Genomic DNA, 57,440 nt, shown 5'->3' with positions numbered 1-57,440 from the left:
AGCAGAAATCAAAGGAAGAATACATAAACGAGATTATAATGGAAAGAAGGTGACAGAGGTGGAAAAAGAATCTCTTTTAAAGGAGTGGGAAAAGACGAAGATAACGTTTGCAGCAGATGAAATTCCGGAAGAAAATTAAAAGCGAACAGATCCATTGGTGATTACAATAACGGTTGAGCGAAACAAAACTGGTAAAGGGACGGAAAATTCAGAAGAATGGGCGATTAATAGAACGTTGTTGGATACCAGAAATGCTGTTGATATCCTATTTTATCGTGCGTTCAGATCCATGGGATACAGAGATGCAGACATGACATGTCCAGCTTACAATATACATGGATTCAATAAAATAGTCACAAAACCAAAAGGAGAGATTACAATGCGAATACTGCTGGGAGAAGTAGAAGTGAAGACAACATTATGTTTGGTTCATATCGAATCATCATACAACATGTTATTGGGGAGACCATGGGTTCACGCGATAAAAGTCGTAGTGTCCACACTACATCAATGCATTAAATTCCCAATTCCAAGTGGAATAGGTGAAATTAGAGGAGATGTTACAAGTGCGAAGATCTTCCATTAGGTAGATGTAAAAAATTATGAAGGACGTGCAGAGAAGCGAAAGGATCGCTGGAGAAAAGCAAAGGAGTTAAGGAAAGAAGAAGAATTTCGGATATACATGATTAGAGAGAAGGAAGCGAAAAGAATACCAAGCGAGATACTAGAGAAGGAAGGTGAACCAATTCAAGAGATTAAGGAGTCAACACCAATGGGAGAACCAAGAGCGAATTTCACTGCAGCATAAACAAAGAAAGAAGTAAATGTTGGTACAGAAGAAGAACCAAAAATACTGAAAATAGGAACTAAGATGGATAAAGAAGAAGAAGAAAAAACAATAAACATCTTGCGCGAATATATTGATATCTGCGCATGGAGCATGGAAGAAATGCCAGGAATAGATCCTTCTGTTGCATTCCATAAATTGGATATTAAAAAGAATGGAAAACCATTTAAACAAAGAATAAGGAAGATCGCAACAACATATCATCCTCAAATAGAAACAGAGTTACAAAAAATGTTAGAGGCACGAATTATAAGACCAGCAAAATATCCAGATTGGATAGCAAACATGGTGGCGGTGCCAAAGAAAAACAAGGGGATAAGAATTTGCATAGACTTCAGTGATTTAAATAAAGCATGTCCGAAAGACAGTTATCCTTTACCAGATATTCCACAAATGGTAGAATCGGCGCCTGGAAATGGTAGAATCTCATTGCTAGATGGGAATAAAGGTTATAATCAAATTCCTTTGGCTGAAGAAGATCAAGAACATACCGCTTTTTTCGCACCCCGAGGATTATATTGATATACGAAAATTCCGTTTGGATTGAAGAATGCGGGTGCGACGTACCAACGAATGGTAGAAAATGTGTTTGAGAAATGGATACATAAAACAGTTGAGGTCTATGTCGATGACATGTTAGTAAAGAGCAAAAAAGCAGAAGATCATGTTAATGATTTAAGAGAAATCTTTGAGCAGATACAAAAGTTCAATATCAAGGTGAACCCATAAAAATGTGTCTTCGGAGTATCATCAGGAAAAACTTTGGGTTATATAATCTCTAAAAAGGGAATAGAAGTTGATCCAGAAAAGGTACAAGCAATTAGAGATATGCCACTCCCAGCTACGGTGAAGGATGTTCAAAAGTTAAATGGATTAATATCTTCGATGGGAAGATTTATTTCACGTTCTTCAGACAAGTGTAAACATTTCTTCAACATATTAAAGAAAGGAGAAAAATTTGAGTGGACAGGGGAATGTGACAAGGCATTGCAAAGCATAAAAATTACTTAATGAATTTATCCATTATGCAAAAGGCAAAGCCAGGAGAAGAATTGTTGTTATATTTGGCATCAACACCATATGCATTAAGCGCGGTATTGTTACGTTCGGATCAAGGGGTGGAAAAACCAATATATTATATAAGCAAAACGTACAATTCTGCAGAGAAAAATTACTCAAGGATTGAAAAACTAATTCTCGCACTCGTGTATGCGTTATTTAAACTTCGCATTATTTTCAAGCTCATAAGATTAAGGTATTAACAAAGGTACCAATTGAACCTGCGATGAAAAATTCAAAAAGATCAGGGAGAATTGAAAGATGGAATGCACAATTGGGAAATTTTGAAAGAGGTTTTGAAGTATTATCTTCACCAAAGTCACAAATCATCGCAGAGTTCCTGGCCGAATTCCCATTGGAGGAAGATGAGTATGTAGAAGATATGATGGACGTGGATGAGGAACATGGGAATCTTAAAGATTTATTGACAGATCGAAATTCAAACAGATGGGAGATACTAATAGATGGATCTTCTAATAGAGAAGGAAATGGTATTGGTATTGTCTTTATTTCACCAGAAGGAGCGCGAATGTCTTACTCACTCAGATTGGAGTTCGCATCTACAAACAATGAAACTGAGTATGAGACAGTGGTACATGCATTGAAGTTAGAAATTGAAATGGAGATACAGGAAGCGCGAGTAACTAGTGATTCACAATTAGTAATTCGACAGATAGAAGGTAAATATTGTACAAATGAACCATCTTTACAGAAATACAAGAAATTGGTCATGGAATTAGCAGAGCGAATTCCAAACATAAGTTGGAGATATATAGGCAGAAAAGATAATAGGATTGCAGATGCATTGGCTTTCATACCCTCCATGTTAATAGATCCAATTACACGAGATATAAAGATACAAATGCTTTATATACCATCTATAAATAAAGAAGACGAAACAAAAGTAGATGTGATGATAGTAGAAGACAAGGAAGGATAAAAAATGAACGAAGATAAAGATTGGAGAACTGAGCTTCATTTATATCTAGACAAGGGAGAGCTACCAAGAAAAAGACTAGAAGCACACAAGTTAAAAAGTCGTGCGCCGAATTATGAATTAAGAAATGGTATTATGTATAGAAGATCATTTCTCGGACCTTCACTTAGGTGTCTCAGGCGAAAAAAAGGAATGGAAATCTTAAAGGCATTACATTATGGGGATGCTGGAAACCACAGTGGAGGAAGACCACTCGCATACAGAGTGAAGATACAAGGATATTATTGGCCTTACATGCACGAAGATGCAAAACAAGTATCAAGACGATGCAAAGAGTGTCAACGTCATGGGAAGAAAATACACGCACCGGGAGCAACGCTAAACACGTCAGCAAATGCATGGCCATTCGGAAAATGGGGAATTGACATTATTGGTTTGTTCATACCAGGAACAGGGCAAAGAAGATATCTAATTGTCGCAACAGATTATTTCACAAAGTGGGCAGAAGTGAAAGCAGTTCAGCATATTCGTGATAAAGACATATTCACGTTTATTTTTGAAAATATCATATGTAGATTTGGCATCCCTGCACAGTTAGTATCTGATAATGGAAAAAAATTTGAGGGTGAGAATATAGAGATGCTACTCAATGCGTTCAAAATTCAAAGTGGAAAGTCTACCCCCTCTATCCGCAGAGTAATGGACAAGTAGAAGCGGCCAACAAAACAATAACAGACACATTAAAAAAGAAGTTGGAAGGACATAATAAAGGTTGGTGCGAACAAGTACATAATGTAGTGTGGGAATATAGAACAACAAGAAGGGAAGCGACAAGAATGTCCCTTTTTTTAACATATGGGGTAGAAGCCGTGTTACCAACAGAAGTCATTATCCCTACTACAACGAAAGAAGCTTGGGAGAAGAATCTAAGTGCAGATTTAATTTTAACAAAACTTGATGATCTGGAAGAAGCTCGAGAGGTCGCTTTGCAACATATGGAAAATTATCAAAGAAGATTAGCTCTAGAATACAATAAACGGGTTAAGATAAGAGAATTTTAACCAGGAGAATTAGTGTTGTGAGAAATACCGGTTTATCAGAGAGGAGGAGATGGGAAGTTAGAAAAGAAGTGGTACGAACCATATATAATAAAAAATAATAGTTGGAAATGGAGCTTATGAGTTGGGGGATCCTGACGGAAGAGATGTAGGACGAAAACTAGATCGTCCTTGGAATAAATTATATTTGAAGAAATATTATCCATGAACATACGCGATATAAATCACACTAGTAAAAAATGTGGAATCAAGAATGTGAGTTCCTATTTTTTGAACATGGATGTAATATTAAATTTAATAAACAAGTTTGAAGATTCCTTTCGTTCTCAAGAATTTCTCTCATCAGAAAAAGGAAAGTGCAAGTCCTTCTAATAAGAACTTAATCGAAGACAACAAAATATATAACCACAGAAGATAGGCATCCAACTGTGGCGTGCACCCTAGTTCGCATAAATGCAAGAGGCAAAAAGTAAGACCTATCGCACGTCACATTTGGGGAAAACCTGGTAAGCATGACTCAAGGGAAAGCTACATCGACCCTGGAACTTGAGTCATTGAGATTTGGGGTGAGAAAAAACGAAAAAGCCTATCCAGGAGAGGTGCCTTAAATTTTCAGTTCATTGCCTTAGATTGGAAAACTAAGGTAAGAAAGTCTCTCCTAAGGAGTGCAGAAACTCGATCAGGGCGCCGAGGTACACGGTTGAGTCAAGAGTGTCCAGGGCGTCTGGAGCATACCTTTCCACTCTTGACAAGTTCTGACTATGATGCAATCGGTCCGAAGATACCCCACTTAGGGTGCGGTCTCGTAACCATAAACCTTATCGGTGGAGGGATAAGAGGCTGTGAAATCAACTGGTTGTTATATTACCGGATGGGAGGACCCAACCTTAACCCAGTAGAGGTAAGCATCCTTGAAGGGGAAACCAGGGGGAATATAAGGACGACACCCTCCATTTGGGAGCTGAATTGTGTCAAAAGACGTAAATGTCATGAGGCTTTTTACTCAAGGGAGTATCAATGCTTGTGATATTTACGCACGAGAAAAACCTGAAGAGGCAATAATACAATAATATGATAAGGAGAGATCAATGGGTCCTTACATTTAGGTGTAAGGACCGCTTGCGATCTTGTCGCACAAAAATAAGAGATAAATTAAGGCAATATAAGACCTTTACTTAGGAAGGCAACATAAGACCTCATGATAAAAGTTATATATAAAATAATGTTGTTTTGCAGGGAATTCACGAAAAATAACAGGATTCATAAAATTCATATACTTGTTTCTTAGAAGAATATAATAAGAGGCAAGTAGGGGAGTTAAAATAAAAAGATATTATATTTCTTTATTAAGAAACAAGTTCAGAATGTATCAAAACATAAGAGGGGAATTCAGATAATTAAGGAGTGAGAAGACTAAGCATTGTTGGAAGGTACATCTTGTTCAATCAAAGACTTTTCAGCATCAATCTTATGGCTTGGATTTGGGTCCTTAGCTTCGGAATTAGTCTTATCAACAGAATCAACATTGCCAGATTTGTTCTTCTCAAGTTGATCCTCTAAAAAGGAAGCATCAATATCATCTTCATGATCTTTTTCATCATCGCTTACAAATTCATAGTCATTATCCGGTTCTGGATACTTCTCATCTTCGCTTATATTAAGGGGAGGGAGAGTTACTGGAGAAACAAAATTGCTCAGAAGGATTTGTTTAAATAAAGTTTGAGCATTAACACGAGCCTTGCGAATAACTTCTTTCTCAACATTTCTGGCATTGATTTCTGCGAAATTTTGAAGATATGCGAATCTTCTTCGCGCTCGGTCTCGAGAAGCAGTAAAATAAACTTCAAGATTTGTATAATCAATCTCCAGGTTTGTACGATCCTTGCGAACTTTAGCTAAGTCATATCTCAACTGGAATATAGTGGATTGATTCGACTTTTCGGACTCTGCAAAGATTAATATAGAATCATAATTTGAAAGAAAAAATTCGAAAAAATAAGTAAAAGGATTAGAAATTTAAGGCAGTCAACTCTAGATGACTACCTTGCAGAATTTAGAAAATGTAAGAGTGTTATTCTTCATACTTTCCATAGCTTTATCGAAATCGTCACCAGCTAAACCATTGAGACGAGATCAAATCTTCTTTTTATCAGCAGAGAGAGAATTATTCCTTTTCTTAAGGTCATCATGAGAATGCTTCAGTTGATCATATTGTTCTTGAAGTTGGTTCATCTTCACAATCAAGTTTATTTTACTCTGGATGATTTTTTCGTTCTGGGTGTTTAATTCCTTAAAAGATGCTTCATGTTGAACTTCTAGTGAACGAAGAGCTTGTTCTTGGTCATCATTTATTTTCTGGAGAATTAAGTACTGATGCGAAAACATTGCTTCTTTCTTTAAAAAAGAGTGTTTCTCCATAGAAAGAGTATGGTTCTCTTCTGATAAAGTTTCATGTCTTAAATCAGCACTATATAACAATTTCGACATGTGGGAAATCTGAGCATTTAATACTTCAATCTCTTGATTAAGATGACTATTTTCATGAGTTAGATTGTTAATATGGTCAAGCGAATATGAATGTTGGTTATTTAATTGATTTAGTTGAATTTGCAACGTCTCATTGTTTGCACGAATATCTTCAGCAAGAAATTGGAAGGTGAATCTCTCCGCAACTCGCTTCTGGTTTAAATCTTAATAAATGCATGGAGAAGTTTAGAAAGTGGGGATAAGCGAAGAAATATACTACAAGAAGCAATAAGTGAAAAGAAAAATACCTCTAAGTTTTTGGTTCTGATTGCGAAGACCTTCAGAATCAAGGATTTCAACTTGGAGTTCTCCTTTCAGTTTACTAACTTCCTTTTCTAAAAGAGTGTTCTGGTGTGAAAGTTCTAGTTGAGAGCAGCTAGATTTAAAACGCCCTTCAGCCAAAATCATTCGGCGATGAGATTACTAAGGAAGAAATAAAGTAAGGATAAATAATGAAGATATTATAATCAAAAGAACACATACAAGAGGTACTTACCAAGACATCTAGAGCGGTATGAAAACTTGGATCAATTTGAGAATTGATCTCATCTCTTGTAGATTTATTAGAAGGAAATTCACATAGAAGTTTACTTAAAGCAGAACATATGCGAATTTTGTGAGGATCACTGGTGGATGATTGAGCAGAATTGATAATGTCAAGTAAAGTTTGAGAAGCAAACTTTACACTGTCCAAGGCTTTCTTATCAAGAGAAAGGGATTCCAATAAGAAAGAGGAAGATGAAGAAGGGTAAACAGAAATAGAAGGAGAAGAAATAGTAAAATTCGCAGAGTTGGAAATATTCATAGTATTTTGAATGGTATCGGTGCTTTTGGGCAAAGGAGAGTTCACAAAGGTTGAAATATTTTGAACAACATCCGGAGCAAACGTAGAAGCAGGAGTGGGGGTACCCTGTAGACCTTGATTAGTAACGGTTTTCTCTTCAGGAGGAAAAATTTCTTCGAGAGTAACGAAGACATTCGCATAAGAAGGAAAAATATTAGTTTGAACTGGAGATGGAGGAATGACCTACGATGCCAAATTCAGCAATAAAAATATTTGATTTAAGAGCTGTGGGCTTGCTAACTCTCTTAAGTTTCGGTCCTTTCCCTCCACCTATCTCACAATCGGAATCCTGCGAAAACAACGCAAATAAGAAATAGAGGCAACAATATTGTTTGATAAAAATAGAATATTTCTTCCTCCTTTGTTGTGCGAAGTCTTCCTCTTGAGAGATTCTTTGTCCTTGATATCTGAAGAAGATTTAGGGTTGGAAACAGTTACTTTGAGGCCATTCGAAGAGGAACTTTTCCTGCAAACAGTAGGGGAGTTAAGTTAATCATAAGATCAACAATCGTAGTCAACAGAAAAAAAAAGAAGATGATTTTGATAGAATGCACAAACCTTAAATTTGGATCCATGAGAATAATGGTGATAAAACAGCAGCAGCAGTAACAAATGAATCAGGGAAGTAGAAGTTTCGAGGAAAAAGAGATATAAACAAAGTAAGAAGAGACGAAGAAGTTATTTCTCAAGGATAAATCAATAAATTGAAAAGAAAGATGACCGGTTAGAGACGCGTTGTATCGGTAAAAAGCAAAAGAATCGACATGTGCAGAAGGAAAAGCTGAAATTACGGAAGAATGTCGGCAAAATAAAATATGAAGAAATAAAACTGTGCGATAAGTTGGATTGAAAGTTTCTCACGTCGCTCACTCTATAAAGAGAACGACGTGAGAAGAGGCAAAATGTAGGAGTGAAATATCGCACATTCATTATGTATGCGAGATAAAGGTCATCGCATATACTAAAATTAGGATGACGTATGTAATGATGTCAGCATAGTCACGAGTAAAATGTGAGACCTGTGCGAAAGTGTAAGGTGTGCGAGATTGAGCGAATGTATATGAGCGATTGTACACAGTGATTCCGAAAATAGGGGATCTATTAGCTATCATCCACAATGTATTACCCTATATAAAGAGAAGGAAACTGTGTATTGTGGGATCTCTAGGGGTGAATGAAATACAAGAAATTAGGAGAGGGAAAATTTATTTGGAGAGCAAGTAAAGTCTTTGTAATACTTTGTATTCAATCTTAAGATCTTGACGAATAAACAAATGATTTTCACCATGATTTCTTAGAGAGTTACTAAATCTTGAATGGACGTGGTCGTAGGATTTCCTGCAACTACAATTACAATTGAAATACACTCTTTTCTTTATTCCTACTAATTTAAGTGTGTTTACACATAACTAGACAAACCTGTTGTCCTTTCTAGTCTAGAAACATCTAGAGTGCAATATGGCTATCGTGGTCTCTTGCTACAGAGGCAGCTGAAGAAATTCCAAGCAGAGTTGCTGCGTCAACATTAATCTTCACAAAGCCTTCGACTGGTGGACTCCAAGTCTGAGAATTGTCAGACGTATCATTGTTGTTCGAGACTTGTGGGCTTTGGAAGGCGAAGTATCATCAAGTTGGTAATACAACTTGAACCAGTAGGCATCATCGATGATCAAAAAGTCATTTATTTTAGACCCCATATATTTATTTTGCCGATGGTCTTAGAAAAACAAAGTCAATGTTTAACAAATTACAAAGAAAAATAGAACACCAAATTACAGTTAGAATAGACTTTTCTCTTCATCCGTGAACCCTCTGTATTCATACTCATTCAACTGGATCTCGAGTGGTGGCGTGAGCTCAATAATTGACAATCAATAATTGAATGAGTATTAGCTTAACATTTACGCAGACTTTGTTTTATCGGATTATAGCCCCGCCAGACTTGAGTCCTCATTAGACCCCTCTTCTCTTTTCCTTTGTGGTGATTACAATAGTTTCTGGAGCATTACGATAATGGGTGGTAAAGGAAACACCACATTTACATCCTCATTATTCTAGTTGTTTTACGCCTTGAAGCTTCAATAGGGAAACTTATTACACCGGCAAAGAACATGACAGATCCCAAAACTTTAGTTTCCTCAACAGATGGAATTTTCAGTTTAGGCTTCTTCAGCCCTGGTGATTCTCGGAATCGTTGCTTGGGAATTTGGTACACCAATATTCCAGAGAAAACCATAGTATGGGTTGCAAATAGAGATGATCCAGTGACTGATTCTTCCGGAGTTTTAAGAATTGCCGATGACGGAAATCTTGTTCTGGACCACGAATGTTTCTAATTTGGTCTCTAAAAATTCAGTTGCTGAGCTACTGGGAATCTTGTTCTACGAGAAACTACAAACAACATGAACCTGTGGCAGAGTTTCGATCATCCAACCGATACGCTTTTGCCAATGATGAAATTTGGTGAGAAACAGGAGATTATTTCGTGGAAAGATGATTCTGATCCATCTGCAGGAAACTTCCACTACAAGAAAAGTCGCTTTTAGTGGCAAAATATTGTGTCACGAAAGTCAATTTTTCGTTGCAAAAAGAATTCAACGATGCAAAAAATTTCATCACCTATACTGACTCGTTGAAAGTGTTCTGTGACGTCCTTAGAAATCGTCACCGAAATTTTTTAATTAGCGACATAAAATTTTTTGCCACCAAAACTATCTTTTTGTGAGCAAATAAAATTAACACTGTTCACTAATTTTGTGACGAAGAATTTTGTCACTCTAGGTATGTTTGGTGAGGAAAATGTTTTGTCACTTAAAATAACTTTAGCCGTGAAATTTGTTCGTCTCGAATATACTTATTGTGAAGAAACAAATTCGTCACATAAAATAGTTTTAGCCGCGAATTTTTTTCGTCTCAAAAATATACTTATAGTGAAGAAACAAATTTGTCACATAAATAGTTTTAGCTACAAAATTGTTCATCTCAGAAAATATAATGGTTTAGCAGCGAACTAACTTTCATCTCAAAATAAAAATTCAATATCAAAATTTAGTCGTCTTCAAAAGTATATATAATGACCAATTATGATTGTCTCTTCGTCTCCAAACAACTTTACTTACAAATATAGTTGTCTCCAAAACTATTTTTCCGACGAAGTCATTCGTCTCAGAAATTTATTAGAGACGCAACACCAACCTCACCACAACTATTTCCTGGAAAAATTATTTGTCCCTAACTATTTTCTTTACATGCCAAATTAGTCACCAAATTTTCTTTGGTGACTAGCATATATTATCATCCATCATTCCAAAGAGATTTATTACACAATAAATAAATAATATTAGTTGAATAAAAAATAATTAATCATTAAAATAAATTATTAAAACAATATCCAAACTGAAAAACATCTGATAAATAAACTCTACCACTAAATAAATAAAAACTTTCACCAGTAAAAATAAAATACCAAACTATAGCCCGAGTCTACGCATCAGATGTTGTTTTCAGATCATGTTTAGTGTGAGCTTTTCATTGTCTTCCTTCAACCTTTTGATAGCCTCATTTTGCGCGCATAGTTGGTCATCTTGAGCTTGAATTCAGTCAGCTTGCGCTTCTATCATTCATGAAGTGCTTCACTGTTATAATCAGCAGCGGTTATAGCACGTCTTCGTCGCTTTCACATTCTTTTCAAAACTTCAGCACATACTTTTGATCCAAGTGGGTGGTGTAGATCCCTCTTTATTGCCTTGCTGCAATAGCTCACTAATCTTGTCCTATATATATATACAGTAAAGAATAATTAACACATTATGATGTGTACCAGAATGTCAAACATGTAGGTAATTCAATTCCAATGATGTCATAGATTAACCAAGAAAATACAACAAATATTGATTGGATGAGTTTCTGAATCATATTAGTTTAGAGACACACAACAAATGAACATTAATACCGTCTACTTACCCATCTGATGGGAGCTTCATCAGAAATCAAAGCCATTGTGCCTAGTCCTTCAGTGATATATGTACGGGTGTCGTTTGAATCTCAACTTTGTCTGACCAACACATCAGTTTAACATTAGATTAACTCTACAAAGAAAGGCATGTCTAATGAAATGAGAAAGGCATAGGACCCAACTCACATGAAGCATAAATTTTAAAAATAAACAATTTCCACACATGAGTAACATGATAATTAATTAGCTAAAAACATAACCAAGCTTGAGTACAAAAAATATTAGAATGGGAACAGTGAAAGGTAGTCTTTGTGTCCTTCAGTCAGCCGATATGCTTCTTCTCAGTGCATATATGATTTGAACCCACCACTCCATAAAGTTATCATAATATAGTTGTCTACATAATCATGGATTAAAGATGATATTTAAGATTGCACGAACTGACTCTTTACTTAGGGTATTGTGTGACATAATATTTTACGAAGCCAGCTGAAGTAATGATCTTAGAAAAAAAAATTATATCAAAATCACAGGGGGAAATTAGGCTAAGGCAAAGGTTTGTGCCAGCTAAAATAGCATTCCTTCCATTTGCAAAAGTGTGTGCTAAAATTCAAGATAGCAAGTTAATACTCTATGCTACAGTACACTAGAGTTAAAACGGCATTCTAGAGAACATTTTATGCTTACCATGAAGGAAAACAACAAGTAAAAATACAATAAGGTGGACTAAGAATTTAATCACAAAAGTTTGAAACAAAACACCATAAAGGATTTAGAGCATGATTTTCACGAAGTTTGAAACAAAACACCAAGGATAAAAATGGAAGAAAATCCCATACCTGTGTAATAATATAACTTGTAATCTTAGAAAACAATTAGGGTGGTTTTCACAAAGAAGAACCCATTATGAATAGACTTTCTTATTTTGTTTACCACCAACATACTTAGCCGACTTTGAAGATGGTGGTGAAGCTTTCACCCTTTTGGTGCCTGAATTAAAAAATACACAAAATCAGTATACCAATCTGAAATAGACATCTCGAAGAATTATTAATAGCCTGCAACATGGTTTTCCCTGCAAACTACACCATTAAAACGAGTCGATAAAAGTTTTTTTATAAACATGTGGTGGCGAGAATCAATTGATATACATAAACACTTGAAAATTTCATATTTATAATGGGCCATAAGGTGTATAATGCTTTCATTTAACACCAACGAACTGAAAACATTTCTTGCACTATCGTTGCAGAGCAGTAGTACAGGAAATCATAATTAAATGCTCTAAATACAACCAATTATTGTTACACTATTATAACTAGAATATGGTTTCTACCATGCAAATCAAATACTCCTGTCAAAACTAAGGTATTCGCACTGAGAACTAAAAGAGCCAAACCCCAAATTCAAGACTATATTTAAAGACTCAACCCGATAAAAGCCTTTAGGTTCTTATAAATTAGAATATGGTTTCTACCACGCAGATAAAATACTTATGAGTTATGTCAACAATAAGGTATTTGCACTGAAAACTAAAAGAACCAAAAACCCCAAGTTAAAGACTACAACTACATTTAAAGACTCAACCTGATGAAACCATTGAGGTTCTTATGAACTGAATCTGTCTGGGTACACCCACATATAATGACGAGCTCGCAGCAAGTTCAGTACAATCTCTACGTATGCTGCCAGGTGGTAGCACAACACGCAAACAAAATATAAAAGATCAGGGTTACGGAAAAGAATTAGAATAAAACACAAGGGTTTAGGTGGTTTGATTTCATAATAAAACTAATAAAACAAACAAATTGAAAAGATGAACAAATGCACAACACCAACCATCAAACTGAAGTGATGAAGAAAAACCCCGAGGGAGAAATCAAAACCCTTCTTAAAAATCGGCATCCTAATTAGAAATCAAAACCCTAATTGGACATTAAAACCCTAACGAAGAAATCGACAGAAAATGAGACGAAAGATAGAAATCAAAACCCTAATTAGAGATCTGGCAAAATTTGTGAAAAAAATTACCATTGACTTGTTAACTTGAACACATTAAGCATCTAATAAAGGTGGTGCATGATGAGTGCCAAATATTGTATATATTTATCCCTTTTTGTTGGCATTTTAACTCATCTTTTATGCATTAATTCTACATTTTATCCCATATTCTGTATTTTCATTGTTTTCAAGAATAAATATTTTTCTTACTTAATTTTGAATTTTTAGGTAATAAATAAAGTTCGGATGAGTCGCGGAGCGAAAAGAGCAGAAAAGTAGTGAAAAGCCGGGAGAAATCACGCAAGGAAGCCGCGAAGAATGGTGCGCACAACCTCATTTTCTACACACAAAAGCGCCTCCGTTCTCAGCCGTCAGATCAGTTCCCAGAAGCATCCGATGGTCGCTCCTTCATAGAGCATCAAAATCTGAAGTCTCTGCCAAGCACCACAGCGCTGAAATTCCAAGCCTTCAGATTAGATGGTAGTTGAATCCAACGGTCGCTCCCTTTCTGTTCATCAACGTTTGATATCTCCGCCTTACACTACAGTACCTAACCCCATCAAGTACCGTTCATTTTGTTGTATCATATAATCCAACGGTCGATCATCGCTTGCCTCCGCATCACCGTCCGATCTACCTACCAGCTTCGCATCCAATGACTCAGCGTCGCAGAACATCAAATTTGATGAAGCCGCCTCACACCCTAGTGACCGAGCACCATCCACCTAACCAAACAAACCCTTCTCCCAACCAGTCGACCTTCTCCTCCACCCACCCCTCTGCAGAACCATCTCCCTGCAACCATGTCCTGCCACCCACCTCTCCTTCTCTCTGTCACCACCTGCTCCGCCACCCACCTCTGTCACCACGTCAAACAATGATAACCCATCATTGTTCCCATCCCCCTAGTCCATCTAATTCACTTATTTCACACATTTTCAACCGAAACCCTAAAGTGTGAAATAGGTAAATTGGGTTGAGCTAGAGTGAAATTGAAGGCATGGAGAGGTAGAGAAGGACAAGTAGAGTAATGGGTTGCGTTCAATTTGATGTTGCTACATCAAATTAGGTAAGAATTCACCAACCCTAGCTCTGTCAGTTTGGGAATTTTTTTTGTAGAACCCTAATGTGTTGTGGGTATATATAAGACTGTGGGTATGTTGTAATAGTTATGCTTGGAATAGCCAGCATCCAGGACTTTCATGTCCTGTTAATTGTTTGTTTGTGTTTATTGTTAATGTTTGTTAATTGTTTGTATGTTTGGACTAGCCTACATCCAGGACTCTCATGTCCTGTTAACTGTTAATTTCTGTTAATTTTCAGTTTACAAGCTCAATTTCAGTTCACTTGTTATGCTTAATGTTTTTAGTTCAATTTGCTGCTTAGTTTCATGTTCATGTTTCAGTTTCATTTCATTTATGTTCCTGTTATGCTTATTTCATGTTATGTTTATGTTCAAAATTGTTTGTTAATGCACTGTTAATGCTTGATGTTCACTGTTAATTCTACTCACTGTTAAGTGTTCACTGTTATGCTCACTGCCATGTAATGTTTGTGTAATGTCATGTTTAATTCACTGTCATTTGAAGGAATGCTAGGCTAGGTATCTTAGAAGCTTTGTGTTGATTGTGTAATGGAAGAAATCAGTGCTTATAGCAAGCTGATTTTCTTGCCATTCCCTGTGTATGCTTAGGTTGCACTTTGATTGAGCATTGGGAGAAACTAGTGCTCATAGCAAGCTAGTTTTCTTCCCATTCTATTTGTTTGCCTGTTTTCTGCCTAGCCTTGCTTCATTTCAGTTCCTTCACCACAACCCTGCCCTTGGCCTTAGGCCTTGGTTATCTTGTTTTGTTCTTTGCTTTTGCTGTTGCCCTGTTGTATCTTTCATTTTGTTTTCTGTTGCTCTTGTTCATCTTTGCTTGCACTGTTTTCTGTGGCTTAGGCCTTTGCTGCTATTTGCTTTCTCTGCTGCTGTTGCTTCACTTGCAGTGCTGCTGTTTTCCTTCCTCTTTACTGCCTTGTGCTTCTGCTGCACTGCTGCTGTTGCTGTTGTCTGCTGCTGTTCCAAAGCTCATAAGTTACAAAGCCAAAGTCCAATTCAGTGAAGCCCAAAGGCCTAGTTCAATAGCCAAGCCCAATACATTTCATCCCAAAGGCCCAGAACCTTGACTGAATCCAAAGCCCAGTTCACAACAAAAGACACTGAGCCCAATTCACAAGTGAACTGTTGAGCCCAAGTTCAGTTCCCTGTAAGGCCAAAGCCCATTTACACTTCAAAGATAACTGAGCCCAAGCTCAGTTCATTTTATTGTTAACAAACCCACTAAGCCCAATTCATTCAAAGGGCATTCAAACCCATTAGTACTCAAAGCGCAATTTAAGCCAAAAGGCTTCATAGCCCAATAGCAACTAGAACCCAAAATAGCTAAACACTCCAAAACACACCCGATCTCTGTGGATCGACCCGTACTTGCACGAGCTACAACTGACGACCGTGCACTTGCGGTATTACTGTAGGCCCCCGTTTTCTTGCGCTTAATTTTATACACCCCTTCGGGCCTACCAAGTTTTTGGCGCCGTTGCCGGGGATTGGTGCTGTGTTTTATCTGTGTTTTTCTTTAGCTATTTTGTATTTCATTTCATAGCATTTGCATCTGCATCTGCTCCACTTCATTTGCTGTTGGACCTGCTGTTCTGAACCTGTTTTTCCTCTGCTGGGACGCCACCAAGGAAAAGAACCAAAACCCAACTGGGTTTTTGCAACAATATCAGAGCAGCTGGGCTGTGCTTAAAAGGTAACCCATTTAAGAGAACCCGAATTGTGGGCTTCCAATTTTTAATTGTGGGCATGTAATATTAAAGCCAATTTTTGGGCTTCTCTTATTTTCTGTTGGGTTTGTAATAATTTATTTGTGGGCTTGTTTGTTTAATTTGTGGGCTTGTTTAAATTCTTTCATTGGACTTGTATTTTGGACTCTGGGTTTAAACCCAGCTGAGCTTATAACTGATTGTGGACTTGCTTCCACTCAAGAGTGGACCTCGAAACCAAAGTTTTAAAACAAACGACGGGCCTTAACCAACTGGGCCAAATTAAACTTTCAAAATTAAAACTTAGTGTTTCTTGGGCCGCAGCCTTCATTCCATTAGAGGACAAACAGTGGGCTTGCTCCCATTTCAAAAACCAAATTTTATTTTCTTTTAAAAAAAAAAAAAAAAAAGTTTTATTTTTCTCCCATTTAAGTCCAATTTTAGTGTTTTGAAACTTTCCATGTATCTACACTTTTTCTTTTGGGTTGATCCTCAACTCTTTAGACTTTTGGTGTATGGTGATTTTTTTGTATATAATCCAGTAGATAAAATTTCTTAAAAACCCTTTTGTTCCTTTTGTATATATTTTGCTAATCCAATATGATCTCGGCTGAAATATGTTGGATTTTTGCCTTGAATAACGGAGTTTTAATTCTGCTTTCGCCGAAATCGGGTATTCTCTCTCCTTTTACTCTACTCAGCATGTCCCTTTCCATATGTTGCATTTTAATTCTTTCCATATTTTGAAACATTGAGGACAATGTTTAGTTTAGGTTTGGGGGTATAGAGTAGATACCATGATAATTTGCCATAATTGAAAACGAACTCCTTCTTCTTTTTGAAAAAAAATTGAAAAATTCCAAAAAAAATTGAAAAATCAAAATTCAAAAAAAAATTAAAAAATTGAAAAAAATCATAAAAATGGAGCTCATTTACCTTGAAATGTTGACTCTTGTGCAAATATGTATTTTTATTAGGAGTCTTAGTCTAGATATTTAGGCACCCTGATTCTAGCACAATTCACATAGTGATAAGAAATTTGCACGAGCACGATCTACCAATACATGTATGGCCTCGATCTTCAAGGTGTTGGATAGGAAGTTACGATTGCCAATCACTTTAGAATACTGAACGAAACTGGACTAGCTTGTTCTTTGGTTGGTTGGGATAGAAGATGGAGGTTACATTAAGAAAGACAACCATCGAATTTAACTGGGTGCATCAAAAAGGGCTACCTCTTGCAAAGTGTCATGTAATCTTTTGTTTCTTTTTGTTATGTATCAAAAGTGTATCAGTGCTTAAAAAAAAAAAAAAAAAAAAAAAAAAAAAAAAAAAATCAAGTATTTATCAATTCCATCATCTCTTGTTCAAAAAATAAAAAGAGAATAGTCAATGTAAATAAGAGTCATGTAAAGAGTTATTTTTGTTGTTTCATTGTAATAAGCAAGGAAGGGTGTATGCCATTGATGTACAACGCGAGAAACTGTGAAATACCTCCAACTCATTCACAATTCTCGTAAAGTCCGGACATCTAGCTAGATTTCGACCTCAGTTCTTAGCCTGAGAAACTATCTCTTGGTGATTAGTAGTCATTACTTCAGATCTTTCTTTACACATGTGTAGATACACTTTACACTCTTATCACATGTCTTTATTTGTTATCAGTGCTAGGATTGTGCCTTCGATAGCTAGATTGACATCTCCATTTTGCTGTGAGCCTAAACTGTTTTGCACATGTCACATTTGATGGAATCTGAGCTTATATTTTGTCCTTAGGTTTTGTAGGCACACCTCTGGTAAACCTTCACGAGACTTCAACTCGTCCACTAGGGACACTTAGTGGTTTAAAAGGCTTAGTGCATACGCTAAATGCATTCGAGAGACCAGCGACAGTGGTATAGTTAGGATTTCCTTAGTTTTGTTTTACTTGAGGACAAGTAAAATTCAGGTTTGGGGGTATTTGATGAGTGCCAAATATTGTATATATTTATCCCTTTTTGTTGGCATTTTAACTCATCTTTTATGCATTAATTCTACATTTTATCCCATATTCTGTATTTTCATTGTTTTCAAGAATAAATATTTTTCTTACTTAATTTTGAATTTTTAGGTAATAAATAAAGTTCGGATGAGTCGCGGAGCGAAAAGAGCAGAAAAGTAGTGAAAAGCCGGGAGAAATCACGCAAGGAAGCCGCGAAGAATGGTGCGCACAACCTCATTTTCTACACACAAAAGCGCCTCCGTTCTCAGCCGTCAGATCAGTTCCCAGAAGCATCCGATGGTCGCTCCTTCATAGAGCATCAAAATCTGAAGTCTCTGCCAAGCACCACAGCGCTGAAATTCCAAGCCTTCAGATTAGATGGTAGTTGAATCCAACGGTCGCTCCCTTTCTGTTCATCAACGTTTGATATCTCCGCCTTACACTACAGTACCTAACCCCATCAAGTACCGTTCATTTTGTTGTATCATATAATCCAACGGTCGATCATCGCTTGCCTCCGCATCACCGTCCGATCTACCTACCAGCTTCGCATCCAATGACTCAGCGTCGCAGAACATCAAATTTGATGAAGCCGCCTCACACCCTAGTGACCGAGCACCATCCACCTAACCAAACAACCCCTTCTCCCAACCAGTCGACCTTCTCCTCCACCCACCCCTCTGCAGAACCATCTCCCTGCAACCATGTCCTGCCACCACCTTCTCCACCTCTGTCACCACCTGCTCCGCCACCCACCTCTGTCACCACGTCAAACAATGATAACCCATCATTGTTCCCATCCCCCTAGTCCATCTAATTCACTTATTTCACACATTTTCAACCGAAACCCTAAAGTGTGAAATAGGTAAATTGGGTTGAGCTAGAGTGAAATTGAAGGCATGGAGAGGTAGAGAAGGACAAGTAGAGTAATGGGTTGCGTTCAATTTGATGTTGCTACATCAAATTAGGTAAGAATTCACCAACCCTAGCTCTGTCAGTTTGGGAATTTTTTTTGTAGAACCCTAATGTGTTGTGGGTATATATAAGACTGTGGGTATGTTGTAATAGTTATGCTTGGAATAGCCAGCATCCAGGACTTTCATGTCCTGTTAATTGTTATGTTTGTGTTTATTGTTAATGTTTGTGTTAATTGTTATGTATGTTTGGACTAGCCTACATCCAGGACTCTCATGTCCTGTTAACTGTTAATTTCTGTTAATTTTCAGTTTACAAGCTCAATTTCAGTTCACTTGTTATGCTTAATGTTTTTAGTTCAATTTGCTGCTTAGTTTCATGTTCATGTTTCAGTTTCATTTCATTTATGTTCCTGTTATGCTTATTTCATGTTATGTTTATGTTCAAAATTGTTTGTTAATGCACTGTTAATGCTTGATGTTCACTGTTAATTCTACTCACTGTTAAGTGTTCACTGTTATGCTCACTGCCATGTAATGTTTGTGTAATGTCATGTTTAATTCACTTTCATTTGAAGGAATGCTAGGCTAGGTATCTTAGAAGCTTTGTGCTGATTGTGTAATGGAAGAAATCAGTGCTTATAGCAAGCTGATTTTCTTGCCATTCCCTGTGTATGCTTAGGTTGCACTTTGATTGAGCATTGGGAGAAACTAGTGCTCATAGCAAGCTAGTTTTCTTCCCATTCTATTTGTTTGCCTGTTTTCTGCCTAGCCTTGCTTCATTTCAGTTCCTTCACCACAACCCTGCCCTTGGCCTTAGGCCTTGGTTATCTTGTTTTGTTCTTTGCTTTTGCTGTTGCCCTGTTGTATCTTTCATTTTGTTTTCTGTTGCTCTTGTTCATCTTTGCTTGCACTGTTTTCTGTGGCTTAGGCCTTTGCTGCTATTTGCTTTCTCCTGCTGCTGTTGCTTCACTTGCAGTGCTGCTGTTTTCCTTCCTCTTTACTGCCTTGTGCTTCTGCTGCACTGCTGCTGTTGCTGTTGTCTGCTGCTGTTCCAAAGCTCATAAGTTACAAAGCCAAAGTCCAATTCAGTGAAGCCCAAAGGCCTAGTTCAATAGCCAAGCCCAATACATTTCATCCCAAAGGCCCAGAACCTTGACTGAATCCAAAGCCCAGTTCACAACAAAAGACACTGAGCCCAATTCACAAGTGAACTGTTGAGCCCAAGTTCAGTTCCCTGTAAGGCCAAAGCCCATTTACACTTCAAAGATAACTGAGCCCAAGCTCAGTTCATTTTATTGTTAACAAACCCACTAAGCCCAATTCATTCAAAGGGCATTCAAACCCATTAGTACTCAAAGCGCAATTTAAGCCAAAAGGCTTCATAGCCCAATAGCAACTAGAACCCAAAATAGCTAAACACTCCAAAACACACCCGATCTCTGTGGATCGACCCGTACTTGCACGAGCTACAACTGACGACCGTGCACTTGCGGTATTACTGTAGGCCCCCGTTTTCTTGCGCTTAATTTTATACACCCCTTCGGGCCTACCAGTGCATCATTTGTAGATGTAGGATTTGCTATTGGTATTGCTCTACTAAAACTCTTCCCCCTTCTTCCGCTTTGAGTAGTTGAAGGAGTTGGGATTGCATCTAATCGTGGTGTTGCGATTAAAATGATGTGTTTTACGAATTTCGTTCTCTCCTTCCTCTCTGGGCATCTCCAGGGGATGAGTTGAGTTTGCGATTGGGCTTGAAGTTGGTTAATTTGTATAGACGGGCCTTCAATTTGCTGGCTGGAGAAAAAGAAAGAGATGCGAGACGAGAGATGGGAAAAGTGAAGTGAGAGAAAAAAAAAAGGGTTTTGATAAATGTTATGGACGGCGGATCTCCGTCTAATGGTATAAGTATACGGATTATGAAATTGATTGACCGGAGGATATTTATGTTGGAGTACTCATACGGATCAAGCACGGAAGCACCAATTTGGGTGTCGTGTCCGCGTCAGACGCACAGAAGACGCATGACGCACTCAGGACGCTGACACGACGCATGTAAGACGTGCCCGCGTGCGCATCCCACATGTTTCTTTCGTGGACGCTAGTTGGACACATCAATGGCACAGCTAGGACGTAAATGGGCCTGGTTAAATGAGATCATACCAATTCATGAATCAGATTTTCTCATGAAATCGACTTATATAAATCACTAAGCGTATCCAATGAAATTTGCGTATCTCAAAGTCGGATGAACACAATGAACAAAGTAGATAGATAAAATTTAAAAACTTGTCCAATCAGAATGAACACAATGAACCTTTATCGGCGTTCTCCACAATGAATCGCACATATGTATATGAATGAGAATGAATTTAAAGAATGATAATAAACATACAATTATTATTAACCCGATTTATGAAATTATAAGACTGAAAATTAATTCAAAAAATGAATATTAATCGAAATAATGATAAAGAATCCGACAAATGAAAACAAGTCCAAATAATGAGAAGGAATCTGATAACTGCTATCGATCTTTCTGGATTGGGATAACTCTGGACGGTAAAAAAAAACAGATAATAAGAAACAAAATTTGAGAATTATATGTGCGAAAACTAATGAACTCGCCATTGATGGAAACGACTTAGCTTGAGATTTAAACAAAGCCTTCACATGCATGCTACCATGTATAAGGGGACCTTCAGCAGCTCTATAGAGTATTAGTTGTTTGCACTTATTTACTTAAAAATAGTTGTTTAGTTTGATAATAATTTTGATTAGAATAATAACTCTTTATCTTTCGGTGATTTCACGCCGGAAGAATTTTTCATATATGTGGTTAATTATTTTTTCTTGTTGATTGGTTGGATTTCAGCATTCTTCGATCTTTATCTCAAGTTCATTTTTACGTTTAGCTTTCCATTCATAGGTCTGTTTTTTTATCTTATTTATTTGTCGTCATGGGAATTTACTTTTAAAATTATTCAGGTTATTTTATGTCTTTTTTGTCCTCTATAAAGCAAGGCTCTAGCACCAACTCTATAGAGCATTGTTGTAACAAAATCCATAGTGAAAGATCACTATAAAATGTGTTATTTTGGATTAATTTTACTTTTATTAAAAATGGATTTATTTGTAGATATACCATGAGTGCATATCATCCTTCCCAACTAGACTTTATCTATTTTAATTTCTGGATTCTTTATGTTAGAAGGAATTTTTTTCTATCTATGTTGGCTTAATTTCTTTTCCCCATATGATGTAAACAAATGATTTCTTATATTTTTCCCTTTATGAAAAATTACTTCGACAAATGAATTGTTTTTCTCTAATTTATAAGTTATAGTTAAATATTATGTTCCACGTGATACAATATATTGTTACCAAAAAAAGTAATTTTTAACAACTATTTTTTCTTTTATCACCATAGAGAATTCTTTGTGACGACATTTTAGTAATCAATAGAATCATGACTTGCGATGAAATTATAGTATCACTAAAATGACAAAAGCAACAAAATTCACTTCGTTGCAGGTGTTCTTTCTTGTAACGATTAGACATTGTTACTATATAAATATTAGCAATGAAAAAAGTTGATGGTCGCTAAAAATAAATATAGCGTCCAACTTTTAGTTTCTTTACTGTAAAATTAGTTAGTGACGAATTAACTTGGTCATTATATGCTTTTTTTGTAACGAAAGTTATAAATTATCACTAAAAAGATTTTTTGGCTTTTTGGGTACCACTTGGTTGTCCTTCTTCTTCTACTCTTGTCACTGGATCAACTGGTTCAACACTTGGTCCTGCACTTTGTTGAGCGGCTTGTTCAACACTTGGTCGCACCCCTTGTTCACTGCCTTGTTGTTCAACAGTTGGTTGCACTCCTTGTTGACTGCTTTGTTCTTGTTCTCTTTGTTGAGCACCTGAATTATCTTTGGCACTCCTTTCCCTCCTAGCACTAGCTGTCACTTTCTTCCTCCCTTCTCGACTTTGTCTAAACAACAAAGAAAGGAACAATATTTACAAACTATACAATCGGAAGACCAAGTATGGAAATATAACCCGAATGTACACATTCGGACGTAAGAAGACACATATTGTTCCCGAAGACAAAACAATCGGAAGCTAACTAGACATATTTGCAACCGAATATACATCAATTGGAGTTCAGAAGCTATAAATTTTTCATCCTACACAATCGGAAGACAAAGTGCACATCTATAACCCGAATGTACAAATTCGGAAGCAAGAAGACACATATTTTTTTCGAATTAAAAACAATCGGAATATAAATAAACATGTTTACAACCGAATGTTCATCAACTGGAGTTCAGAAACTCTAAAATTTTATCCTACACAATCGGAGGTATAAAACATTATATTGTCTTCCGAATGAATACTGGCCCCAAAATGGGATTTTTCCTATATCAGAAATTTTGAGATTTTTTCAATATATACATTCGGTAGTGAGTGTTCTTCCGAATACTTTGTGTCTACTTAAAGATATGGCCTAGAAATTGTCGAATACAGTCGATGTTGGCCACCAATATTCGGCATATAAGCATCAAATATTTCTCCCGAATACTGTCGATGTTCTTGAAAAATGAAGAACACGACTACATTCGGAAGTAAATGAGCATGTATATCGTCCGAATCTGGATAAATAACCGAAAACCCTAGAAATTTTTTTTCTCGATTCGACGAATTAAAGCGAAATAAACCCCAAAAATGATAGATTCTTACATAATTGGGGCCATTTGAAGTTGACGAAGTGTTTGAGTCTCGGAATCGCCACCACCGACTACATTGCCGGGTACTTGTTCTTCGCGTTCTTCGCGTTCTTCTTCATTTGCAGCAAGAATTTCTTTATTTCTTGCTAAAATTCCAATGTTTGGATCGATACCCCGAGCAACATTTTTGGTTCTAGGTCTGTGGGTTTCATTTCTCTTATCCATTATTTTATAATCGAATCGACGATGTTTTGATTTTACGATTCGCGGCGATGTTTCGGTTGAACGAGGAAATTTTTTTTTCTTCCACAATCGGAAGATAATATGAAACCGGAAGAAGAAGAGTTGAAATGAGTAGAATTGTTTTTGATTTGGTTTTTATACAGTTTTACCAGAAGGGCATTTATGTAACTTCAATATCATATAGGGTACCCCTTAACTAGAGTCTTTGGCTGGGTATAAATTGATGGCCCCTAAATCCTTTGGGGTGGCCCCTAAAAACGCCAGGATAATTAAATGGTGACAAAAATATATAATCACAAAAAACTTATTAGTGATTAGACATTATTTTGTCTCTAAACGAGGTCACTAAAAACTTATGAGTGATGAAACCCGAGTCCCATCACAGAAAACCTAACAATATTGACAAAAATTATTTTGGTCACCACAATTAAGCTTTAGCAATGAAATATTCTTTGCCGCAAAAATTGTTGTCACCAAAACCACGTTTTCTTGTAGTGAATTCGCTTTAGAGTTAAGCCTATCTGTTCCTCCACAGCTAGTTATCAAGAACGGTTCTGAAAGGAAATGGAGAAGTGGTCCATGGATGCAACTCAAGGAGGAGACACGAGGGGAGTTTGCAAAAGATTATCCATTTAGGACTAGCTTGAATCTATTCAGAGATCCTACAAAAGGTACTGTTTATTTAACCATATCCAATGAAAATAATGCTTCCGCATTGAGGTTAATCTTAGATGCAAATGGACAATTGCGAGAAAAACAATGGGATGAGACGAAGAAAGAATGGCGCAACAATTGGTCATCACCGGTTACAGAGTACTGTGAGGATTATAACAAATGCGGACCTTTTGGAGCTTGTAACCCAGACAGTTCACCAATCTGTAGATGTTGGACAGGGTTCAAACCCAAGTTCATAAATGAATGGAATCATGGGAATTGGTCAGGTGGATGTGCACCGAGTAAAGAATTGCAGTGTGAAAAAACCAGCAATGAAACTACAAGGAAGGGAACAGATGTGTTTGAGGAATCGCATGTTGAAAAATTGCCTGATTATTCTATTTCGCTGGAAGGCGTAAACACTGATATGCAGTGCAAAGAGTACTGTTTGAACAACTGTTTACCTGTTTGATGGGATGCACTCGTACTATAGCAACAGGTGTTTGTGGTGGATGGGAGGTTTGATGGATGTAATTTCCTTGAAGTCTGATCTGCTCATCTATTTCAATCTTCAAATCCGTGTTGCCAATGATTCAGAAATGGGTAATTCCTGCTTTTATTCATTCTTTGAGCTAGATTTGAGTACTGACTAGTGTAATATTATCAGTGTGGCATATAATCGATAAACCGGTTGTAATCGAACTATTTCGAGTGGGTTGTATGACTTTTCTTTTTAACTGCAGATGCTACGGAATGGTGTAAAACAAATTGTTCGAAGACCTCAGGCGCAGACCTTCATGCTCAATTGATTTTCGCGGGTGTTATAGGTTTATGTATAATCTTAGCTGGCGTATGTTGGTGTTTCAGCTCTTGGTGGACATGATAGTTACTTTCTGGAGATGGATGGCAAATCATATAGTTACTTCCATAGGTGAAGTCCATGACTAGTTTACTTCCATTCTGTAGGCACTTCATTTGTATATATAGTTCGTTTGATTGATTTGGGATTGAAAAAATTCCTTGTCATTTTAAAACCAGGAAAACTGAAGAGCGGCATGAGAGGCTTGAAAAAGAATTCACAAAGCAAAGAGAAGACTATACAACTTGCCACTTCAGTCAAAAACAATTCAGAGATTAGAGTATTTGATTTCAAGACTTTAGCTACTGCTACAAAGCAGTTTAGTGAAGCCAATGAGCTTGGGAAGGGTGGCTTTGGTTCAGTGTACAAGGTAGCTAATGCCGTGCCACTTGTTTTAATTTACAAGCAAGTTTAATCTTATATAGCACATGCATTCATCGGCTATCCTCAGGGAACTTTGGAGGATGGGCAAGATATAGCTGTGAAGAGGCTATCTATGGGCTCTAGACAAGGGGAGCAAGAATTTCGAAACGAGGTTTCGGTGATCGCCCAACTACAACATAGAAACCTGGTTAGGCTATTCGGCTAATGTATTCACGAAGAAGAGAGGATATTGATTTTTGAATACCTACCCAACAAAAGCTTGGAGTCATTTCTCTTCGGTTTGTTCTTCCAATAACATCCTCCCCTGAAATTATTTTCACTCGTTAACTCAATGCTCTAAAATTATTTTGGGTCAGATCCTAACACGCCAAGCTTAAATTGGGAAATATAATAGAAGGGATAAGTAGAGGGGTTGTTTATCTTCACAGAGATTCTATCCCAAGAGTTATCCACAGAGATCTTAAAGCTCCCAACATTCTTCTAGATAAGGATTTAAATCCTAAAATTGCAGACTTTGGCTTGGCAAGGATAATTGGAGATGATGAACATGTAGTAAATACTAGCAAACTTATTGGTACAAGGTAAGCGGTACTCTTGCTTTGAATGTCCTCTCAATCTTTTTATTGCATGTTCTATATTTTGTTTCATGCTCTAAGACCATGTTTCTCAAATACTTAGGGCGTACATGTCCCCTGAGTACTTAATGGATGGATGTTATTCGGACAATACCGATGTTTTCAGTTTCGGAGTATTGTTGCTAGAGATTGTCAGTGGAAAGCAACACAATACCGGAGGTAATCAGGACAAAACCTCATAAACCATGTAAGTTTTCAATATAACCTTCCACTTTTTACAACTGTTGAAACTTGAAAATTTCCTTCTCCTGATTACAATTGGCTTTTTTTGGAGATGATATTTCAGGCATGGCAACTCTGGAATGCGAAAAAACCAAGAGACCTAATTGACGAGAAAATCTTGTTGCACGATCCATCTACTCTGGAAAAAGTATTGAGATGCGTTAATGTAGGGCTACTGTGTGTTGAAAAATCTGCAGAAGATAAGCCAAAAATGGATGACGCACTTTTAATGCTTACTGGCGATATTGCCACTGTTGTTCGTGCTCCAAAGAATCCTGCATATAGAATGAGATCCCAAAGAATGAGATCATCCCGTTTTCGATGAATCTATGACAACCTCTTGCAGCTATATATAGTTAAGGGACTCTTCGTTTTCCCTTTAAAATCAGTTCTTAAAGTAATTGTGTGCCGTGATTCTTTAGCTACAATGCAGCAGAATTCATTCCCCTGCACAACAAACTCATTGGAGTTGTGTTAAGAGTTTCAACCATCAAAAAAAGGTTTCCCAAGTGATTTGAGAAGGGAAAGAAGGTACAGGAGAGGGAAAAAGTCTAGTCCTTGGGGTTTTAATCTGCCTGGAGTTTTGGATTCATAGAGAAATATATGGTATTAGAATCATTTCTGAAGGTAATCGTTTTGGATTCCTCTCAATTCTTAGAATCTTAGCCGATCTCTTCAAATTTGCGTGTGTCCTTTTTGATGTTTCGTACATGAATTTATTTTCCCATTTCTATATTGTTAATCTAAGTAGACCAAGTTCTTCATTTTCACCTTCTTTTTTAGGAATACCACTTGTTTCAGATTTTAGACCTTCTTGATTTTCTTCTTGAACGTCAAAGACCTCAGTCATGGTGAGGAAGCAAATACTTAGGTACTCTACTTTTAAGATTTAGGGCACTCCCATAATCCGAGCAACCCAGCTTTTTTATAAAAAGGAAACAAACAAAAAAAAAAACAGTAACAGTCCAAGTCTGTAAAGTAAGTTCCTCACGTAACTCATCTGAAAGATTTGAAGCCAAAGGAGTTCTTTTTCGGAGCTGCATTAAATAAAGTGGTTGGCAAATTTCCATCTTTATAATCCAATCATATCTTCTCTTTTCATTTCTGGATACAATCATTTCTATGCACACAACAACAGGAAGAAATCAAAGCAAACAACAGAAAAATGAGGCTATTTCCTTCAATTTTCACCCTCTTTTTTTTAGATGGTTTGCGCCTTGCGAGTGCAGCAGTAGTTGGCACAACTATTACAGCAACACAATTCATAACAAACCCTGAAACAATAATTTCCTCAAAAGATGGAATTTTCAGATTAGGCTTCTTTAGCCTTGCTGATTCTTGCAATCGCTATGTTGGAATTTGGTACAATAATATTCCAGGGCCAACCATAGTATGGGTTGCTAATAGAGATCACCCGGCAAATGATTCTTCTGGAGTTTTCAAGATTGCCAGTGACGGAAATCTTGTGGTTCTTGATGGGCAAGGGAAACTATGCTGGACAACAAATGTCACTACTGGTCTTGCCTCTCATCAGTTAGTTGCTGAGCTGCTGGATACTGGGAATCTCGTTCTACGAGAATCATCGCCGAACTATAACCACAATGAAGGAAGGTATTTATGGCAAAGTTTTGATCACCCTACCAATACGCTTCTGCCGGGGATGCAAATTGGCGGGAATCTTAGAACAGGTGAGAAAAAAACGATTACCTCATGGAGAAATGAGGAGGAGTTTATAGGCCTGGATCATCCTGATTCAGACTTCAAGTTAGAGAAAGATTATTCGAAAGGTACTGTTTTCTTATCTACTATATTATATGAGGACAAATCTGCTTTGTCAAGGATAGTTTTAGAATCTGATGGGAAGTCAATAGGAAAACAATGGCACGAGGAGAAGAAACAATGGCTCGTCAGCTGGTCCTCTGACATTTATAACAAATGCGGGGCATTCGGTATTTATAAGCAATACTCGAAAACCTGTAGTTGCATGAGAGGGTTCGAACCAAAGTTCATAAATGAATGGAAATATGGGGATTGGTCAGGTGGATGCTCGAGGAGAAAAGGTCTGCAGTGTGAGATAATAAGCAGTAAAACCGGTGATCAAAGTAGTGAAAGAAGTAAGGTAAAAGAAGCAGATGGGTTTTGAAGTGGATATGTGGAATGTGCCAGATTATTATCATTTGTCGCAAGGCATAAGCTACGTGCAGTGACATGATAAATGTTTGCACAACTGTTCATGCATTGCGTACTCGTACGGCAATTACGATCCCAACTTTGGGTGCATGTGGTGGACAGGAGATTTCATTGACGCACGTGAAACCTCTGAGCAGTCGGGTTTCAATCTTCACATACGCGTTGCCAGTTCTGAACTTGGTTAGTCCTGCATATCTTTCTTCGTTTTCTGAACTAGATATGACAAACGTAAACCGTATCGGCATTATACTTTCCTTTTTGACTGCAGATAAGGAATGGGACGTGAAGATGATTCTCGTAACTTCAGTTCTTATAGGAATGCTTTTAACCAGTGTCACCTCATATTTTTGCTGGATTTTCACGAGAAAACAAATTCGTTCTTGTTTGGGATGGATTTGTGTTTCATATATTTCTATTTCCTCTATTTGATAGGTATACTACACTGCATTACTAGTTTTACTTCGCTTTACGACTAATTCTTAGATCTCTTGATGTCGTTCTTCTGCATGGAATGCACTTCAATTTGTATAACTCATTCGAAAATATTGGTTGTGAAATTCTGTGTGCATATAACACCAGGAAAAATGAAGAGAGGCATGAGAAAGAGTGTAGAGTGGGAAAGAAAGAGGAGATACAGAACAAGGAAGAAGAAAAACATGAGAAGATCATTTGTGTATTTCAGATGACGATTATGGTTATGGAAGAGAACCCTCAGATTCAGAGATGCTAATTGAAGAAAACACGGAGCTCAGAGTAATCGATTTTAAAACACTAGCTGTTGCAACAAACAATTTTAGTGAGGCCAATAAGCTTGGGCAGGGTGGTTTTGGATCAGTGTATAAGGTAGATAATATCTTGCACAACTTTTGATTATGACGAGTCATGTATGTTAGCCTGTACGAAATGCATGATATGGTTTTCTTCAGGGAATGTTACATGATGGACAGGAGGAACAAGAGATAGCTGTTAAAAGGCTTTCTAAAAACTCTGAACAAGGCTCGCAAGAATTTATAAACGAAGAACTTGTTTGTTTGCAGCTGACTCGGCGTCTGAATCTGAGTCAATCCCTGACTCGGACCGAGTCAGCAGTCAGACCGTTTGTTTTTCATTTTGAGTCAGATCTGACTCGACCTCTGACTCAGACATAACCCCTGACTCGGACTCATTTGAGTCAGGTAACAAAATACCTCTGACTCATGGGACCAAACCACTGACTCACTTATTTCTGAGTCAGATGAGTCAGATCTGACTCAAAACAAACATATCGACTCAGATCCAGATGAGTCAGGTGATTTCACTCAGATCCAGATGATTCAGATCCAGACGACTCAGATGAGTCAGGAGTAAACAAACATGGTGGAAGTATTGGTGATCTCTAAACTACAGCATAGAAACCTCGTCAGACTGCTCGGATGCTGCACTTATGGAGAAGAAAAGATGTTGATTTATGAATACATGCCCAACAAAAGCCTGGATGCATTTCTCTTCGGTTTGTTCACTAACTATCACTTCGATGTATGTTCCCTTAAATTTCCCAATTTCCATACATGAATACTCACTTGTTAATCTTCGTCTGTGTGGATCAGATCCTAAAATGGGAGGATTGTTTGATTGGAAAAGGCGGTTCGAAATAATCCTAGGGATAGGTAGAGGGATTCTTTATCTTCGTAGAGATTCTAGACTAACGACTTGTTTGTTTGCAGCTGACTCGGCGTCTGAATCTGAGTCAACTCCTGACTCGGACCGAGTCAGCAGTCAGACCGTTTGTTTTCCATTTTGAGTCAGATCTGACTCGAACTCTGACTCAGACATAACCCCTGACTCGGACTCATTTGAGTCAGGTAACAAAATATCCCTGACTCATGGGACCAAACCACTGACTCACTTATTTCCGAATCAGATGAGTCAGATCTGACTCAAAACAAACATATCGACTCAGATCCAGATGAGTCAGGTGATTTCACTCAGATCCAGATGATTCAGATCCAGACGACTCAGATGAGTCAGGAGTAAACAAACATGGTGTAAGAGTCATCCATAGAGATCTCAAAGCTAGCAACATTCTGTTGGACGAAGAATTGAATCCTAAAATTTTAGACTTTGGCATGGCAAGGATATTCGGAAGCAGTGAACTACTCCAAGCAAATACAAGAAAGGTTGCTGGAACATTGTAAGCGTAACTCATTTGAAGTTTTTTTTTTTTTTGGTCAGGCTAGTTAACTTTTCGATCTTATATGAGTTTTTTCTGTTCATGTCTCGAATACTTGAATTCAGTGGATACATATCCCCTGAGTACGTAATGGAGGGAAGACTTTCGGAAAAATCCGACGTTTTTAGTTCTGGAGTGTTGCTTCTAGAGATTGTGAGCGGAAAGAAAAACTCTAGCCTCTGCAATCAGGAACTATCATTGAGGCTTTTAGCACATGTAAGTGCTTTGTTCATATCTTCAGTCGTTTCTTCTGCTTTCAACGTACAGCGTTACATTGCAAGTTTCTTTTTCCTGATCAAGTAGCGGATTTTTCGGAGAAATTGTTTCAGGCATGGCAGCTGTGGAACGAGAACAATGCACTTGCCTTGGTTGATCCAACATTGGTGTTGTCCGAACCATGTTTTGAGGTTGAAATATTAAGATGCATTCATGTGGGTTTGTTGTGTGTAGAGGAATTCGCGATAGACAGACCAACTATGGCTACAACACTCTCTATGCTTACTGGCGAATTTCAACTCTTCCGGCTCCAAAGAACCCTGCATTTACTGAAAGACGTGTTTCGTCAGATTCAAGTTCTTCCCGGAAGATCTCTGACATCAATGTATCAATCACAATCCTTGGAGGTCGCTGACCTATTTCCTTGAGATTGTATGTTTTTGTAATAGCAGCTTAGGGAACTCAAAATGTAATCATGTAGCTAATGCACTAGTATACATAATGTTTTTATATACTCGACAAAAGAGGTTTATAAAACATTAATTAACACGAAGAAAATAAACATTTAAATAAAGACATTAGATATACCAAGGAGAGCTAACTTTGAAGTTTCATGGCTTTCTAGGCTAGCTATTGTTCCGCTGGCTCACTAGTCTATCGCACCGTAGTTACCGGAGCATTCACCTAAATCTTTTAAAGAAACAAATGTGTTCATGTGAGGAATCACTTGAAGGCACGGATAACCATTACGTATTAGCGTTATAGCAGCATAGTCGGTTAGGTTGCCATAATAGAACTTCATTGCTCTCTGTAATTGCCAATGGCGTGTATGACATCTCCGGTAGTCTGATTGCTATACTGAACTCCTTAATCCAACTCCAATTGTTGCCGTAGTAGTCTCCATCTGTTACCGTGGGCTGCCTGACTCTTGTGTTCTTTTTAAACGCCCATATGTCTAAAATCTTATCCCGCGTCTGTGGTGAATAAAACACAAATCACCCCTCAACAACATGAGTTCAGCATGGCCGTTTGACCAAGGATAAGGATTATATAAAGGTGGTGTTGGGACATGCTTGAGCTTCTCATCCGCGAGATTCAAGGCCACAATTTTATATTGTTGGCCGCGGCCTGCTTCAGCTGTATTGGCCATCCAGTGAATTGCTCCATTGACGAAGATGCCTCGCATATCATAATCGTACGTGACATTTTCTTTCCTTCTCCACCCAGATCGAGAGCCAAGAGTATATACCTCTGACATATCCATGTGGCAGCCTTTTTGAGTTTGAGAACCTGATTCTGACAACTTTATACTCATTGGTGGAAGGAAGGTATCGAAATCCAATTCCTAGCGACCGATCAAATATCGGTTTTCCGTCTGAGCCACAGGCCCACAAAGGAACTCTCCTGTTGCGGGATTACAAATACCAGAATCCGTACAAACCAAGCCGTTGCATGAACCAACCATGTAATAATTATGCCAACCGTATTTTTTTTCAAGGTGATCAAACTTTGTAAGTGTTTTGTTGGAGCAGCATGTCTCGAAAGTTACTTCATTCTGATCTCCATAAAAGAGTTGTATATTACCTGATGCATGCGCGAATAGCCAGCCGGTTTTATGACCGATGAGGAGATCTCTCCAAGTTCTGCATACGCGTTTGCACTGTAAGATGACTTCAATGGGTAATAGAGAAAGTATGTCTTTTGTGATATCTGTGGGAAGGTTCTCCATGACGATTGACTTTTACTTGGTTTCTCTAGAGAATACCAAAAGAGAAAACGTGTATTTATATATGCGTACATTTCCTCCAAAAATAGCTCAAACTAATACTAACCGAACTGTGCAAAAAAAATCCTAGCGAAACTCAGATTCTATATATGAGTCGTCTTTCCTTTGTATGTCTGTATATCCCTGTACACCGTATGAAAAAGAAAATTTTGCATCCGTCTAGTGCAAACTTCTGCTAAAATTTTTCATTGATTTTCCTCCAGACTTTGCAACTCGATGAAGAAACAAAAAGCAAGTACTAACAACGGTACGTGCCTATACATGGCAATTGTTAGTACGCTAATAACATTGAGTGCAAGAAGCAAACAATCATTTATTCAGTTGGAGGGCAACGAGCCAGCAGTGTATAAGCACATAAACAGTTTGCAGGATTTCCCTAGAAAAAAAAAACTCACAATCTTCGTCTCCGGTTATGATTCATCACGATTAAACCCTAGAAAACATACGAAACAGAAAGAAATAGGAAGCCAGTACTTCTCTTCGATGGAACCCTAAACTCTCCTCTCAAAAAAAAAAAAGAAAATTGGGTTTTTTTTTCTCTCTGCAACTGATAAACTTTTTTCTCTCTCTAATGTATGTTCCCCTCTATAGAGGGGTAGTTGTACAGACGAAGGGGTACGTGTTCAATTCTAATCGGCTACCCAAACGGTGCCAAATCGAAACCATCCATTGTCTGACCTGATGCACAACCGTTGGATTATCATACATGAGGGTATTATGGGAAATTATAAAATCCACGTGTAAGAAATTGTCCAGCTGTACGAAGCAGCTGACTCAGCTAACCGGGTTTGGATGGAAAAAGTGACCAGATGAGGTTTTACTAATATTTGTTCTGTAGGGGAGGTAACTCAAATTATGATCTTAAGATAATGCAAATTACCCAACAATCATTTATTCAGTTGGAGGGCAACGAGCCAGCAGTGTATAAGCACATAAACAGTTTGCAGGATTTCCCATTGACCATTGTCATAAGTTCTCATTCTTACTACTTTTTACATATTTTATATAACTTTCAATATTCACTTCAGGCTGATAACATCTAGAAACAAATCTAAGGTCCTGTTTGGTATAGTTTTCAAAAACAGTTTTCTGTTTTTAAAAACAGAGAAAACAGAAAACGGGAGAAAACGCGTTTGGTAAGGACATTTTCAGAAAATGTTTTCTATCTGTTTTCTGTTTTTAAAAACAAAAAAAAATGAAAACAACAAATTATTGTTTTCTGTGTTTTCTCTTTTTTTCTTTTCTTTATTCTTTTCTTCTTTTCAGAACAAAGTAAGAGATGGGGAATGACTGCAAGTGAGTCATGGCTAATATCACTATCTCTTAGACGAATCTTTACATTTGATCCGATTTAGTTGGTTTTCCTTGTTTTCAAAAACAGTTTACCAAACAATTTTTAGAAAATGAAAACAAGGAAAAAAAGGATATGTTTTTAAAACAGTGGAAAACTATTTTTGAAAACTGTTTTTCAAAACTGTACCAAACAGGCCCTAAATTTCAGGATCAATTTAATTGTTGCAGGGCCGTCTCTAAATCTTGTTCCAATTTTTTCCTTTTATTATTATAATCTTTTTAACAATGGTATAGTAGTTTTGCCAGTGATCTGAGCACGAAACTCGATCAAATTCTTTACCTGAAAAAATACATTCTGTAATCCTGCATCAAAAAATGGCAATCATCTCTCTAAAGACTAAAATAAGAAGACTCTTTTTTCTCTGAGTTTGAATAGTCATAACATTGACTTTGGTTATTTTCTACCATACTTGTAGGGGAAAGGTAATAATATTTTTCTTCTGAAACATTATACTCCCTCTGTTTTTGAAAGACCATCCTCTATTCCTTTTTCGTTTGTTTCAAAATTGTGTCCAGCTTCTCTTTATAGTCATACTTTTTCGATGAACGCTCTAATATACCCTTGAATTTTTTATATTCATAAATCCATTTTTAACGCGATCCAATCTAAAATACTAAAGAAATTAATATAATTGAGAAAACAAATATATCCTTCATTCCTTTTAAGAAAATATATATTTAACTCTAAAAATTAGATTCCTTACATAAATTCAATATTTTTTAAATTTCCCTTTTATATTTCGTATTTATAATTTTCACACCAATTTTTGATATTCTTTATTGCTAGCATTTTTATTGAAATAAAAAAGATAAGTAACTAAGAGTAGTCAAGTAAAATAGTATGGTCTCCTTAATATTTTGAAAAAATCAAAACGAACTGTCTTTGTGAAACGGAGGGAGTACTAAGTAGCAGTCCAAGTCAAGGTCACCTTTACAAATTCCCACACGGAAATGATTTAAGTCAAAGAGTGCATTAAAAATGTGGTTGGCGAATTTCGTCAAGATCGCCGGCCCTTCACCTAATAATCACATCTTCTCTTCTCTTTTCTGGTTACAATCATCGATCCAAGAATTTTCTTTATCAATAATTACTCCCTTTGGAGTTTCCTTTCAAAAGAAAAAAAAAACCTCTATGCAACAATAGAAAAATGAAGCGCCATAGAGGTAACCTGATAATACTTCCTTGTATTTTCATCTTCGTTTTTGTAGCTGGTTTGCGCCTTGGGAGCGCAGTAGTAGGCACAACTATTACAGCAACACAATTCATAACAGACCCTGAAACCATAATTTCCTCAAAAGATGGAATTTTCAGATTAGGCTTCTTTAGCCTCGGCGATTCTAGCAATCGGTATGTTGGAATTTGGTACAATAATATTCCAGGGCCAACCATAGTATGGGTTGCTAATAGAGATCACCCACTGAATGATTCCACTGGAGTTTTCAAGATTGCCAGTGACGGAAATCTTGTGGTTCTTGATGGGCAAGGAAAACTGTGCTGGACCACAGATGTTACTGATATTGGCTCTGATCAATTGGTTGCTGAGCTGCTGGATACTGGGAATTTAGTTCTACGAGAATCATCCCCAAATTATAACTACGATGAAGGAAGGCATTTTTGGCAGAGTTTTGACCACCCTACCAATACGTTTCTGCCGGGGATGCAAATTGGTGGGAATCTTAGAACAGGTGAGAAAAAAACGATTACTTCATGGAAAAACGATTCCAATGATCCTTCCAAAGGAGACTTCACTTTAGAGTTAGACCCGTATGTCTTACCGGAACTCGTTATCAAGAATCGCTCTTGGAAGAAATGGCGAAGTGGCCCGTGGGTGGAGGAGCTTTTTGGCTCGCAACATCCGATGGAGGAGTTTTTGGGCATGGATCATCGAGGCTATTTCAAATTAGAGAGAGATTATCCGAAAGGTACTATTTTTTTATCACTAATATATTATGAAAAAGCTGCTCTGTCGAGGATAGTTTTAGAATCGGATGGAAATTTAGTAGGAAAACAATGGCACGAGGAGAGGAGACAATGGCTCGTCAGCTGGTCCTCTGACATTTATAACATATGCGGGCCATTCGGAATTTATATGCCATACTCAAAAACCTGTAGTTGTATGAGAGGGTTCGAACCCAAATTTATAAATGAATGGGAAGGTGGGAATTGGTCAGGTGGATGCGCGAGGAGAAACGAATTGCGTTGTGCGATACAAAGCAACAAAACCGGTGACAAAAATAGCGGAGGAGCAATGGTAAATGAAGCAGATGGGTTTTTAGAAGTGAAGATATCGAATGTGCCTGATAATTTTCATTTTTCAGAAACCATGAACGATGTGCAGTGCCGTTATAAATGCTTGCACAACTGTTCATGCATTGCGCACTCGTATAGCAATCACATTCTCAATACGGGGTGTATGTGGTGGACAGGGGATTTGATTGACGCTCGTAAAACCTATGGGCCGGTGGATTTCAATCTTCGCATTCGTGTTGCCAATTCAGAATTTGGTATGTCCAGCTTTTCCTTGCTTATTTGAACTAGATTTCAGTACTGTTGCGCTACTATATTTATATAACATAAAGAGAACAACATTCCTTTTTAACAGTAGACAGACACAGGGTCGTCCATAACAATAAGGAAGGGAGTGTAAAGATAATTATCATAACTTCAGTTCTTATTGGAATACTTTTGACCGGTGTCAGCTCATATTTTTGTTGGATTTTCATGGGAGAACAAATTCATTTTTGTTGGGTTTTCATGGCAAGACAAATTCTTTCTTGTTTGAGATGGATCGGAGATCAGAGTGGTTTCATTTATTGCTACTTCCTCTATTTGATAGGTATGCTACAACTACATTACTAGTTTACTTCACTCACGGCTGGTGCCGTTTGTTCTGCGTTGAACGTACATTTCAATTTGTATATCTCGCTTGAAAATTTTGGATTGCAAATCTCTGTGTGCATAACTAATACCAGGGAAAATGAAGAGAGGCATGAGAAGGAGTGTAGAATTGGAAAGAAAGAGGAGACACAGAAAAAAGAAGAAGAGAAATATGAGAAGATCATCAGTCTACTCGGATGACGAATATAGTCACGCAAGAGAACCTTCAGATACGGAGATGTTAATTGGAGAAAACACTGAACTCAGACTAATCGATTTTAAAACATTATCTGTTGCAACAAACAATTTTAGTGAAGCTAATATGCTTGGGCATGGTGGTTTTGGACCAGTGTATAAGGTATAGCTGATATGTTGCACAACCTTTGAAGTTTTACATCAAATTATGCATATTAGCCTGTAAGTCACATACATGCTGTTAATTTGTCAGGGAACATTGCGTGATGGACTGGAAGAGCAAGAGATAGCTGTGAAAAGGCTTTCTAAGAACTCTGAACAAGGCTCACAAGAATTTAAAAACGAAGTCTTGGTGGTCTCTAAACTACAGCACAGAAACCTCGTCAGACTGCTCGGATGCTGCACTTATCGAGAAGAGAAGATGTTGATTTATGAATACATGCCCAACAAAAGCCTGGATGCTTTTCTCTTTGGTTTGATTCACTTTGATGCATGTTCCCTTAAATTTCTCAATTTCCATACATGAATACTGACTTGTTAATCTGTCGGCTATGTGCGCCAGATCCTAAAATGCGTGGGCTGTTTGATTGGAAAAGGCGGTTCGAAATAATTCTAGGGATACGTAGAGGGATTCTTTATCTTCATAGGGATTCTAGACTAAGAGTCATCCATAGAGATCTCAAAGCTAGCAACATTCTGTTGGACGATGAATTGAATCCTAAAATTTCAGACTTTGGCATGGCAAGGATATTCGGAGGCAATGAACGACTCCAAGCAAATACTCGGAAGGTTGCTGGAACATTGTAAGTTAAAAATCCTGCTCAAGTCATCTGAAGTTAAAGTTAAGGCTATTCAGTTTAAGATGATTGCATGCTCTAACCTGTGTCCCAAATCTTAAATTCAGCCCCTGAGTACATCATAGAGGGAACATTTTCGGAAAAATCCGGTGTTTTCAGCTTTGGAGTATTGCTGCTAGAGATTGTGAGTGGAAAGAAAAACTCTAGCCTCTGTGATCAGGAACTATCATTGAGGCTTTTAGGACATGTAAGTGTTCAATTCATATCTCCAGTCGTCTACGTCTATTCTGCTTCCTCCAACATTGTGTTTTCCTTTCCTAATCAAGTAAATGACTTCTCGGAGATATTATTTCAGGCATGGCATCTGTGGAACGAGAACAATGCACTTTCGCTAGTCGACCCAACATTGGTGTTGTCCGAACCATCTTTTGAGGTTGAGATATTGAGGTGCATTCATGTGGGTTTGTTAAGTGCAGAGGAATTTGCAATAGACAGACCAACTATGGCCACAACACTTCCTATGCTTACTAGCGAAATTGCAACTCTTCCTGCTCCAAAGAACCCTGCATTTACAGGAAGACATGTTTCGTCTGATTCAAGTTATTCCTGGAAGAACTCTAATAACAATCCTTGAGGTCGCTGAAATATTTTGTTTTTGTACTAGCATTTTAGGTAACTTTCGTTTTCCTTATTACATTGAGACTAACTTGGCTTCTGAGAGATATCAGTTTCCCAACTTTGTGCTTGGCTATGAATATCATAGGAGTATAACCTATGGGGCCTCACTAGAATGATCAACATTCAGCATTACTAGCTTCACTGTGGTACCAGATCGAGCAATGAATGTGCTAAGTTAAGCAATGAATGACCAAAAATATTACAGACATAAAAAGAAACTCCTCAGGTTTTCATTGCTTAGAGAATTTAAGTCTACTAAAACTTACGCTGAGCCGACCAAATAGAAAATGAAGTACTTCTACATGGTCAAGTATAAAAAGTAAAGTTCTGTTCTGAATTAAAACCAGACATCTTCCTCAAACTAAACATAATGAGCAAGCATCGAGCAAATGACCAAGAAAAATGTCCTTCCTCCATATAGAATACCCAACCTGCCAAGATAACTTCAACTTTCGCACCATCAAACATTAAAATCTTGTGGACTCGCATCACTGACGTCGAGCCAAAACCTGTAATCAAAGCTCACGGTGAGTTGACATAAAAAGTAAGGTTGTTCCTCAGAAGCTGAACCTGCAACAACTCATGAAAATAAGTAAGATCAACATATCTCAAAATAGATGCTCAGAAACTTTTTCATGGATGTGCACCACATACGGTAAAATTAAAAACAACAAAACCATCAAACATGTGACTTGAGAGCAAGTGGTGATCATTCACCAAATGCTTCTCTTTTGGAGGGCTCTACTCAGTATCACACTGCCGTTCTCAGAATTTTGACCAGATCATTAAAAAACCTAAGAATCCATATGACCAGAAAAGTTATTGTATGATCAAAATTTAGCGCGGGAAAAATAAGGTGGAGAAGTTTAAACCGGCGACAAAGGGAAGGAATTGGTGTACCTCAACCAAAAAAAATCTTTTAGCAAAACATTGAGACTGAATGAAAAAACTGACTTTGAAAACCAAACCAAACCAGCAACAAAATAAATGAAATAACGAAGTATAAACAAGAAACAATATCACATTCCCCATCCTAGAACTGAAAACCTGCACACCACCTGCACAGTGGAAAATGGTATTAAACTGAATTTTCTCAATGTGTATACGTATAGTGTAATCCAAACCCTCTATTTCCTATAGAACAGACTGAGAGGCATCATTCTAACAAGACCAACAAAGTAATTGTCACCTACCAGATTAGTGATCATATTCATATGATCCATGTCCTCCTCGCCGTGGTTGTTGCTGCTCATAGTATTCCTCTCCATTCTGTGCATCGTGCCCATTGCTGTCATTGTGAGCGACACCAGTAGTAGTATTCTCATTAGCAGATACTACTTGGTCCTTTTCCCTATTCCACTGCTCAATTTTGGCCCTCCTCTCTGCACTACCCTCCCTATCCCTAACAGGGCTCCTATTCCTCTTCCTGTCAGGACTCCTACTTCGTCCCCTTCTCCTTCCAGGGCTTCTGTTACCGCGATCATTGGACCTTCTATCATGACCACGACCACCATGTGAACGCTCTTCACTTCGATGCTTGTAAGGACTACGGCTTCTGCTTCTACTGCGGCTATGCCTAGAACGATGATACCTACCAAATAATTGCCGCCTCAATTCCCTGGCATTGAGCAAATAAAACACGTCAATTTCAGAACGAACACCCAAGCCAAGGAGCCACAAAAGCATAAAAACTACACAATCTAGCTCTACAATGAGTTCACCAATGAATCATGTTCAAACATATCAAGTTCCACTAAAAAACATTAAATATGCAATGCAATAAAAACTAAAACAAGACTAACCTGCTAATCTTCTTCAAATGCATAAAGTTGCAATATCCACCTCGATTACATGTATTCTCATCGTATTGCCTACAGGTAGCTTCACGAAAATCCGTCACAGGAGAGAAATCAACAATAATAGGACGCCCTGGAAACATTAAAACCTTCTACCAATCAATACAGACAAAAAATATATATACCAAATAATTCTACCAAAGCATGCTGAAACAAATTAACTCAAAGCTCAAAAAAGCGGTACCTGCATAAAACCTTCCAGTCAAATTCTTAAGTGCATTAGCAGCATGTTCTTCCTCTCTAAATTGAACATAAACGTTCCCCACCATATGATCAGCCACATTGTCACAGATATTAAGACTTTCAATCTCTCCATACTTGCTCAGCTCATCAAACAAATCTTCATAAAAATCCTTCAATTTCAAACAAAACCCACATTCAGAATTTCACAAATCCATAAATGAAATTAAAATAAAAAAATCCAAAAAAAAAATAAAAAAAAATTAAAAGATAATCTTACATCAAAGTGTTGTTGAATATGACGAGGATCCTGAGCGGAAGGATGAATACTAGCACCAGGAGTGATCATATCAGGTCTTTGATACATGTTAGCGAGAAGAATAGTAGGGCTAATAGAAGGTCTGGTATGATGCCTAGAACACCGATCTCCATGTCTACAAGCACCGATTTTGAAATAAAAAGGACAATTGACTCTGTCTTTTTCTGTACCATATATATCAGCTAGATGTCCCGCCATCTAATCTAATCCTACAATGAAAAATCAGAATTAGGTTTTTTTTTTCTTTCAGGGTGAAAGATTTAAGCAGAGAGAGATTGAGATAGTTGGGATTCTTGGGAATTGGTGTAGGGACGGTATAAAAAGAGGATGGACCGAACCGAAGCTTCGAGAAATTGGCGTGGGAAACATACTATTAAACAAACAGTTCCGAACGGAACAAACAGCTGGTTTGCCCGAGTGGTTAAGGGGGAAGACTTAAGATCTTCTGCACTCAAGTGCGCATGGGTTCGAACCCCATAGCCAGCACTATTTATTTCTTTTAGGTCTCCTGGTGTTCTTTTAATTTTAGCTTTTCATGCTCAAAAATGTACCGAGACGTCATACAAGAAACTTGAACATGGAAAACCAGCACACACGAATTATGAGAGTGCTGAAAGCATAGCACTATTTATTTCTTTTAGGTCTCCCGGTGTTCTTTTAATTTTAGCTTTTCATGCTCAAAAATGTACCGAGACGTCATACAAGAAACTTGAACATGGAAAACTAGCACACACGAATTATGAGAGTGCTGAAAACATGGTTGTGCTGTGATTGTATAAGTTTCTAATCTATGCGGGTTATTCATGAAAATTGATCATTTGGGGTTTGTGTTGTTGGAGGTGTAGGAAAAAATTTGATCAAAAACTTTACTTCCTTTACAATTATTATCTACAAACTATAATTGAAACAATTCGTAAATGATATTAGAGGTGTTATTACAATGCGAGAAATACTTAACGATGATTAAATCGAACAAACATTTTCACTTAATAAATAAAACGACATGGTTAACTGTATCCGAGGAATGAGGAAAACAATAATTTCTTGTTCATTATTGTTTTTCCCCTTGTACTTGTTAGTAAGTAAAAGGAATGAGTGAATGATCAATTCTTTGACCATCAATAAAATAACCTAAACTACTGAGAATTCTAAAGAAAAAGGGGAAAAACATCATATGTTACAAAATTCATGGTCATAATTATCACAAGCTTAGTTCATTATTACCTAATGATGATGACACAATGAGGTTTTCTCAACTCGAAGTTTAGTTCATTATTACCTAGGTTCTATAATACCCATGTTAATATGATAGAACTGTTTATGTAACTTATTAAACGCGGTCGAGTTAAAGTACAATCTAAGCTTATTAACAGTGTTGGAGTTCATATTGGTGAATTAAGCCCCTTTTCTTTTCCTGATGATGAAAGTAACACTGGATTTTTTTATAATCTGTTTGATGGTTGAACCAAAGCCATCATCTATTTGCCCTATCATTAAATGACTAAAAAATAATGATATTGAAATTTGTTGCGATATAATAAGAATGAAAAGACGAGGGTACTCAAATACGCCACAATCTTTTATTTGTCCACCTATAAGTCCTTTACCGAAAGTGATTGTCTATGGACTGAGTCGAGACAATACAACAAATCGGTTCACACTTCGTGTGATCGTCTATGGATACGAGATCGAGACAATACAAGAACAATATAACTTGTGTGATTGACTATGGATACAAGATCGAGACAATACAACTACGAAGTATGATACTTGATAATAGGTTCGGACTTAACCAAACTCTATAGGATCACTATCAAGTATATGCAGAGTTAACGTTTGTGTAATTTACTTTAAATTATTAAAACAAATATAATTGCGGAAAATAAAAGTAAATCACACAGTAAGATTTTGTTAACGAGGAAAACTGTAAATGCAGAAAAATCCCGGGACCTAGTCCAGAATTGAATACTCTCATAATTAAGTCGTTGTACAAAATCTACACCAAATTCGTATAGTTGAGACCAAGCAACTACCCCTAGTTCACTTAGTTTCCTCAGTGTCCCTATGCTTCCGACTTCAATGAGTGCACGCACTAGAACAATTCCTTTGGATCGTATTCCAAACATTAAAGGAACACAAATATGTTTGGTAACAAGTCTTTTGATTCTTTCAAGATAAAGATATCTCAAGTCATATGCAAAGGCTCTTCCATTTAATCTAATAAATCCTTTGCCTAGTTAGATCAATTTATCCAATAACTATCAAAGTAGTCAAGTTTAGAATCGCAATTAGTCGGTATATATCTTAACGAGAATCTATAAAGCGATGACGATCTCACGCAACTAATCAATCCAATAAATCCTATTCTAGTTGGATACCAACCGATCAAGGTTTGTGCACACCAAAGATATGAGAACTAATAAAAAAATCTTTTTCGTCTTCAAATCTTCAACAAACACCTGCACAACGCCACTGGAATATCTTGTGATCAATCATACACAGAACGGAGCTGTTAACAATGGATCATCACAAGATGTCTTTAGATCTACAATCAGCTGGTTTGCCCGAGTGGTTAAGGGGGAATACTTAAGATCTTCTGCACTAAGTGCGCATGGGTTCGAACCTCATAGCCAGCACTATTTATTTCTTTTTGGTCTCCTGGTGTTCTTTTATTTTTAGCTTTTCGAGTGTGTCGTAAGTATGTTTTTTTTTCTGTCTCTTGGTGTTGTTTTTATTTTATTTTTAGCTAGAAAACTTTAAGTAAGAGAAGATTATAGTGGGGCAAACCCCTATGTTAAATATTAAAATATAATAATAGATGCCAAACAAATAGACTGAGAAGAGAAAGATTAAAGAATTTTTCTTGGTCTTCCTCATATAAATCCATATCCATCTCCTTTCCTCTTCAGAAGTATCAAAATCAGGGTTCATGATGGAGAAAATAGATTAAGTGAATTTGATAGAATAAATTAAGTGAAATTAAGAGGAAACGATAAGCTAAAAGAATAATATAAATCAATGTTCTCAGGAAAGGTGGTGTATATGTATCTAGGTCAAAGAGCGGTGGAGATTGTTTGTGATATTGAACGGCAGAGATTTGGAATAGCCCCCTCCGTATCTAAGTCTAAGAGCAAATCCTATGGGTAGTGTCACTCTTTCATTTGAAAGAGTGCACTACCAGTTTGAGAAAATTAGGGTCTCCAATGGGTAGAATTTAACCCACTTTTCTCCCAAAAACATTCAACCACTCGTTCATATAAACGAATGGTTGGGAATGTCTCACTTTACGGGGGACTGTCACCCGTCAAGAAAAAGAACCAAAAACGGGAGACTATCTCCCGTTTAGAAAATAATTTATGTCTAGACGGGGGACAGACAACTGTTTTTTGTAGATTTTTCTAGCTCACGGGGGACCGTCCCCCGTTTGTTTAGTTTTTAAGTAAAAAACGGGAGACAATCTCCCGTTTGGTATTTGAATCTTTATTTCCGCAACGGCTACATTTCAGCCTATAAAACCAACATCTACAACTCTTTTCTCTTCATTCCACTCCAACTCAACTTCTTACTGCTCCATTTCTGTTTTTAAGTTTTCTTCTTCCTTTCGACTCCACACTCTCCATCCATGTCTTTTACACCAACACCGACTAATTCAACCCAAAAAGCTCGTAGGAAGCAACAAATTAAGTTTGCTATGGATGAAGATGTAGCTCTTTGTGAAGCACATATAGTAATAACGGGTGATGGTAGTGTTGGTGTTGGTCAAGGAAAAACCAAATATTGGGATCAAATTATTCCATTATTTATCGAGAAAACGAAAGGTAACCCAAATGATAGAGACAAAACTAGTTTAGAAAACCGAATATACCAAATAAAGAAAGACATTAAGATATTTGTCGCCGTTCTTGGAAAACTATTTCGAAGCGGACGAGTAAGTGGGTACGGACAAGAGCACACCATAAGTATTTTTGTTTCATATGTATTGCTCATTATGTTTGTAAATGAATACTAATATGATAAGTTTATATTGTAGTTTGATACGTGATCGGTGTGATTTCCACAAGATACATGGGAGACCCTTCATCCTTGATGAGTGCTACGAGGTATACAAGAGTGAACCCGGTTATGATTACATCAAATATGTCGATATACCCCCGCTAGCCCCACCACATGTGGTCCAAGTTGTTGATGATTTAGATGTCGAGGGTGTCCATGGTGTCGATGGTGTCGAGGAGGAAGAGACGGGAGTAGATGTTAATATGAGTGACACTCAAGTAAAAAAAGAAAAGGGGACCCGTGAAGAAAGCTCTTCAAGCTCTTAAACAAGAAAAATATCAATGTGGTACTTCAAGTGATTCCATTGAATCCAACTTTACTGAAACCAATGAGAGAATGTTAAGTTATTTGAAAGAGCAGGAAGAACAACTAAAAGAGGAGAATATGAGTCGAATCAAAGAAAAGAAAAAGGCACGTGTGAAAAGAATCATGATGACGGATATTTCTAAGTTATCTAATGTCGACCAAGCTTGGCTTTAACATAAACGAAACAAGATACTAGAGAAAAAGAACTTGATGGAGCAAGATAGTAGCGAGGATGAGTAATGGGTTATATGGTTTATGTTTTCCAAGTTCTAATTTCCTTTCTATTACTATTGTTTTCCTAGTTGTAATTTCCTTTCAACTAAAAGACTGTTATCATGAACAATATGCAATGTAATGAGTTAGTAGGACTCAATATTTTGATGCAACAAATTTAAGATAACAAGTATTTCTGTAAACAACAAAAGTATCTAAGTTTCAATGTTATTTAGTCATCCAAATTAACCTAAATAAACACATTTTCCAAACAACCAAAAGAAACTAACTTTAATTACCTTGCGCTTCCTCCGCATGTTCGTTACCAAACATCTCCCAAACATGATTGGTCAATCTTAGTCGAAGATCATTATACAAGGGTTCATGTTTTAACTCGTGATAGTTAACGGATTCGCGAGGTACAATATCACGGTAAACCCTATAGTCTTCATCTCCAAAGGTTCTCCATGCCCCATCTCGCCTCTCATTTTGAATTATCATGTTATGCAATATCACACAAGCCAACATTATGAATTTTAAGTCTTCTTCATCCCAATATTCAACTGAACCTCTCACTATATGTCATTTTTCTTGTAGAACCCCAAATGCACGCTCAACATCTTTCCGACACGCTTCTTGCATCTTGGTAAAATATTTTTGTCTTTCATTTGTTGGTTTTTTATAAGCTTGCACAATAGTGCATAACTTAGGATAGATCCCATCTGCCAAGTAGTAACCCATATCAAATCTTCCACTACCCGCTTGAAAATAAACTTCTGGAGCTTCCTCATCAAAGATGCCATCGAACAATGGAGATGTGTTAAGTACATAAGATCATTATTTGATCCGGGACTCCCAAAATATGCATGCCAAAACCACAAATCATAATTATCAACCCCCTCTAACACTATCGTCGGTTCACCTTTATAATATGCATAATATCCCGCCCAAGACGAATGACAATTCTTCCAAGGCCAATGCATGCAATCCACACTCCCAAGCATACCCGGAAAACCCCTTGTTTTATTCTCAGCTAAAATGCGATTAATGTCATCTTGGTTTGGAGTGCGCAAGTACTCCCCACTATAACGCCTAACTATGTTTCTAACAAATCTCTTCAAGTACATATATAGGGTTGTTTTACCCATTCTCACATAATCATCTATGGAGTCGGCCGACTGCCCCGTAGCAAGTAACCTAAGACAAGCAAGAGTTTTCATATGTGGAGAATGACCTGGGATTCCTAGTGCATTTATTCCTTGAGGCCACTGTGTGTTTATTTCACACAAATCATCTTTAATCTTAAGAAACAATTATCTTCTCATACGTAAACGGTCATGAAAATTCTTTTCCGAATAAGTGAATTCACCACCGGTAAAATAATCACGCATCATAATGGCATCATGAAGAACCCTATTCCTAATAGCAGAACGTCTTCTTTTTACCTCAACCGGTTCAGGTTGTTGAGCCATGATGAGTGCTAAAAAGTGCATATTTCTATATATTTTTCTTGGCATTTAACTCATCTTTTGTGCATTAATTCTACATTTTATCCCATATTCTGTATTTTCTTTGTTTTCAAGAATAAATATTTTTATTAATTAATTTTGCATTTTTAGGTAATAAATAAAGTTTGGATGAATAGCGGAGCGGAAAAGAGCAGAAAAGCGGTGAAAAGCCGGGAGGACTTACACAAGGAAGCCGCGAAGAATGTTGTGCGCAAGACCAAAAGGCTAGAACTGGGCTTGAAGAGGAAGAATTATCCTTAAAGAAGATATGGGCTTGGCATACCCAAGTCCCAAAACCCTCACCCAAACCCATTTCCAATATCCATAGCCCACTTCTCCTGTAGCCGTCAGATTGGATCATCTCTGCATCCTATGGTCGCCTCATCGTCGCTCATCAAAATCTGAAGATCCTGCTTCACACTACAACACCTAACTCTAATCTGCGCCGTTAATTTTGATGTATTATTCATCCAACGGTCGCTACAAGCTCCCTTCTATCTCGCCGTCAGATTGATCTATCAATTCCACATCCAACGGTTGAGCTTCTCAAATAATCAAACTCGTTGTACCCGATCAACACCCAAACACCAAATTCCCTATACCCGAACCAAACACACTTTACCCAAATTTCCCATCGACTTCTTCTTCTCTTTCCCCTCACCTCCGTCTGCAACTCCATCACCACCACGCCCTGCCACTGCCACAGCCACCTTCTCCACCTGCCATAGCCACCATCACCACTCTACAACAACCCATCTCCTTTCCCATCATTTCCCTACCACTCTACCCACCTAATTCATCGATTTCCCCTCTTTTTTCTCTGAAACCCTAGATGAGAAAATCAATGAATTAGGTCGAGTTAGATACGCAATTGGAAGGCATGGAGAGGAGCAGGAGAGTCAGAAGAAGAATGGGTCGACGTACAGAAGCCATTATCAAGGATTAGGTAAACTGAATTTCAATTTTCAGAAACCCTAATTTACTGTTTTGGGGGTTTTGCTTGTAAAGTGTAATTGAGTATAAATAGATGTTGTGGGTATGTGTTAGAGTTATGCCCGGAGTAGCCGGTGCACCAAGTTGTAGTAGTTTATTTTCAGTATTGTGTTCATCATGTTATAATTTAATAACTAGGGTTTTGATGAAACCCATAATCATATGTTAAGATAATTCATGTTCATGTTGTTGTTCTTGTTGTGCTTCATTGCTTTAGGAATGATAGTTAGCTAATGGATCAAATTAGCCTGTGATCAATTGTACTGTTAGAAGACAGTTGATATTAGGGGTGAGTTAGTGAAGTTGGTTGATAAGTCATCCATTTGAGACCTTTCTGGAGGAAGAAATGTGCTTAATTGATAAAGGAATGACAGTTAGCTAATTGAACCAAATGAGCCTGTGATAGGTTGTGCTGTAAGAAGACAGCTTATACTAGGGGTGAGTTAGGGAGACTAACTGATAGATCATTCATTGTAGTTTTATCTGGAAAGGAACAAGAACATAATTTGAATAGGTATTGCCTTATCTTAGGATTATTGGGTGGATTCAAATGCCCTAGTGTTTTTAGTCACTAGAAAGATTTAGAAAACAACACCAGCTCCCTCCTTGTCCCTGTGGACTTCCCCTTATTTGCTCACTCACGACTTTAGATCCTGTATACTTGCAGGTTTAGGTTAAAACATAGTTTTAGGACTCATTCCTTGAGCTACCAAGTTTTTGGCGTCGCTGCCGGGGACTCGGTAGCGGTGCTGTTGCTGTTTGCTCTTTATCTTTGCTCTTATTTTCTGCATTTTACTGCATACTTTTCATTGTCACTGCATATTTGCACTTTCATTGCATATCTTGCACATAACCTCATTCTTGCATCTTCATCTGTCACTCTTGCTGTCACTCTTACAAGTTATTTCCTCATTTACTGCCTGTTTCATCATTGCAGTTCATTTTTAGCTGTAAGTGCATTCAGCTGTTGCATTTAGCATATTGTGCATTTAGCATATTTTGCATTGCAGTTCATTTCATAACTTCATAGCTGCAGCATATTTTGCATTTAGCATATCTTTCTATCATTACATTCTGTTTTAGGTACATCATCTTGCATATCACTTGCACATCTACATTCTTTCAGTTCTTTTTGTTTACTTTCATTTTCCTGTCACTACATTCTTGCATTCTTGCACTGCATCCTAGTATTTTACATTTGCATCTTGTTTAGGTTAAGTTACCTGCATCTTTAGTGCACCTTAAGTTATTACTGCATCATTCTTGCATTTTCTTGCACACTTTGCTTATTACATCATCTTGCATTTTCCTGCATTGCAGCTTTGCTGCTGCTGTTGATACTTTAGTACTATGGTGCTGAGAAGCTGCTGGTGCTGAGGACTTGCAGCTGTGCGACCTGCTGGAACTTTGGAGATGTTGGTGCTGGAGCTGTAACTGTTGAAGCTGCTGCTGGGCTGCGCTGGTGCTGTTGGAGTAGAAGTTGTGACCCAACTGGGCCTCTGTTAAGGAGTTGAAGAAGGATGATCCAAAGCCCAACTGGGCTTTTGCAACCAAGCTGAACAGCTGGGCTGTGCTTCAAAGGTAAGCCTAAACCCATTAAGAGAACCCAACCTGTGGGCTTCCATTTTTAATCTGTGGGCATGTAATAATTATTTTAATTTTAATTTTATTTCTTTCTTTGTTTGGGATTGTAATAATTTTAGTTTTATTTTTATTCTCTTTTTTTTTGTGGGTTTGTAATAATTAGTTTTATTTTTATTTCTTTCTTTATTTGGGCTTGTAATTTAGTTGTTTGTTAGGCTTGTAGTTTCTTAATAGTGGGCTTGCTCTAAACTTAACTTTTTGGATTTTGGGCTTGCCTCTTTTGTGAACCAAACTTAACTAAATTTTGGGCTAAAAAAAAAAAAAAAAATTTTGCTCCTTATTTCAAAAACCAAAATTTTATCCCAAGCAAAACCAAATTTTCTTTTCAAAACCCTTTCAAACCAAATTTTCAAAACCCATTAAAACCAAATATTTTGAAAAAATGGGCGAGTGTGTGAATAAACTCCGTAGTCTCCATGAATACATGTACCCTAACATAATAAGTCAGTTATCATGTATCGTTTTACCCCAGACTGATGGCCCATTTGAACTAAACGCAAGCATGATACAAATACTTCCTATATTTCGAGGGTTCGATTCTGAGAATCCCTATAACCATGTAAGAGAGTTTGAACAAATTGTCCGGGCTTTACAACCTGACCATATATCCGAAGACTCTTTGAAATTGCGCTTGTTTACATTTTCTTTAAAGGAAAGGGCTAAAACATGGTTTTACAATCTGAGACCGCAGTCAATCACCACTTGGGACCAACTCACAAATCAATTTGTCGGAAAGTTCTTTCCACATCATAGGACCATCTCTATTCGTCGAAGTATTAATTGTTTTGTCCAGTTAAATGGAGAAACACTTTTTCATTATTTTGAATGATTTAATGATTTGTTGTTTGAGTGTCCTCATCATGGCCTCGAGAAGTGGAGACTGGTCGCCATTCTTTATGAGGGACTAGACTTTAAGTCTCGAGCCTTGGTTGAATCTATGTGTAATGGTGAATTCATTGATAAAACTGTGGACGATGCATGGTTATTTCTAGCTGAAGTTGCAGAGAAAACCCATCAGTGGGAAACCTATAGGGAAACTAGGACCATGCCACATGATATGGGTAATCACCATGAGTCAGATGTTGATTTTCCCAATGAGCTTAATTCTGGATATAGTGTTTCATACCCTATTGCTGAAAATGTCAATCCATATTCACCTATTTTAGAGGCAGATGTATGGACGAAAAACACTAATGGTTTTGACAAAGTAGGATTTTCATGTATTTGTGATGAGGATGATTATGATGATGTTATATTAGAAGAACATGTCTATGCTAAAAATGTTATGGAACCTTTGGGTTCAAATACATTAGGCTTTTCTGCCCCGACCTTCATGAATGATGTTTCTTCTAGTATTCCATATACATGTGATGAGGCTACTGATTTAGATATTGTGCAGTTATCCTGTGAAGAGCATGTCTTAGGTAATGTTGAATCTTCTGTTGACACTAATGATCCTATGCATGAAAATATAGTTGATGTGTCTGATTCCATACCTAAGCCACAATATATTGCTTCTTTTGATGTTAATTTGGATATTTCGGATAAACATGATTCTGAATTTGGACTTGTGAAATTGTGTTGTGATGATAAGCATGCTACACAACTTGATTATGATTTAGAAAATGCTGATGTGACTGATAATATTGGTACTTTTGATCTCATGCATGTGAGAAACTTAGATGTCACCTTCTTTCCTAAGTCACAGATTGAGATTATTCCACCCAACCTAGATTTGGTTTGTAACAAAAATTTTAAACCAACTTTTCTGAAGATTCCCAACCTAGGATTGGAACTGTGTGCCTCTCAAGTCCTCTTGGACTATTTTGCATCTAAATACAATACTTTTAAGGAGCCACAGTTGGAATATGCATGTTTGTCCATCCCAAACAAAGTCCATTTTGAGTTAGACCTTGTGAATCCTGCACCCCTAAAATGGAAAGATCTTGTGCTTAAAAGTAAACCTGCTGAAAATTACAGGTTTGGGGGTGATTCATCCGGTTTTTCACTCTCGCTCTCATTTCAGTCCAATTTTAGTGTTTTGAAACTGTCTATGTTTCAACACTTTGTCTTTTGGGTTGATCCTCAACTCTGTAGACTTTATGTATATAGTGAATTTTTTGTATATAATCTGGTAGGTAGTTTTTAGTGAAATTTTATGTTTTCTTTATATTTTGCTACTCCATGGTGATCGCGGCTGAAATATGTTGGATTCTAACCATGAAAAATGGAGTTCGGTTCTTTCTTTCGTCAAATCGGGTAATCTCTTTCCTTTCTCTCAAAACTCAACATGTTCTTCTGATTTGTCCAAGTTATGAATATGTTTATCATTAGAAACATTGAGGACAATGTTTAGTTTAGGTTTGGGGGTATAGAGTAGATACCACGATAACATGTTATAATTGAAAACAGAACTCCCTCTTTTTGAAAAAATTTAAAAAAATTCCCAAAAAATTAAAAAAATGAAAAATCATAAAAATCGAGCTCATTTACCTTGAAATGTTGACTCTTGTGCAAATATGTATTTTTTATTAGGAGTCTTAGTCTAGATATTTAGGCACCCTGATTCTAGCACAATTCACATTGTGATAAGAAAATTGCACGCGCACGATCTACCAATACATGTATAGCCTCATCCTTGAGGTGTTCTATCGGAATTTTTAGTTGCCAATCACTTTAGAATACTGAACGAAACTTGACTAGCTTGTTCTTTGGTTGGTTGGGATAGAAGGTGGAGGTTACATTAAGAAAAACAACCATCGAATTTAACTGGGTGCATCAAAAAGGGCTACCTCTTGCAAAGTGTCATGTAATTTTTTGTTTCTTTTTGTTATGTATCAAAAGTGTTAGCAAGTGTTACAAATATAAAAAAAAAATCAAAAAAAAATCAAGTATATATCAATTCTATCCGCTCTTGTTCCAAAAATAAAAGAGAGTAATCAATGTAAATAAGAGTCATGTAAAGAGTCATTTTGTTGTTTCATTGTAATAAGCAAGGAGGGTGTATGCCATTGATGTACAACGCGAGTAATTGTGAAATACCTCCAACTCATTCACAATTTTCGTAAAGTCCGGACAGCTAGCTAGATTTCGACCTCGGTTCTTAGCCTGAGAAACTATCTCTTGGTGATTAGTAGTCATAACATCCGATCTTTCTTTACACATGTGTAGATACACTTTACACTCTTATCACATGTCTTTATTTGTTATCAGTGCTAGGATTGTGCCTTTGATAGCTAGATTGACATCTCCATTTTGCTGTGAGCTTAAACTGACTTGCACATATCACATTTGATGGAATCTGAGCTTATATTTTGACCTAGAACTTTGTAGGTACGTTCGAAGCAAACCTTCACGAGACTTCACTCGTCCACTAGGGACACTTAGTGGTTTAAAAGCCTTAGTGCATACGCTAAATGCATTCGAGAGACCAGCGACAAAGGTATAGGTAGGATTTCCTTAGTTTTGTTTTACTTGAGGACAAGTAAAATTCAGGTTTGGGGGTATTTGATGAGTGCTAAAAAGTGCATATTTCTATATATTTTTCTTGGCATTTAACTCATCTTTTGTGCATTAATTCTACATTTTATCCCATATTCTGTATTTTCTTTGTTTTCAAGAATAAATATTTTTATTAATTAATTTTGGATTTTTAGGTAATAAATAAAGTTTGGATGAATAGCGGAGCGGAAAAGAGCAGAAAAGCGGTGAAAAGCCGGGAGGACTTACACAAGGAAGCCGCGAAGAATGTTGTGCGCAAGACCAAAAGGCTAGAACTGGGCTTGAAGAGGAAGAATTATCCTTAAAGAAGATATGGGCTTGGCATACCCAAGGCCCAAAACCCTCACCCAAACCCATTTCCAATATCCATAGCCCACTTCTCCTGTAGCCGTCAGATTGGATCATCTCTGCATACTATGGTCGCCTCATCGTCGCTCATCAAAATCTGAAGATCCTGCTTCACACTACAACACCTAACTCTAATCTGCGCCGTTAATTTTGATGTATTATTCATCCAACGGTCGCTACAAGCTCCCTTCTATCTCGCCGTCAGATTGATCTATCAATTCCACATCCAACGGCTGAGCTTCTCAAATCATCAAACTCGTTGTACCCGATCAACACCCAAACACCAAATTCCCTATACCCGAACCAAACACACTTTACCCAAATTTCCCATCGACTTCTTCTTCTCTTTCCCCTCACCTCCGTCTGCAACTCCATCACCACCACGCCCTGCCACTGCCACAGCCACCTTCTCCACCTGCCATAGCCACCATCACCACTCTACAACAACCCATCTCCTTTCCCATCATTTCCCTACCACTCTACCCACCTAATTCATCGATTTCCCCTCTTTTTTCTCTGAAACCCTAGATGAGAAAATCAATGAATTAGGTCGAGTTAGATATGCAATTGGAAGGCATGGAGAGGAGCAGGAGAGTCAGAAGAAGAATGGGTCGACGTACAGAAGCCATTATCAAGGATTAGGTAAACTGAATTTCAATTTTCAGAAACCCTAATTTACTGTTTTGGGGGTTTTGCTTGTAAAGTGTAATTGAGTATAAATAGATGTTGTGGGTATGTGTTAGAGTTATGCCCGGAGTAGCCGGTGCACCAAGTTGTAGTAGTTTATTTTCAGTATTGTGTTCATCATGTTATAATTTAATAACTAGGGTTTTGATGAAACCCATAATCATATGTTAAGATAATTCATGTTCATGTTGTCGTTCTTGTTGTGCTTCATTGCTTTAGGAATGATAGTTAGCTAATGGATCAAATTAGCCTGTGATCAATTGTACTGTAAGAAGACAGTTGATACTAGGGGTGAGTTAGTGAAGTTGGTTGATAAGTCATCCATTTGAGACCTTTCTGGAGGAAGAAATGTGCTTAATTGATAAAGGAATGACAGTTAGCTAATTGAACCAAATGAGCCTGTGATAGGTTGTGTTGTAAGAAGACAGCTTATACTAGGGGTGAGTTAGGGAGACTAACTGATAGATCATTCATTGTAGTTTTATCTGGAAAGGAACAAGAACATAATTTGAATAGGTATTGCCTTAGATTAGGATTATTGGGTGGATTCAAATGCCCTAGTGCTTTTAGTCACTAGAAAGATTTAGAAAACAACACCAGCTCCCTCCTTGTCCCTGTGGACTTCCCCTTATTTGATCACTCACTACTTTAGATCCTGTATACTTGCAGGTTTAGGTTAAAACATAGTTTTAGGACTCATTCCTTGAGCTACCAAGCCATGAGAGCAATTGATTGTTGCCACAATAACGTCCTCACCACCATCGCCCCATTAGTTGGTCTCCTTCTCCGGCATCTAGAAATGACATTGTCATCCGATTCCTTGTCACTCATTGTACCTACAAAAGAATTTAAAACCAATTAGGATCACGAAAACATCACAAAATAACCAAATTAACATGTAAATATGCAAAATAACATATAACTTAACCAAAAAAAAACATCCATTTTTAAACAAGCCAGTAACCAAAAAAAAAACATTCATTTTTAAACAAGCCAGTAACCAAAATAACATTCATTTTTAAAGCCACCAAGTCTACAAAATTACATCTACTTGCTCTAATTCAGTAGGTCCGTAAACCACTGTCCATTCCAGTTAGTATTGGATTGTTGAGGAGGAACTTGATTGGAAGATGCCGGAACTTGAGTTTCAGTAACAATATCCGGATAAACTTGATTGGAAGACCCCGGAACTTGAGTTTCATTAACAATATCCGGATAAACTTGATTGGAGGACCCCCCAACAATTGGAGCATAACAGTCTTGTGAGTTGAAGGAGGTTCGTAGAATTTTATTCTCATTTCGAAGCAACTCATTCTGTTTTTCAAGGATCTGAACTCGACTTCGAATATACTCAAGCTCTACATTCTCATTCTCATTTTGAACTCTTACATTTTCATACACATAAGAACTTGTTTGCATAGGAGGAGGGTGTGGAACATGAAATTTAGCTTGAGATGATGAGAAAATGTGGTCACGATTCCAGCCTCGAACCAATGTTGGCTCCTCCTTTGCAAAGTATGCACCAACTGAAACTTGAGACCACCATTTTTCATACTCCTCAATAGTTGCAATCGTATTAGGTTTTGTAGAAGTTCTCAAACCTATGCACTTCTCACGATACCTGTGATTCGGTCGTACCATTTCTTGTTATGGAGGTGGGTAAGGCGGAATACCTAATACCCCGGTTACTTGAAACGAACATCTTTCTCCCAAGTACCTATAGCCTTTGTCATCTTCAATATCCAAAAAACACATCGTTTCTTTGACAACCTCTTTGAATATCTTAGGACTTCATTATTAGTATGAATACTTCCAAGCCATGGCTGCCATGTTGTTCCTTGCATTGACATATTCTCCAATTGCTTACGAGCAATAGAAATTGAATGTTTCCCCATATCCCTTTGAACCTCCGATAAATTTCCCTTGTTAAGCACCTTTATTTTTGTCCACAAATCATCCCAAAGCGGTGGATTTCCATCAATCTTGGGAGCCAAAGTGTGGAAATAGTAGTAAAACCAATACTACAAAAATATATATAAAACGAGAAATCAATATATAACATTTAAGGAAATATCGACATTAAATGGGTTTAAGATGCTAAATGAGCCATATGTACATATCTCTAAGATCATCCACATGTCGTTGAAAGTCTTCAATTTGCTACTAACCTCGCCCAAAGATTTATAAAGACAAGCCAACGTGGGAGTTCCCCAATCAAACCTATTTATTTTTTCTAAATCTAAATTGTCAAAGTTACATAATCATCCTACCTTTACGGTAGATACACTATTTGGCATAAGCACTTGACCAATTATCCATAAAAGAAAAACCCGAATAATTTCATCCCAAAATGGTTTCATAGCGGCTCCACCCTTTTCTTGAAATGTCCTCAACCAATCACACAAATATACACATTTGATACCACCACTTTTCTTCGCCAAATAGGAGAATACATCAAGACCATGAGTTATCTTTTCCCCATTCTCACCAATTTCTTCTTAACTATCACTCGGTTCCCGATTCTCATCAATATCTTCTTCTTCATCACTTCCTTGCTCGGTTGCTTGGGCTTTCCCTTTCCCTTTCCCGGTTTGTAGTGCTTTCTTCTTATCCGAGGATTTATTTTCCCTTTGTTTATCGTAAATAAGTTGAGCTAAATTGGGCAAAAGGTTTTCAACATACTCCACACAAACTTCCCTATTTTCCTTCACACCTGAATCAATATATTCTAGCTTCACTCCGTTTCCTACTTCTATACCCGTCAACCAAGTGAAGTCATTGGGTGTGAGCCCTATTTCAAATGTAGGAAAATGAAAAGTATTTGTAGATTTCCAAAACCGCTCAACAACTGCGTGTGCGAGTTATTGGTCATC

The 57,440-nt window shown here is 37.4% G+C and overlaps 4 protein-coding genes, 2 non-coding genes and 1 pseudogene across 7 annotated transcripts; 6 read left to right on the top strand and 1 right to left on the bottom strand.

Moving 5' to 3' along the window:
* The first annotated feature begins 9,382 nt into the window (after window positions 1-9,382).
* On the top strand, window positions 9,383-25,029 carry LOC113311857 (G-type lectin S-receptor-like serine/threonine-protein kinase SD1-13). The gene is made up of 2 exons (XM_026560653.1): window positions 9,383-9,583; window positions 24,439-25,029. Exons 1-2 carry the CDS (start codon window positions 9,383-9,385, stop codon window positions 25,027-25,029), a joined length of 792 nt encoding a protein of 263 aa, XP_026416438.1.
* A 40-nt stretch (window positions 25,030-25,069) lies between these two features.
* On the top strand, window positions 25,070-26,982 carry LOC113311856 (annotated as a pseudogene).
* An 840-nt stretch (window positions 26,983-27,822) lies between these two features.
* On the top strand, window positions 27,823-31,700 carry LOC113311855 (G-type lectin S-receptor-like serine/threonine-protein kinase At1g11330). The gene is made up of 9 exons (XM_026560652.1): window positions 27,823-28,771; window positions 28,950-29,027; window positions 29,530-29,690; window positions 29,774-29,857; window positions 30,201-30,336; window positions 30,434-30,542; window positions 30,877-31,017; window positions 31,122-31,272; window positions 31,386-31,700. The coding sequence occupies exons 1-9, from the start codon at window positions 27,823-27,825 to the stop codon at window positions 31,698-31,700; spliced, it is 2,124 nt and encodes a 707-aa protein (XP_026416437.1).
* A 3,743-nt stretch (window positions 31,701-35,443) lies between these two features.
* Window positions 35,444-39,001, top strand: LOC113313585 (G-type lectin S-receptor-like serine/threonine-protein kinase At1g61430). The gene is made up of 7 exons (XM_026562376.1): window positions 35,444-36,916; window positions 37,015-37,248; window positions 37,385-37,647; window positions 37,738-37,957; window positions 38,047-38,287; window positions 38,389-38,528; window positions 38,637-39,001. The coding sequence occupies exons 1-6, from the start codon at window positions 35,560-35,562 to the stop codon at window positions 38,393-38,395; spliced, it is 2,322 nt and encodes a 773-aa protein (XP_026418161.1). The 5' UTR covers window positions 35,444-35,559; the 3' UTR covers window positions 38,396-38,528; window positions 38,637-39,001.
* Window positions 39,002-39,158: 157 nt separating this feature from the next.
* LOC113313586 (splicing factor U2af small subunit B-like) lies at window positions 39,159-41,615 on the bottom strand. 2 transcript variants are annotated; one of them, XM_026562378.1, is made up of 5 exons: window positions 41,276-41,615; window positions 41,000-41,168; window positions 40,762-40,888; window positions 40,153-40,577; window positions 39,159-40,017 (listed from the first exon to the last, which is right to left on the bottom strand). In XM_026562378.1, the coding sequence occupies exons 1-4, from the start codon at window positions 41,510-41,512 to the stop codon at window positions 40,157-40,159; spliced, it is 954 nt and encodes a 317-aa protein (XP_026418163.1). In that variant the 5' UTR covers window positions 41,513-41,615; the 3' UTR covers window positions 39,159-40,017; window positions 40,153-40,156. The 2 variants fall into 2 exon arrangements, with proteins under 2 accessions (XP_026418163.1, XP_026418162.1); XM_026562377.1 differs by having other exon boundaries at window positions 39,159-39,468; window positions 41,276-41,614.
* A 102-nt stretch (window positions 41,616-41,717) lies between these two features.
* TRNAL-UAA lies at window positions 41,718-41,800 on the top strand. Its single transcript has one exon. It is a non-coding gene; the product is annotated as a tRNA-Leu (tRNA).
* A 2,068-nt stretch (window positions 41,801-43,868) lies between these two features.
* On the top strand, window positions 43,869-43,950 carry TRNAL-UAA. The gene has a single exon. It is a non-coding gene; the product is annotated as a tRNA-Leu (tRNA).
* Window positions 43,951-57,440: the final 13,490 nt, after the last annotated feature.

Source organism: Papaver somniferum, chromosome 9 (assembly GCF_003573695.1).
Source record: "Papaver somniferum cultivar HN1 chromosome 9, ASM357369v1, whole genome shotgun sequence".
NCBI lineage: Eukaryota > Viridiplantae > Streptophyta > Magnoliopsida > Ranunculales > Papaveraceae > Papaver > Papaver somniferum.
The sequence above is the reverse complement of the archived record's forward strand: the minus strand, read 5'-3'. Positions and strand labels throughout refer to the sequence as shown.

Bases quoted from the DNA above. Each gene is read 5' to 3' on its own strand.
- LOC113313586 (XM_026562378.1), bottom strand. From the start codon at position 41,512: ATGGCGGGACATCTAGCTGATATATATGGTACAGAAAAAGACAGAGTC. The intron at 40,889-40,999 runs GTACCGCTTTTT...TAATGTTTCCAG, and splicing joins GACTGGAAGGTTTTATGCAG to GGCGTCCTATTATTGTTGAT. The intron at 40,578-40,761 runs GTTAGTCTTGTT...GCTCAATGCCAG, and splicing joins CATTTGAAGAAGATTAGCAG to GGAATTGAGGCGGCAATTAT.
- LOC113313585 (XM_026562376.1), top strand. From the start codon at position 35,560: ATGAAGCGCCATAGAGGTAACCTGATAATACTTCCTTGTATTTTCATC. The intron at 36,917-37,014 runs GTATGTCCAGCT...CCTTTTTAACAG, and splicing joins TGTTGCCAATTCAGAATTTG to TAGACAGACACAGGGTCGTC. The intron at 37,648-37,737 runs GTATAGCTGATA...TTAATTTGTCAG, and splicing joins GTTTTGGACCAGTGTATAAG to GGAACATTGCGTGATGGACT.
- LOC113311855 (XM_026560652.1), top strand. From the start codon at position 27,823: ATGAGGCTATTTCCTTCAATTTTCACCCTCTTTTTTTTAGATGGTTTG. The intron at 29,691-29,773 runs GTAGATAATATC...GGTTTTCTTCAG, and splicing joins GTTTTGGATCAGTGTATAAG to GGAATGTTACATGATGGACA. The intron at 31,018-31,121 runs GTAAGCGTAACT...ACTTGAATTCAG, and splicing joins AGAAAGGTTGCTGGAACATT to TGGATACATATCCCCTGAGT.
- LOC113311857 (XM_026560653.1), top strand. From the start codon at position 9,383: ATGACAGATCCCAAAACTTTAGTTTCCTCAACAGATGGAATTTTCAGT. The intron at 9,584-24,438 runs GTTCTGGACCAC...GTTCCTCCACAG, and splicing joins TTGCCGATGACGGAAATCTT to CTAGTTATCAAGAACGGTTC.